This window comes from Phascolarctos cinereus, unplaced genomic scaffold (genome assembly GCF_003287225.1).
Source record: "Phascolarctos cinereus isolate Bilbo 61053 unplaced genomic scaffold, phaCin_HiC Scaffold_4;HRSCAF=312, whole genome shotgun sequence".
In the NCBI taxonomy this organism is placed as follows: Eukaryota; Metazoa; Chordata; class Mammalia; order Diprotodontia; family Phascolarctidae; genus Phascolarctos; species Phascolarctos cinereus.
In genome coordinates this window covers 196108783-196180871 of record NW_027555847.1, presented here as the reverse complement: position 1 = coordinate 196180871, position 72089 = coordinate 196108783, and the positions used below count along the sequence as shown (strand labels likewise).

The 72089-nt window shown below is 37.5% G+C and overlaps 1 long non-coding RNA gene across 1 annotated transcript; it reads right to left on the bottom strand.

Annotated features, from left to right (window-relative positions):
• Positions 1-35287: 35287 nt before the first annotated feature.
• LOC110198639 (uncharacterized) lies at positions 35288-49392 on the bottom strand. Its single transcript, XR_002321771.2, has 2 exons — positions 49148-49392; positions 35288-38457 (listed from the first exon to the last, which is right to left on the bottom strand). It is a non-coding gene; the product is annotated as an uncharacterized LOC110198639 (long non-coding RNA).
• Between the last annotated feature and the right edge of the window lie 22697 nt (positions 49393-72089).

The following is a 72089-nucleotide window of genomic DNA, read 5'->3' as shown; positions in this document are numbered from 1 at the left end:
AAGGGCTGGTACTCTATCCACTGCACCACCTAGCTGCCCCTCACTGGAGGTTTTCAAGCAAAGGCAGGATGACCATCTTCAGGCATATTATAAAATTGATTCTAATTGAGGTATGGTTGGACTAGAGAGCCTCTGAGATCCTTTCTAATTCTGAGATTCTGTTTTCCCCTGTGATCATATCCCTATTCAAGGATTCATTAGATACATTTGCATAGTGAAGGCAATCCTTATTTTACCCAAGGCAGTGCTTAACAACTTACATGTATAACATTTTGCAGTATTTTATATCCCACATTCTGTGTGACCCTGGCAAAGTGACAACTTCTCTATGTGACATTTGACATTGCCTCATCCATAAAAGGAGGACAATGAGCTTTGCATAAGGAACAGGTAAGAGGGACATTGAAATGCAACTGATGGTTCCCATTCATTATTGGCTGGTTGAATCTGCACCTTGTAAAAGATAATATCTAACATTTAAATGGTATGCCAGGCATTGTGCTAAGCACTTTACAATTATCATATCATTTGATCTTCACAACAACTCTGGGAAGTAGGTGCTATTATTGTCCCCATTTTACAGAGGACAAAACTGAGGCAAACAGAGGTGAGTTGACTTGCCTGGGTCACATGGCTAGTAAGTATCTGAGGCTATATTTGAACTCAGGTTTTCTTGATTCCAGGCCCAGCATTCTATCTACTGGGCCACCTAGCCGCCTTTCAAAATTTTTAGCGTATCATTTGGTAGCTGGGAAAAAGTACAAAGCTTTGAATCTACTCATTTGTATCTGGTAAAGGGTGAAAGGATTTGAGCAGCTTATTTGTATAGAATAAGCTTGCCAATGAACTTGCCACCAAAGCATCTGTACCTTTTCCAAACATCCTTTTCTTCATGAGCCAATGAGACTTAAACTCTGAACCTTAGAGACACAAGGTGATTATCAGGCAAATGGCCCAATGTATACTTCAAAAATGTACTACATAGTCACCATAAGTTAGGGTGAGGTCCCTGACTGAAGGGGCCCAGCCTGATTCAAGAAAGGGCTATCAAAACAAAAGACTAAGCTTAAGGTCATTAGTTTGCCTGACCTCCTGCCTAGGAGCACACCTCAGAGACAGGCCCCTGAGGGAGAACTGAAGAGACTTCTATTAGTCTTAGATTAAGTGTCCCTGCTCTTTTTTTAAAATAAGTTTGTACTGACATTTTCTGTTTCTTACATCTCCATAATTATCCCAACTATTCTTCACAAAGAGCCATCCCCACATAACAAATAGGATTTTTTAGAGAGGAAAAAATATTCAGTACTACATGCATCCTGATACACTGGAAAAGTCCAGAAATATGTATAATGTGTAACACCTATGGACCTCTCACCTCCACAAAGGGGTTATTAGGGAGTGTCTTCTCATATATCTTCATTAAAATTCACTTTGATCTTTATAACTGTGTTATATTTACTTTTTTTATTTTTTGCTGTGTAGTTGTTCCTTATATTTATATTGTTATAGTTACTGTGTATATTGTTTTTGACTGCTTACTTCACTGTGCCTCAGTTCATGTTTCCATGCTTCTCTATATTGATCACAAATATCATTTCTTACAGCACAGTAATATTCTTTTACATTCATGTACCACAATTTGCTTAATCATTCTCCAATTGATGTACATTTACTTTATTTCCAATTCTTAGCTATCACAAAAAGTGCTGACATAAATACTTTGGAATATATGGGGACTATCTTCTTATTAATGGCTTCCTTGGGGTATATAAGGCCAGTAATGGAGTCTTTAGTTCAAAGGGTATGGACAGTTTAGTCAATTTATTTTTATAATTCCAAATTACTTTCCAAAATGGCTAAACCATGTCACAGCTCCCCCAACTATGTAGGTTGGAACAGAGATAACCTTGCTCTTCCTGAGAAATCACAGCCATATCTCAGCCAAATATTGTAGCTGAGCTGGAAGCTGGAGAGAGTGGACACTACAAATGCCCACCAGCCAGGGAGCAATCTGTCCAGCATAAGTGCCATGTCCTGTAAGGAGCAAGCAAGAAGACATAATGAGAAATGGAAAGGCCTGGGAGACCTCCAACATAGAAGGTGTAAGTTACTTTGGTTATATACACTCCCTAAGTCTGCATCTCTCTATTTGTATACTTGCTGAATGAATTAACTCTTCCTGTTGATGCTATGGAGGAGATGTTTTGTATTGCCACTGTTTTTACTATGCCATTACAACAAATACCTTTGTTTTGAGCTCATTATATCTTCTAGTTGACTAGTGAAGATAAATCCATTCGTGAGGGCTCATAAACTATAGTTTTTGAAGTGCAGACTTAAACTGTACATTAAACCTGGGGAGTCATCCCCCCTGGAGGTTCCAACTGGCAAATATGAGTTCTGGGGGTGGTAGCCTTGGAGAGATCACCTATACTATCTACTCCATTGAGTTATATAGGGAAAATGTTTTATAAAACCTCAAGTGCTCAAAAAATATTTTGTCTTTTTAATTTATGTCTTAACATAGAAACAACCACACCTGCCGCCCCCCCCCCATTTATAGATAAAGAACTGAAGCAAACAAGGTTAAGTGACTTGCCCAGGATCACAGAGCTACTTAATGTCTGAAGCCAAATTTGAATTCAGGAAGATAAGTCTTCTTGACTGCAAGGCAGTGCTCTATTCATGGTACTACCTAGAATAGCCTAAGTAAATGGTATTGCTACAGTTAGAAATAATGAAATTAAGTAGTAGAAGTTTAATAAATAGGAAATATAATGAGCTCAATTTTGGATGTATCATGTTTCAGGTGTAGATGAGGATATCTGAATAAATAGTTGGAGACTGGGGAGAGGATGAAAGAGGAAGGTGGATTTTCATGGACCATGACTGGAATGATGAAGGTGAAAGAAATTTAGCAGCATACAAGTAGCTGACTAAATTCAGAGGAATTCAAAATACATACTTGCCAAAACCTGAGGATTTTTCTTGGGTATAGCTTTGCGGTGTATGTCACAAACAAGTGACATAACCACAGAGATTTTGTGTCAAAAGATCTGATAACTTTGTACATTAACAGGAAATGCCACATAGACACTGCAATTCAGCAAAAGACCAACAGAGAGAAGCAGAGGGCCCACTAAGAAAGACAGAGGAATAAGAGAAGGCAAAGAAGTAGAGGTAATAGCCAAGTCTTTCGTTCCAGAAGCCTAGAATAGCACCTCACAGTTAGAGGATATCATCTAAACAGAAGATGACATGAGAAGCTTTGTTGGAAAAACAGAAGGTTGAAGAAACATAAGCAAAAAGAGGTTTTAGCCTGGGTATAGAAAAAGATCCCAGGTGAGATGTAGCCCTAAGAATCAGAGTTGCCCTGGATAAGGTGTTCCCTATGTTTATGCCTTATCTCACACTTGTTCTCTGGTCATGTGTATTCCTTACACATGTCCCCTCTACCCCCACTGAGTGTAGAAATCTGAGGAAAGAATATATCCCTGCATGTACGGAAATGGGGTTAGGGAAATATTCTTTGTCATTTATCTTGCTGTCGTATTCATTTAAATGGTTTTTTTATAACAATATCCATGGTGTTCAATCAAATATCTTTTGATTTTAGCTAATATCAACATGTAGCTCAAATAAACACTTTTTTTAACCTAATGTGAGAAGCAGCATGATATGGTGGATAAAATGCTAAGCTCCGAGTCAGACTTGGGTTTGAATCCTGGCTTATAAACTACCTGTACAGCCCTGGACAAGTCACTTAATCTCCCTCTCTCACCATTATCTCATCTAAAAAAAATCAGGGGGCTGGAATTAGTATATGAGGTCCTATCCAGCTCTCACATTGGTAATGCTAGAACCTCAATTTTTCCATCTTTGAAATAAGAGGATTGATCCAGATGCCCTCTAACATCTTTTCTAACTCTATACCTATGATCCTGTGGTCTTCTTGCTTGTTATATGAACACTATTCAGAGGGATACAGGGTCTCTGAGCTATGCTTTTGGAGAGAGGCTCACCCCAAACATAAGCCTGGGTTAGCTTTTTAGGGGAGGTCATATGCAATAGCACCCCAGGATCCATACAAAACTTGGAATTCAGAGAGTCAGGGAAATGAGGGGAGAAAGCTAGTAATCTTCAAAGGAGGCAGTGTATTACTGTTTCCTTAACTAAAAACTGGGACATGTGGCCTGACCAAAGATACTCCTTTTGGAAATCCCTATTATAGGTACATTTCTCAAAATGGAGGTTTCACTGTACATATGTGCCTCTGCAAGGGGTGCTAGGAGAATGCTAGAATGAGTGAAAGAAGTGGGAAGATATTACCCAGAACTGATTTGTCAAGTTTTAAAAATAAAAGCTGCTTTTCCAGGGTCTGGACACATGGCTAGAGTGAAGCCATCTTCAAGGAAAAACTTGCTCATTAGAACAGAATAAGTTAAAGAAATACTTGACAGATTTTATATTCATTCAGTTTCCCCTGTGTATTTGTTGGTGCTCCATAACTTAATTTAGAGATTTTCTTAAAAAATAATCTATTGTTATTAAAAAGTTGTGGTTGTATACCTGGAAGCATTTAGACTAGATGCTTTGCAGCTCTCAAATTCTATTAGTATTGCCATTTTACTCAGGTGTTCAGAACTCAGAATAAAGCTGTATAATAATTCTCTACTGCCACCTGGTGGTTAGTAGCACATATTGTAGGAGAAAACAAAAGTCAAGGGAAAACAACTTGATTTTTATTTAGACCCCAAATCAACTGGAAGTTATGCTAATAGAACTGGTGATACTATATTGTAACATCACAGAATGCTTAGCTTATAGCACTGTATGCACGATTCCCTACTATCTTCCTGACAATTGCCCTTATATTATTACCATCAGGTAGCAAAAATAATTCTTTGACCAAACTGGAACTAGAACTTAACAATCTTGTCAATGTCCTGGGACACTGAAATTTAGAGGGCCCGTGGCATAGTGGGTAGAGTACTGAACTTGGAGGCAGGAAGATCTGGGTTCAAATTCCACCTGTGATAGCTGCTAGGTGTATGACCCTAGACAAGTCAATTTCTCTAGACCACTATCTCCTCAAATGTCAAATAATTATATTCAATGACCTCTTATGTCCCACTCTGCTCCAAATCTATGATTCTATGATACTGTGAGTACTTTCAGTCCTTCAGCTGCAAAGAAACAACCTAACTTAATATCTAGTTGAAGAAAATTAGTTAGAACAGGAAATATCTAGATGGAACACTTCTTCCCTTGATGTAGTCATGCACCAGGTGAGCTCCTGCCCTGCAACAGCATCCTTTGTGATGTCCTAGTGTCACCAATGCCACCAACACCGCTCCATTCCTCAGATGATCTGAATTAAGGGTAGTTTCATGTCATTTAATTGCCTAGGCAAATTTTGTCCTACTTTCTCTAGACACAAAAATTACTAGTTATGACTTTTTACAAGTGTATCAAAACTTATTATTTCTTTCATTCAAATTAAATACCTTGGGAGTCACATAGCTAATGTTTCCATTGCTCAAAATATTTGAATATATTGAATTAGTGGCAAATTCATGTCCTTTGGCTACAGATCTGATTTTGGGGGCAAACCTGAAAGTCTTTCTGAGACAGATCATGTGAATTAGGTAAGTGATCAAACTCTATTGTCTAATTAAAAATGAAATGTTACTGTAAATTAATGGGCCTGATTTTGTCATGTGGTTTATAACTGGGTCTATAAAATCTATCAACAACATCAGAAAAAGGGTAATTTAAAAAAAGGCACTACAAGAATGATTTGAACAAGGGCAACATCTCCAGAATAAGTATATAGCCTCTGAATGTGATTACTTTGAATTAAACAATTCAACATTTATTGAGTATCTATGAGTTTCATGGTATTTGACAGACATTTGAGATAGAAAGATAAAAACAAAATAGTTCCAACTCTCAAAGAACTTACATTTTACTGAGAGATACAAAATATACCCCCCAAAAAAGACAGAAAATACTGAGGCAATCATAAATGGCTACACAGGGGAGACAATATCTAACCTAAACCTTGAAGGAAGTCAAGGGCAATAACAACTGATCATAGTACCCAGTTAGTTAGAAAAATTATCCAGAATAAGAAAGTACCAGCTGGAGTATTCTTATACACCCTCCCCCAGAAAGCTCCAAAGAATGTTTTATAATTGCTCTCCATAATGCCACCCTTGAAAGTTAGAAATATATCTTTAAAATCCTTAACTTTCCTTGTGGAACCTAACAACCAAAAATTTGTATCTACTCTCCATCATTATGTTTCTATTGTGTTGTGGGAAAAACAGAATTGATTCTTCATCTAACCATAATTTATTTGTGAATTATATTCAATATTGCTTTGTAATTACAACCTGTTATGTGATTCATATGCATAGCATGCTTCACTATTCAATAAATTATTTCCATTTCAACATTCTGCATTTACATTTCACCTTGATATATGTGTGTGTTTGTGTGTGTGTTCCATGTTATATATGTATTGTAATCACATAACCTATTAAAAGTATTGTTGAAAATCTTACATTGCTTTTTTTCTGTCTGTTTATTATGATTTCATTGATAATTTTATATTATGGATATTAATGTACTATTGTGATATATACATCTATTACGCCATGTTGTTGTTGTTGTTTGCCCTTTATTTTCCAAGATGGCCAATGATATCATAGGATGATGTCTTGACTTGAGCATGAATTGGATTTAAGTGAGGCAGAGTTGCACAGTCATCAGCCTCACTCTGTCTTTCAGAGTCATTGAAGTCCAGTGTCAAGACAAAGGTCAAGATGACTGCCAATGTCCCAGGATGCAGTGAATAGTCTTGGAGACTTCAATGTCCAACCAAGTTCTAAATACTCCACAGCAGCTGCTTTGGCTCCCTTCGTATCCACTGCAACAAATTGTTCTCATGCCCCATCCTGCTGGATGAAGTCTCCATATGCTTGTTGCTTAACTTCAACCTGGTTTGGACTGTCTGCCAAGACTAGTGTGAGGTGTATTTGTATTACACCTTGTATATTATGTGCATATTTAATGACTGGAAGTAGCCTGTGAAGTGGTGCTTTGCATTATATCTTTTTAGGTACAATATTAATGTGAATTTGATGTACTTCAAATGATTTTTCAGGAACTGAAAAATGTTGGCCACAGAGAGAAATGTTACCACAGATTAAATAGTTCCTTTTGCCAAGATGTGGTTATTGTTACTATACCATTAAGGGAATGGAAAAAAATCTTGGGGAGAGGCAGTTTAATTGTCATTCTTTGAGGCATCTTGTGAGAAACTAAAACTGAGACATATAACTATCATTTTGTGAGAGACCATGAGTGAAGAGTTGACTTAACCAAAAGAGCCTAGATAAAGTATCCCATGGTGAAAACATGCTATGGAGAAGATGTCCTAAGGAGAATTCTTGAGAGACTCTGGCTTTCATCCTTCTTTCTGTTGATTATCTCCAACTTAACCTGTCTATATCTTATTTATAAATGGCTGTTTTCATGTTGTCTCCCATTAGACTGTGAGCTGTCTGAGAGCAAAGACTATCTTTTGCCTTTCTTTATATTCCCAGTTCCTAGTACACTGCCTGCTACATAGAAGAAACCTAATAAGTGCTTGTTGATTTGACTTGACTTGAGAAAGCTGAATGGGGAGATTGTGGTTCTGCTCTCTGTGAGTCAGTGGTTGCAATTAATAGATACAGGTAATTCTAGATGTAATCTTGCTTAGAGCTGATTAATAGCTGAAATATTTAAATGTGCTTTTGTACCATTTTTATACTGTTAACAAATTAAATAGTAACATTTATGACCAAGGTCAAATACTGAAAGCAGAGATTAAATTAATGTTGTTTTTATTTTTAATAAACCAGAGTGGACATTTAAAGTTAATTGATATAGTTTCTGTATTCATAGTAATTTATGAGATAATATCAAAACATACTGATTTTCTTTGAAATGATATAAGGAAACTAATTAGATAATGAATCAAGTAGCAGGATGAAGGATAGAGGTATACTTGTCCTCAAGAATACCCAAAGTATATTATTCTCATCTTACATCATCAAAATACCTCCACACATCCTCAGATTGCTACATGTGAGTTATCAAAAGCCCATTACATGTAAGACCTACTTCAAAGTCCTACTGCATGACCAGTGTTATATAAGTTATTCAGGATCTAGTATGACTTGAACTAGATAGTCATTGAAGTCCTTTCTAACTCTGAAATTCTATGCTTCTTGCCAAAGTCACAGTGGAAACATAAGCACCCTCTGTTATTATCTGCAAGTAGGTCTCCGGCAGAAATTTAATTTCCATCCACTTTACTTCTCTTCTTTTTTCTTTCTTCCTACCTCTTCTTTCTTCTTCCCACTGATCAGGTTTCAGATGACTCATTTTGTTTTGTTGCTCCTCTGTTGAAGTGACCCATATTCTTGTGGATTTATAACCAAGCTTTTCTAAACCCTCCCAGAAGAGCCAATGTAAAAATGGATCACAAAGACTTTAGAGCAAGCAAGGGATGGTATGCACACATACATTTCCCTTTGCCCTTAGAGAAACTTCCATGGAGATGTTTTTACGGGTTGTGAAATGGAGGAAGAAGAAGTTGCTGTCAGCTACTAAAAATTCTTTATCATGCAGCAGGGAGTGGATGATGGGCACTCTGCCCTTCTGACCCTCAACAAGGGAAAGCAAAGTATAAACTGATATCCCTTTGTGAAGCTATTTATGGAAGCAGGGCACATGTTGAGTAGGTACATTATGTGTACAATACAGAAGAGGACCAGCAACACCCAGAGGAAGCAGCCCAGAAAAGCAGTCCAGATCAGATCAAGAAAAAATTAACATCTGCTATGAGTGAAATTAAGTGAAATTCCAGTTTGCATTTTCTTTTGATGCTTACTTCCTCACTGAGCAAGCTCTGCTTTTAAATCTGCTCATCCTTTTTCATTTCCCTCAGACCACTTGAGAGGAGGAGGAATGGAAGAAAAAAGGAAAATCAACTCAAGCTGCAAAAATGTTTGCTGCCTGATATTCAAACATTGTTTTATTGTTTGGTTGTGTTTTCTTATGATATGGTTGTGTTATCAAATCACATGGTCATTAACAGTGAATTGTCAAATTCCATGGTAAGAAGCTAAATTATAGAAAATAAGAGTCAGCTAGTTGTAAAGAGAGAGATTTTACATTTTGGATAAGTTTTATTATTCCAGACTACGCTTTTTAAAATCCATTAAACCTGAGGTAAAGGGAGGGTTTAGCCAGGTCACAAACTAACCAAAAGAGCCAGAACTATGAGGAGTTGAGGGGTGTAGGTAGGCTACTCAAAAGTATCCAGAGAGCCTTCTTATAGCCAAATAATGTACTACCACCCTTCCACTAGAATTGAAAAACATAACAGCAGAGAGCAAGGGAAGGAGCCAGGGTGGTTGTGGTTGTTACTGAGAGCAATTTTAGCATTGAACATCATATATGAATTATCTTAATATTTATTTTTAATTAGGCTTCCTTATCTAATATCTTTTAATAAGACTTCCTTATGATGAACCATGGTTAGCAAGCTTGTAAGCTGGGGAGGTAATACCAGCCTAATGGTTGACTTATGAGTCAGAGATATTTTCTCAGATTTCTGGGTAATCATTTGCCTCTTAAGTAACCTAAACCCTTCATGCCACGAACATTTGACACTAAAGTTATATGATAAACTGTCTATAAGAGTAAGCAAAATTGAAGAATGTAACTGTGTTCAAATATATAATAAAAAGATATATATAGAGACACACATATACATACATATATATGTATATATACATGCACATATAAACATGTGTTCCTTTAAGGTTCATCTTCTTATTTTATCCACAAGCCTGAGATTGTTATCCTAGATACTTCATTTTCCAGACAAGAAAACTGAAGACTCAGAGAAATTAAATGATTTGCCCATGGTCACACAGCTAGTGCCAGAGACAGGATTTGAACCCAGTTTTTCCTGACCCTAAGTCCATCAATTTATCCTTTATACCATGCTGCCTCTTAAATATTGAGTGGGTAGATGACATTTCCTCAGAACATACACTTTTATTATAGTTTATTTTATTTATTTATTTTAACCAAGTAAGAAGCAAATGTTTTGTTCACAAATATGACATTTTACAAGCTATTGTAGTTCTCTGGGAAACAGTTTCCTTATGGATAAAATAAAAGGTTGGCCTCAATGACCCTGAAGATCCCTTACATCTTGGAAAGTGTTGAGTGGAGTGCTGACTCAGGCTGGTACACTGTCAATTCAAGTTTGATGTTGGATCAAAATATGGATCATTCACCATTTAATAAAGAGACTTTTACTTAGCCAAAGCATTAAAAAGATATTTAACAAGGATACTCCAGCACTTAGCTTGGATAGACAGAGCCCCTTTACCATGAAAACATGTCTCATCATCAGGAGAAGATGTGGTAATTTATAAGGTCTTAGGCATCCACCAATTCTGAAGGGTGAGATTTTCATTTGGGTGAGATTCTTTATGCCCTTACGTGACCAAGAAGACATATAAACATGGCCAGAGGCAAGGGAGAAGTAACTTAAGCCTTAGTCTCCCAGACCAATCAAGTCTACAGTTTAGCTTTGATTCCTTTCAGTGAAAAAAAAAAGTTTAAAAAAACCACCAACCCTAGCCTAACTGGTGTAGGGGAAGGCATTAGGATACTGCTCCCAATACAGAAAGTCTATGTTCCAAAAACATATGTTTTTTGTTTTCATTTTTGTAAAAGAAGAAGTTAATAAGGCTTGTTGTTCTCATTCTGACACCTTCAAATCAATGTCTCAGTATTTCATGAATATTTATATTGCCAGTGGCTGTACTCTCGTTTGGGTTCTTATACATCTTTATCTGCACTGCCATTTCAGAATACTAAAGGCTCGACTGTGACTATGAAGTTACTTGCTCAAGGGCTGAGCAGAGGATTATATTTATTTTCCCTGTGTGGGGTGGCTAAATTTGGACCAAATCCTCATGTTAGCAAGGCCAAACATGTTCTGACAATTACTTGTACAAATTCATTTTTCTTCAAAGGCTCTCTACCTCTACACACCACATTGCCTCGCAGCTTCAAAACCTTCTAGAATCATTGTTCAACGTGTGCAGCCATTGTAATCCTCATTCTTTACAACAGATTTTACAAAGCACTCAACAAATAGATTGCAGATATTCATTTGACCAGTCATAGAAAGAGAACTAGTATCCTTGAAGATTCAGCTTGACTTTACATAGTCACACACAAAAATTGCTCCTTAAAAATAGAAAGGGAAAGAAGGAGGGAGAGGCGGAGGGAGGGAGGAAGCAAAAGAAAGAAGGAAAGAAGGAAGGAGGAAAAGAGGATTTATTAAATACCTATTCCGAACTGAGCACTGTACGAAGCACTGGGGAAAACAAATATAAGCAAAAAGAAAGACAGTCCCTTCCCTCAAGAAGCTTACATTTTAATGAGACGAGGCAACACATAAAGGGTAGCTTTAAAAGGAAGGAGAGAGACCTTCACAGAATGGAGGCTCCAAGAGGGGCTCACCTATGGGAGAAGGGGGACTGGCCTTGAGTGGTATTTATATTAAGAGCAGGGGTAATAGGATGTTCCAAAGAAAGGAGTCCTTGGTTGCAATGGGAAATTCCAGTGATGTCCATCAGGGATATCACTTTGAAATTCAGAAGGTCCTGGGGCAGCTAGGTGGCACAGTGGATAGAGTGCCAGCCCTGAAGTCAGAAGGACCTGGGTTCAAATCTGGTGTCAAACCAAACACTTGACACTTAATAGCTGTGTGACCCTGGGCAAGTCACTTAACTCCAATTACCTAAAACCAAAAAACAAACAAACAAAAAGAAATTCAGAAGGTCCTGAACAAAGCTGGGAAGAGAATCAATATACAGGTGACCCAGAAAGTCTTAGTGCAATTTAAATTATATGTACATATGTGCATATATGTACAGTACATATTCATACATACAGATATGTGTATTTATATGTGTTGGGGAGGGAGAAAGACAGAGTATGCTTCTCACTCCCCAAGCAAGTTTTCTTTCTTCCCTGAAGTTAAAGTATTTTTCAAAAGCTGCTGTTAACTCTCAGTGTTCTATAGTGTATGATGATGAAAAGCCTATTGCCAAAATTACAATAACCACACTATAAATAATTATACTTATAATTATAATTATAATTATAATTTATTGCATGTTACCTTTTACCCTGTGCTGCTGTTTAGCATACTGTTGGCTCTTGGGCATTCATGGTGCTTATTTCTCTCTAGAGTATCTACCTCCTCCTGGTCTGCCGCATTGCACCCCTGGGAAACTTCCACCTTGGGGACCTCTACTTATTGGTAACTCTCTTCCTGGGACCACCATTTTAGGAAGTACCTCAGCCATATTTCATTTCATTGTCACCTCCACTCTCTCTGTCATCTTTTCCTGACTTCCCTCTGCCTACCCTTCTAGCTCCCTTTTATGCATGTTCTTACTCCATTAACATGTAAACTCTTTAAGGATAAGGACCATCTTACTTGCTTTATTTGTATTCCCAATGATTAGCAAACAGTAAACACTTAATAACTGCTTTATCTAGGGAAAGGAAGAGAAGGGAATACGCATTTATATCATTCCTACTATATGCCAAACACTGTGCTAAGCTATTTTTACAAATATTATCTCATCTGATCCTCAGATCAACCTATTATTATTATCCCTATTGTACAGTTGAGGAAACTGGGGCAAACTAAGGTTAAATAATTTGCCCAGGATCACACAGCTGTTGTCTGAGGCACATTCAAACTCAGGTCTTCCTGATTCCAGGCACAGCAATCTGTCTACTGTACAGCTGCCTCTAATCAATATATTTCATCAACCTCATCAGTTGTTTTCACCACTCTTCCAAAATGCAAAACAACTGCCTGCATGTGGGTTATTTTGCAGTGATCCACAATATTTACTGGATGCCTATAGGACACTTAAAAAAGAGTATACACGTGGTAGGTACAGTCATAATGAATGAATATCAGCAATATTTCTGTGAGTAGAAGCACCTCTTCCTAGGATCAGTTTGCACTTTAAAGGTTACAGCATATTACAAAATCTCATTCGAACCTTACCAGAAGCTTAAGGATCATAATGTTATCCCACATCACCCCACCCCCATTTTACAGATAAAGAAACTGAGGTTCAAAGAAATGTTAAAGTTGATTATCAGAAATAAAAAAGGAAATTGAGGGCAAAGTTACTGAGCCATCTATGACTTAATTTATAAAGCTAGCATTTGCATATAAAATCAGGTTACCTGACTCCTCAGAGATAAGAGACAAGGAATGGTTTACAGAGACGGTTTTTATAACAAAAAAAGAGGAATTGGGAAAATGACAGAAATTTGTTTTGAAAATAATTCAACTGAACGAGGCAGGTCACCTGACTAGTCAGCTTCTCCCAGACTTTCTTAATCCTATGCCAGAAGTCCTTTTCTCCAGGTGGTACCTTTTGTAACTGGACTTGTGGTCAGTGGTTAGCAGTCACCCCACCCACCCAATATCTTCCTTAGAAGAGTCCATTGCTCAACTTAGACTCTAGCTCAAGAAAAAAAGGGGGAGAGGGGGATAGTGGGCCTTATTTGCTAAGACTGGAAAAAATAACTTAACCTCTGGCTCACCTTTCTCTAGCTGCCAGAGAAGGAGTTTAGCCTCTGGTCACCTCCACTTTCTGCTAGAAGGGGCAGTTAGCCTTTGGTCACTCCCCCTTTTCTGCTAGAAAAAGAAATTTAACTTTTTGAAAAGCCTTATAATCTTATGATTATTTTATTCTTCTAAATGATCTGCTACTAAATGATGAAGTCTTCTTAGTCTATCTATTCACCAAATCTTTCGGTAGCCTACATTTAAGAGACTATCTATGTCAGTCTGGCTTAGCTGCTAAGGCTAGCTTTTCCTAAAGAAGGGAATTTAATCCTATAATCAAACTAAACACAAATTAATCAATAATAGCTGATTTTCTTTGTCAGAACTTAAACCTATATGAAGAGGATAATATGGCTAGTAAGTGTAAGAGGGAAGATTTTAAATCAAGTTTTCCCTTTTCCAAGGCCAACACTCTATTTACCATCCCCTGCTCTATCAATCTATACTCTCCTATTAAGGGCCATCAGTGAAATCCACTGATTAGTTGCCTAGCCTATGCTACGTGTTTGTGCTTCAGTGAACCAAAGAAAGTATAAAATATAGCCCCTGCCTTTAAGGAGCCTGTTATTTGTTCAAGCAGAATGAATACACTAATTAAATGTACATGCTTTAGTGGATCCTCCAAAAAATGTAAGATATGACCTTTCTTTTAAGGAACATACTGTTTGGACTGACTGAATAAAAAATAAGAAATAGATACAACTTGATATGTACTCAACAAAAAAGAAATATGATAAAAATGGTGCTTGAGAAAGTATACTACAAACTATATGGAGTAGCTTTAAATAAAAAGCTACTGGAGATGAAAAGTCATCTAGGAAACTGTTGGAGCAATTTGAGTATGAGACAAATACTTGGACCAAAGTCATGGCCAAAAGGGTGGAAAGGAAGACCCAGTTTCAGTGACATGAAAAGAAAAATATTCCTCAGATTTAGGCCATAAACCAACAGTAACTGTCAGACCAAATCCAACTTCTTCATCCCCAACTAGAATGGTATATTCAGCCTTGTATTCCTCTGGTGATGGAGAGCTCACTCATAAGGAAACCCATTCTATTTTTTAACAGTTCCTGTTATAAGAAGTTCTTCTTGCTTTACCAAAATCTACCCTTTTAAAACATTTGCCCATGTATTCTGACTCCTCTCTTTGGAATGACACAAAATAAATCGAATCTGTCTTCTCTGTGACAGCCTTTCAAAAATATTTGAAGACAATAACCACATTCTTCCCTAGAATTATTTTCTTCAAGCTAAAACATTACTAGTTCATTCAAACATCTTTTTTCATATGGCATGATAATGTTTCCATGCTGTATCATTTTATTGCCTACTTCTTTTTTTACTTTTTTTTTTATTTTTAGGTGATTGGGGGAAAGTGACTTGCCCAGGGTCACACAGCTAGTAAGTGTCCAGTGTTTGGTCTGAGGTCACATTTGAACTCAGGTCCTCCTGACTTCAGGGCTGGTGCTCTATCCGCTGCGCCACCTAGCCCTTATTGCCTACTTCTGAATGTCTATCAGTGTCCTTTATGTGGATTGAATTCGGTTCTAAGGACCACAGTTTTAGTCTGAGCAGTACAGAGTACAGTGAGACTAACCCCTCCCTAATTCTGGACTCTGTGCTTCTATTAACACAAAAAGTGACCCACAGGAGAAGGAAACAGCAAACCACTCCAGTATCTTTGCCAAGAAAACTCCATGGACAGAATGGATGACAGAAGGGCCTGACGTACTATGTTCCATAGGGTCACGAAGAATTGGACACAGCTGAACAACTGAACAACAACAGAGATTGCATTGGCTATTCTGGCAACCAAATCATATGATTGTCTCTTTAAGCTTTATGACCAGAGGATTTGGAGGCAGAGGTGATTTAGAGACTAAGTCCATCCCATTATGTCAGAGGAAACTGAGGCCCAAAGAAGTTAAATAAAGTCTACAAAGTCACACAGTGATAAGTAGCAAAGCTGGGATTTGAATTTTGGTCCCCTATACTCCAAATGCAGTGTTCTCACATTTAAAATCAATTATAACCCTGGATCTCTCTTGAAAAGAATTGCTGCTATATCAAGTAACCTCTTTCCTGGTATATGTAGACTTGAGATTTTTTTAATTCTAGTGTGGGACATATAATTATTTGTCTCACTCTTTTTTAAATTTTGGTTTATTTAGTTTTGGCTTGATGTTCTAACTTCTCAAAGTCTTTTGAATCCTGATTCTAGCATACAAGGTATTAGCTATATATTTCTACTTTGAGAAGCATTAATCTGGTAATTATACCTTCTATGCATTTTTCTAGATTCTTGATTGAAAATGTTGAACAATTCAGAGCTGAATACAGATCCCCATGGTTCCATTAATCAGTACTCTAGAAATGGTTGTTCAATCTACTACAAATCCACCTAAGCCTACATGTCTCTATTTTGTCTACAAGCATATTACAAGAGATTTTTCCCAAGTATATTGCTTAAAAATGTAGATAAATGTGAAAATATGTACCATGACTCTGACATTTACCTAATTTAGTAAGTAACCTTGTCTATAAAAAGAAAGTTGGTTACTCTAGAATGACATTCTTAGTAAACCTGTTTATCTATAGCTATTCTATTTTATTTTTTAAAGTATTTTCTTTTAATAATACTTTCTATATTTTGCAAGGGAATTCATGTTAATATTCATTAAACCATAGTTTCTAGAATTCATATTTCCCCCTTTGAACAATTAATACAAAATTTGCTTAATGTTCTAGTCTTCTGACATTTCTCAGTCTCCATGATTAGTAGGATCACAGATTTAGAGTTAGAAGGGACCTCAGAGGCCATCTAATCCAACCCCCTAATTTTATAGATGAGGAAAATGAAACCCAAGAAGACTAGATGATTTAAATGCCCATGGTCACACCTGGAATAAACAGCAAATATGTGATCTGAACCCATAACCTCTGACTGCTGAGCCACTGATCTTTCTGCTATTCATATTGCCTGGTTGCTCAAATTGTACTGATAGTGGTTTCTTTTATCCTTCCAGGAGGATCCATTTACTCTGTTCTACAAATGCTTTCTAAAATATAACCTCATTTCACCCCCTTCCTTTAAAATTCTACATAATTATTAGTATTTGTCATGCTACTGTTCTGGCATTTGATAGACTTTGAAATATGGGGGCCTAATAATTATCATTTAATAATATTATACTTGTAGCACCTCTTCAATAAATAATGAGTTTGTACCAAACCCAACTTTTACTCCTATTATTGCCTTACACAGAATAGTGGTTATAGAGCACATTATGAATTAATGCAATTTGCAAGTGGGATATAGGAAATAGGTATTCCATACCCACACTTCATTTAATGCAATGTAATCAGTACAATATGTTGACATTTTGAATGTGCAAACAAATGTTCCCCTCTGTTTTTTCTTTATGGAATGTGCACTTCTTTGATTGTGTCAGGAAGAGAATAGCCACTTGGCTTACCAAATTACCATGCCACTGCTGGCTTTAAATAACTGAAAGAATTTCAACATAAGAGAGGTCAATAGTGATAGGGTCAGGCTAAATCTCATGAGAACTTTAAGGAGGTAGACCCTTTCACCTTTAGTAGAGGGCAACAAGAAGAGTGAATGCAAAAGGAGTGTTATACTCTCCTTCCCCAAAAATGACCATATTGTTGGAGAAAATAGACCTGTAGCAGATGTCAAAACCAGGGAGAATCAGCAAAAGATATACAAAACAGACACGGACACAAACAGCTATAGAAAGATAACCACCTGAGGGAGTAAGCTACTTCAGGAAGCATCACACACACACACACACACACACACACACACACACACACCCCATGGTTGAAGGAATGCCAGCTAGGCATTCTAGAAAGACTTCAACTTCTGGCACCTAACAGAGAGCTACACCTAAGGAGAACTTAATGAAGAGTCTACAAAGGAGGAAAAGACAGTAAGCAGGACTTACAACATGCCTTTTCTCCACATGTGTTGCTCACTACATTTTAGTTGAGATTCAAGTGCCACAGACCTCATTTACTCTTGGGACTCTCCTAAGGACTCTTATTCCCGAGGGTTAGATTCTGGATTGACCTGGTGGAGAGCATATAAGGAGATGAGGCTAGGACAGAAGCCTGCCTATAATAGAAGCTGCCCCAGAACTATGAGATAAAGCTTATTTTCCCCAGCATGATGGAGAGGTCTCCGTGTTGTATAACACAACAAAGTAGTGTTAATTAGGTACTACTATGCTAAGTCATCTTGTCTTTAAGGAAATTGTTATTTTGAAATGCTCATATATGTTAAGCCATCCACTTCCAATCCTTAACAGCATGCAAAAACACAGTTTAGGAGTCAGGCAGTCTGGATTACCCATTCTGTTTTGCCAATAACTTGACTTGATACCCTTGGCTTAGTCACTCAACCTTTATTGGTCTCAACTCCCTCATCTGTAAAATTAAGGAACTGAAATAGATAAAGAACTAGATAGGGAGAGCATTTATTAAGCACTTATGTATCAGGAACTTTGCTAAATGCATAGGATATAAATAAAGGCAAGCTGGGCTGGGGATACAAATACAAGTGGCTCTTCCCTCAAGAGCTTTTCTTCTAATGAGAGAACAGTTGTTAATAGAAAATAAGAGTAACTTTATCTCTCCCTCTGTCCCTCCTTCCCTTTCACTATTATTGACCATTAAGATTTATATAAGAATTTTAGATAACACAAACAATGAAAGGGTAGAAGGGCCTTAGGGTCTCCTGCACTCTCTTGTAGTTCACCTTTCAGCCTCCTACTCAGTTCCTTCCCATATTTAATCTATTTTATCAATCCAAACTCTAGAGTAATCCAGGGATACATCTGGACATGTTCTCATTTAATAAAATTGTAACCTCTTTGGTTAAGTCAGGCCTGCACAACCATAGCCAGCAGGCCACTTGCAGCACGCCAAAGGATTTCCAGTGGTTTCAAGCAGTTCCTCTACCTTTTTTGCTAGCTGCTAGAACTCCTTTGGCTGGCTGCAGGTGGTGCAGGCCTGGGTTAAGTAACCAATTTATTTCTCTACCTTAGTTCACTAAATATTATTTATTTAAGCACCGGCCCTGAAGTCAGAAGGACCAGAGTTCAAATCCGACCTCAGACCAAACACTTGAAGCTTACTAGCTGTGTGACCCTGGGCAAGGCACTTAACCCCAATTGCCTAAAAAAATTATTTATTTAATAAACTTAAGAAAACTGCATTCCCAGTGGTAGCTACTGATAGCTCTCTATATCTCAATAACTGCTCCACAGCACCTGCTTCATCTGCCTTTGTGGCCGTTGGCACAAATTGTTCTTGTCCACTGGGGGAACTCTTCACATGTGTTGGTAGACATCCCCCTACCTCACTGATGGTTTTGAGGCCTGTTGGTTACCCTCAACCTAGTTTAGTCCATTAGCTGAGACAGTTTACCAGGTTGTGGCCAGGAGACACCAAAGCCCCTGAAAAGGGTTTGGCAAGCCCTCACATCAGAGGTATTAGATCTTTTTGAACTAAGTAAGCTCCCATGAACTAAAATGCTTGAGGGTAAGTCAGGCTAGGAGGCCAGGAGAAGATGCCAAGGTCATCCACTACATCCTGGGCTATTGCTAGTCATCTCGCCACATCTTCTGTCCTGCTACTGAATTTTGATGACTCTGGAAGAGAGTGTGAAGTTGACAGCTCTGCCTGACTTGAATCCAATTCATATGCAAGTCAAGACATCACCTTTTGATGTCATTGGTCCTCTTTGAAAATGAAGGTTGAACAACAACAACTTTAAGTTTGAGACTCTTTCTAAGGACCTTGTACGCGTAGGGGAAGGAGATGCACTTGGTCTGGGGATAATATTTTATACTAACCTTTCTCACTATTCCATTTTATTAAATTACTTCTGCTAAAAACTAATTGAGGCCACTGGCTAATGATCAATGGGAAGTACAACATGAATGGGGTTCATTAACGTGATATTAGAAACCCAGTTCTTTAGGGTTACCTCTAGAACCTCAAGAATAATAAATAGTAGTTTCCCTGGAGAAGGGCCTCTGAGGAGACATTAAAGTTTTTACTCTATATTCACTAACTATTCTATCAGTCTTTGAGCTAATCTGGTATGATTTTGTGATGAGGATGGCAACAAACATTTATCAAGCACTTATTTTGCGCAAGATTCTATCATCCCCTGCCCTCAAGAAGCTTACAGTCTACTGGGAGATAAAACATGTAGACTAGTTGCTAAATGAGTCTCCACAGTCCCCACCACAGTACTATGAAAATAAGAATAAAATAAAATAAGATCAATTGGGTCCTCTCCCTACCCTTCCTCCCAAACATCATAATAACAATGGCAATACAACTATCTAAACCTAAAAGAAGCCTTCCTTTTGCTCATGTGACTATCCTTTATGTTCTTCCCAAACTGAGATATCATCTGTGGGTTTGGCTAGAGTTAGGTATGCTACTAAAATAATAACAAAATCTGTCAGAAAACCTGATACTTCTCAAAACACCACAAGTGTGCTCTGTGCCTCAGCTATATCTGAAATAGTGTGACAACCTGAAATAATATGCTGTATTGGGATTTTAAGTTTCCCTAATGTCCACTGGGAGAACTCCCAAACAGTGAGCCATGTGTTTAAACTATGAGAACAGATCTTTGGTACCATCTTTCCTTCCGTCCCCAGTGTTCTGAAAGATAAGGTACCAGAATCACTGAAAGATGTCCATCCCTTCCTTATTTAGGAGCAAACAAAGACATATGCTTGGACATAGAAGCAAAGCCTACCAGTATTAAAAAAAAAACCCCTTCATTTCAGTAGAGATCTTCCAGAAACAGAGTAGGATCAGCTGCAGTTTGAAAAGCCTCCCACCCACCCCACCACTCTCAAGTATTTTTAATTTCTCCTAATCCTTTCTAAGGGCAATAAAGATTAATTCCCATGACAAAAAATAATGAAAATGAGGTAGGTAAATTGTAGACTTAGATGATGTTAAAGATAAGCATTCATTAGGAAATCGTTAGCTATCTCATTTCTTTTTTAACCAAGTAAATCCTACTCTGAGAGATTATGACCCAGAGTAAACTGATCTTTAAAGAAATCCATGTCTGTAATATTTTTTTAATCACCATAGCTTAGCTCTGTGGTGAAGATAGGAAGTAATAGACTTAAGTAATAGACTTAACAGAGATCAGAAACATATTACTGAAATTGAATAATTATAAAATAATGCCTAGCTAATTTGACTTTTTTTTCAGAGAACTACTTGCTAAAGCAAAAACAACAAAAAAGTAAATAAAATATGTTGAAATATAGTCTCTCTTCAAAGTCTTACCTTGGGGGCCAACTCCTCCATGAAGGTCTTCCTAATCCCAGTAACTAAATGTGATCCCTCCCAAGGTTAAAGTGTCAGTCTTGTTCCAATATTTGTCCGAGGCAGGATTTGAACATGAGTCATTCTAATTCAGGGTCCAGACTTTTATTCATTATGCCACACTGCATCTCATTACAACAGTGCTTACCACATGAAATAAAAATGTCTGATTCTAGCATTGGAGTCCCTCCACAATTTGGCTCCATTTCCAGCCTCATCACCCACTACTACATTCGTGTCCTGAACATTCAAACCCCAAAAGATCTAATCTGTTCACCCCTGTTTTTGTCTTGCCCTTTTGCCTCTGTTGTGTCCTATCTCACCTCCTTCCTTTATATCTTAAGTGCATTCCCCCACTTTTAGTTCTGGGTAGCTTTCCTTGATACCTACAAAGGAAAGTGATCTCTCCCCTACTTAAGTTTCCTCTTGTCCCACCTCACATATTCCTCTGCATTCATCACAGAATTCCTTATTTCACTATTGTTTGTGCAAGTCATCTTCCACTATTTTACTGCAAATTCCATGATTTTACTCTAAAACAAGGATCTGTCTTTATGATCTTTTGCCTACCCAATAATTTGCTCATAGAAGGAACTTAATAAAAAAAATAAAATAAAATAAAAGAGCCTGGCTCACCTTAATTCCTCTCATGCTTTCTTGATTATCAGTCTCACATTTAAATGCAGCCTGCAACTTTACTACAGTAGTATTAGATACCTAGTGCTTAGTGGCTTAGTGAACAAACAGAGCCCTGGAACTGAAATCGGAAAGATCTGGGCCTAAATCCTGCCTTGGATCTTACCAGCTATTTGACCCTGGGCAAGCAACTTAACCTCTCTGATGCCCAGTCTCTTCATCCAATAAAATGTAGATAATAGCACCTATATCATAGTGTTGTTATGAGGATCAAATGAGAATATATATAAAGCTTTTATGATTATTACCCAAATAACACCATAAAATATAATGTATTTTGGCTAAAGAACAAGTAATGACATTTTAAGATCAGATGATTAATGACCATGGTGTGGGTTAGTATCATTTTTCAAAAACCTTTACTTGTAGAGACATTATCCAGTTCTATATTACTGCTTTAATATTATATTATTAAATATGATATACACATATATATGCCACTAGAGTTATTTGTTGGCATTCTCCTAAAAGAACAATAATAACATACTAAAGAATTTACATAGCAAAACAATTACCAAGCATGCATTAACTGAAGCAGTTTGAGTGATATCAACTGGAGAATCACCTGTTGTGGAGGAAAACACAGGGTTCATAGCCACTTGAAGTATTTTAATACATTTAATTAGAACCAGTGCTAGAGAAACTGATTACAAATGCAGAGAGTGTTGAAACATTTGTGAGATAAGAGTGTTGCTGCCTGCAGGCACTGTCTGTGAAGAAAAGCCCATAGCAGATAAAAGCACCAGGGAACCAGCTTGGAAAGAAATGTGTCAAGGTGACAGGGCCTATATCAGGCATTGTGAACTCCTGCAGAGAGACAAGAATTCAAAAATAATCATCCCAGTCTATGTTTCACATTAAGAGGTTCCCTCATCTTTTGAAAAGATGAGACTGGCTTATCCATAGGACTAAAGGGAACCTTGGAGATATTTAGGTCAGCCCTCTCATTTTTATAGATGGAGGAAACGAGGCCAAGCCTGGTATAGCAAGTTGCTCAGTCACATAGCTACTGAGTGTCAGTACTGAGACTAGAATCTGATGTCCAGATTCTTAGTCTAGTCCTTCTTCCATCAGACCACATTACTGCCAGGAGTTTTGTGAGGCTCAAATGAGATAACGACTGTAAAGCACTTTAAAACTTCTAAGTACTATGTAAATGCCATTTATTGTTATTGTTACTGTTATTATTAGCCTACAGTCACCAGTCTGGTGAGGTAACTTCACTTTCTGAGCCTCCTACTGCACTCCTGATGAGTTCAAGCAATGTTTATAGAGCAAAACAGGGGTTTGCTGGTAAATGTTTAACAAGCAAGCATTGGGGGGGGGCAGGGTGAAGCCTAGAGGGGAGTGTACACATACACACTTTTAAATATGATCTTCACTATTAACACTTTAAGTCTAGACAATTAACAAAATAATAAATCTATCACCAATTCGTAGTAATTACCAATTTCTGAGGTGTAAATGCTCACAATGAAAATTTAACAATGAGGTTTCCTCAGAACTAGCTCTAGCACACCTCTGACTACCACTTTTTCCAAATGTAAAATGAAATCTTCATCTGTGACATATTTATCATATCACAGTTTACCTATGGAAAGGATAACCTAACATCTTTTCCTGCTCAATGGATCTCATGGACTGGTGTAGTGAAAGGAATACTAAGTCAGTGATCAGAAGACCTGAACTCTAGGCCCTGCTTAGGCACTAAGTAGCTATGTACCTTCACAGTCTCAGTATAGGGGGTGAGGTTAAGGCAGGAAGCCCAAAATGCTTGAGCCAGGAAGCCTCAATAGGCCCAGAAATCTACACTGTAATCACTGTGACTGTGGATACAGAACTGAGAGTCATCAGCACTTTGAATGGGATGTCTCACAGGGGTGGAAAGTCCACAGCACTCTAACTTGAGATTCTCCAAAAGGTCCTAAAGATTCAAGGGTTACTAGCCCAAATGATCCACCAGCATATTGAAACTTGCCAACAGTCTGTACGCCCAGTTCACTAGGTGAAGTAAAAATCATATGCAAGAACCTAGCATATTGAGATCAGGACAAAACAAGGCCTGCCCATTCCATCCAAAAGTACAGGAGTCTCTCTGGGAGCCAAGATGGTGGAGTAAGCACTAAATCGCCATAACTCTTCCATATTCACCTCCAAACAAACATAAAATAGTGCCCCAAAACAAATCTGGGAACAGCAGAACAGGAGAAAAAGGCAAAAAAAGAGAATCCATTGGTCACCTCTTGAATGAAATACCAAATTGAAAATTACCAGGAATATTGTAGCTAAAATCCAGAGCTTCTGGGAAAAGAAAAAAATATATAGTGAACAATCATAAAGAAAGTGTTCATTGACCAATGAGTCCTATCAAGATCACATAAAATTTGGCAGGTATCATACAAAAGAGAAAATTTGGGAATATAACATTCTAAAAGGCACAAAAGGGGGGGAGGGGCTTACAAAAAAGAATGACATCCTACAAGACTGACTAAAATCCTACAGGAAAGAAAATGGATCTGTTATGGAATAGAGGATATTCAAGCATTCTTGATGAAAATAAGAAGTCTGAGTAGATAATTTGAAATGAAAACACAGGAATCCAGAAAACATAGAAAGACAAATTTAAACAACTGTTTAAAGTGATAAGTGCTTATGTTCTAAGAGGGGGGAAAGAAGTGTTCTTTCATAACTTTCATCCTAAGCACATTAAAGTAGTTAAATAAGACAGAGGGCTTGGGGTGGTGTTTTGATATTTCTAAGAGAAAATAGGAAATGAACTATATTAGATGAGAAGACAAAAGTATTTAGTGTTTCTCAAAATCATGTTATGCCAGAACACTAAATAAACATAGGGGGGAAGAGTTGGAATTAATGGGAATAACTTCAATTCATTCTTATCTAAATTGGACAGAAACAGAGTTGAACAACATAGATACAAAGGAATCAGGAAGAGGGAATTTAAAGAGATAGGGTAAAGATGGAGAGGAAATAGTTTCTAGAAAAGCAAATTTCAGTTTCCATGGGCGGATTGAAAAAGAGGAATTACAAGCAAAGGAAGAAAGGGTAAAAACCAACAACAGAAATCGGAGTCAGTAACAGTGAAGGGAGGCAAGCCAATGGTTTCAATTAAAGATTTCTGGTACTGACTACATTCCCTATCTTTTACAACCTTTGTATAGAGAAGAGGGGGGAAAGAGAGGGAAAAGCATAAAAGGATATAGTGGAGAGAAATATGCAATTACTAATAATAACCATGAACTTAAATGTAATGAACTCATTCATATGGTGGCAGAATATAGCAGAATGGATTAGATAGCAAAATCCAAAGATATATTATGTATAAGAAACATACTTGAAACATAAATATTCACACAGAGATAAAAGAAAGGGCTGAAACAGAATTTATCATGGTTTGGGCAAACAAAAATCAGGGCTAGCAATCATGATCTCTAACAAGGCAAGAGTAAAAACATATGCTTTTTAAAAAAGGATAAACAGGAAAACTATATTATGCTGAAAGGTACCACAGATAATTAACACCAATATCTAACATATATTCACTGAATAGTTGAGAGCTTCAACATAATCCTTTCAGACCTAAACAAATCTAACCAAAAAAGATAAACAGGAAAGAAGTTCCAAACTTCAGCAGAATTATAAAAAAGTGAGATAGGATAGATCTAATCATAATTGGCTGGTAATAAAAAGGGGTGTGTGTATGTGTGTGTGTGTGTGTATGTGTGTGTGTGTGTGTGTGTGTACAGCAGGACACAGACCCTTCACAAAAATTTACCATGTGCTATGACATAAAAGCTTCACAAACAAATGTAGAAAAACAGAAATATTAAATGCTTGGTTTACTGGACACAGTGGAATTAAAAACTATGAACAATAAAAGACCTTTAAAGAAAGGATTAAAATTTTAATATAGTCCAAATAATGAAATCCTAAAGAATTGGTAAGAAATCAGGGATGCAGCCAAAGCAATTCTTAGGAGAAATTTTCTATTTCTTTCATCAACAAAAAAGTGAAAGAACAGATAATAATTTGGAATCCTATAAAAAAAAAGCAACAAATTTTAAAAAACTTAAGGCCAAAATAGAAATTCTAAAAAATCAAAGGGATTAATAAATCTGGAAACAAAATCATTGAATTAATAAATAAAATTAAGAGACATTATTTTAAACCTATTAAATATATAAAACTGTAGGTCTTTGGTCACTGAGAGATGCCACTGACCCAATTTATTGGTTATTGCTAGCCTAACTAATAAACTGATCATGCTCCTGGCCTTTTGGCTGAAATGGCCAGCATGACCCATTTTATTTAAACCTTACATGTCACTGTTAATGCTGTCTGGCCTGGGGACAGAGAGAGGATATATATATATATATATATATACATATATATATATATATATATATATATATATATATATATATACATATATATATATATATATACATATATATATATATATACATATATATATATATATATATATGTGTGTGTATGTATGTATGTATGTGTGTGTGTTTGTGTGTGTGTTTGTGTGTATGTGTGTGTGTGAGAGAGAGAGAGAGATACACATTCATTTGCATTCATATACGTAACTACAATCTTTTTTTTAAAGAGAGGAATACTTAGTTGCCAATCAGAAAAAAAAATACAGAAAATCCACAACAAATGAAGAAATAAAAGAAATTATTAGAAACAGTTTTGCATGATTATATGCCAACAAAACAGAAAAATGCAATGTATGGATATTTACAGAACTATAAAATACTCAGATTAACAAAATAAGAAATAGAACATTTAAATAATCAAATCTAAGAAAAAGAAATTGAGCAAGCAACAAAGAACTACCAAACTGGAAAAAAAAAAGAAAAAACCTAGAATCTGATAAATTTATAAGTGAAATTTATCAACTATTCAAAGAGCCCTTAATCCCAATATTACAGAAACAGTTTGCAAAAATAAGAAAAAAAGGATTATTTCAAGTTCTATGAGACAAATATAATATTGATACTAAGAATGAGACAAAGCAGTGAAATCAAAGTGTAGACTGATATCTCCAATGAATATCAATGCAAAAATATTAAATAAAATATTAGATGGGGCCACAGCAACAAATTTAAAGAAGTTTGCATTTTCAGCAGGTTAGATTTATACCCCAAATGCATGATTGTTGAAGATTAGGAAAATTATAGGTAAAATAGAACACATTAACAACAAATGCAATAAAAAATGTATTATTTCATCAATAGATGCAGAAAAAGCTTCTAATAGAAGAGAATATCCATTTTTTTAAAGCTAAAAAACAGGAATTAATCAACTGTTCCTAATATGGTCCAGTACCTATCTAAAAATTGAGTAGAAACTAATTTTAGATAGATATCATACCATATTCCCCCTCAAAAAACAAAACTCCAAATGGATATAAGACTGAGATATAAAAATTCACTTCATGAAAAAATCAGACAAGCAGGGAAAAAGATATTTCTGGCAACTAGAGATAAGTTCTTTACAAAACAAGGGATAGAGAGGATCATTAAGAGATAAAATGGGGGTTGCATTTTTTTTTGTTTTGGTTACATACATTAAAAAAGTTTTGCACAAGCCATCAATGCAATTAAAATAGGAAGGGAAGCATTTAAATTGGAAAAATCATTGCAGCAAACTTCACCGATAAAGGTCTGATATCCAAAATATACAGGGAACTCATTCAAATAAATAAAAAAATCCTAATAGATAAATGATAAGATGACCTAAAAAGACAGTTTACTAGAAAAGGAGTTCAAGATGCTAACAATTATATAAAAGAGGGTCAAAATCACTAATATTAAGAGAAATACAAATGTCTACTACTCATCAATGAGATCAGAAAAAATGACAACAGGGAAAAATACTATTATTGCAGGAGACTGGGAGAACTTGCATATTAACAAACTGTTGATGGAGCTATGAATTGGTCCAGTTATTCTGAATAATAATTTATTGCTATACCCAAAAAGTTACTAAATTTTGAATACTCTCTAAACCAGTGACTAAAGTGTACTCTCTCTCTATAGAGATAGATACAGATGTAGATATAGATACACACACACACACACACATAAACATGTATTGCAAAAAGATCAAAGAAAAAGAACTCACACACAGAAAATATTTATAGTAGTATTCTTTGTTGTAGAAAAGAACTAGAAACTAAAGATTGCCCATCAATTAAGAAATGGCTGGATAGCATCATGTTTTTGTTTTATAAGGAATTGTTTAAAACAAAAGATGGGTTAAGAACCAATGCGCTGGGGAGTGAGCAGAATTAAGGGGGAAAAAATCAAACAATAACTACAACATGGTCAGGGTAAACGACTTTGAAAGACTTAAGAACTATGATAATGCAATGACCAGCCACAACTTCAGGGGGTTGATTATGAGCCACGAGAGAGAGGTGTTAGACTAGAGGTAAAGAATGAGAAATACTTTTTTTGATATCATCAATGTATAGATTTATTTTGCTTAACTATTCTTATTTTGCAACAAGGGAAGATCAGTTTGTTTGTTTTTAATTTTGGTCCAGAACCGAGGGTAGAAGTGGTGGAGAGAGACACAGTATGATTGAGGCATTTTCTCTTAAATACACAGAAGAGAACAGAAGAAAGCCCAGAGAGAAGCAGACAAACAGAACAGCTTTGAAATTAATATATAATTTGTTATATACTTTAAATATCTATAAGCTGTCAGATATATGAAAGATTCTGTTTCATATATCTGTATATATATACCCCACACACATGTAATATAGCTATATATCTAGACAGTTCTATTTTGTTTTGTCTATATAGATAGATGTAGATGATACAGATGTAGAGAGGAAGACATAGACACAGACATCATAGCCATATTCTTCTGTCTCAGGGTCCTAGGATTATCCTGAGGGGTTTGTGGTGTTTCTTCTCTACTTCCTGTCAATTCAAGATACAACCAGTTATGTTTCTTTCCCCTCTCCACTAAGGATTAGCACCTAATTTAATTTAACCAAATCAGCATTAATCAACTTTTAAAAGCAGATATTTACTTCAAAGTTTTGATAATAACAAAAATATAAACATTTCCTCCAACACTTTGGAGGCATACTCTCCCCTAGACTACTTCAGACTTAGCTCAGTTCCTACATAGTAACAGTCCCATCAAATTCATGTCCAAATGTAGCATTACTGTTACGTAAGTCCTAGTCTCAGATCCTGCTGAATTTGGTCCAAAGATTTATTCTTTGCTCCTTGAAGCATCAGTGTGGAGCTCTCTGCAAAACCCGGCATGGACTCAAACTTCCAGAATACTAGACTTCTGATAGCCCTTGGAATTCCAGGGGCTCTTTCTCCTGATCTTTCAAAACTCAAGAGCAGAGTCTCACAATCATCTTCACTCGAAACAAAAGGAAAAATGGAGAGGTACAGGATCATTTTCATGGGGCCATATATTATATTTGGGGAAAGGGCACAAGGCCTTACTACCCTTCGAGTTCTCTCTTGCTAGATACCATGAGCAAAAAAGTCAAAACAAGAGCAGAGGTCCACTGATACCTCCCCTTCTAGTTTTACAAATGAAGCCAATAAAAGAAGTTGCTATTCACCACGTGGTGAAGAGATCTAAACCAGGTATAGAATGTCGATGTATGCACCACAGTCTCTGCAAGGTAGTTCCATTACATGTCATCCCTCCCTTCTGGAAGCAGGTCTCCAGCCTCTTCCATGTGGGGAGATTTATATCTGCATAGAACACTGCTATACTCTAAATACGATAGCTATAGATATAGATATGAAAGGTACCTGCCATCAGTCATTTTCTTCTCTTCTGTCCATAGATCATGTTAGGACTTTCCCAGTCTCTCCTGAGATGGGAGAGGAGCAGTAGTACCCTTTTCTTCCCATCCCCTTAGCACAGGGGCTGCCAGCTTTGTGGCAGCTAGAACTGGGGCTCAGTTAAGTGATCTTGAGCTTGCACTTCTGACAACCCCTTCTACTTTGTTCCTTGCCTGATGGAACAGTGATCCCGATGTTAGAGTTAGAAGGGCTTAAGTTTCCACAGGTAGAATAATGCAGAGATTTAAAGAACAACAGCTCCAGGAAGTAGTACACTGTAGGTGGGCTCGGGCTTAGCCAATAAAAAGTAAGTTGATGGTTCCATAAAGACCCCAAAATCAAGATAAGGGTCAAGCCAGCTCAGACCAGTTAGGGTCAACCTGAGGACACCTGAAAAATGTTAGTGCGCCTGCTTAATGAGCTTCATTACTATTATCTGACACACCCTGCCTAAAATTAGAGCCTCATTAACAAGTCATGGGATGTATGACCAATGGAGGGGGAACATACTTGAGCATATCAAGGGGAAACATGTAAGGAAAGGTGTAACCTGGGAAAGGATGGACCAATCCCAGCCTGGGAGGTTTCGCGCCGAATTCAACTGCATAAAAGCATACTTGCCCTTGCACTCAGGGTCTACCCCTCCTGAAGAGGGGTGGAGCCCACTTCTGGCCAGAAATGTCTAAATCCTCTGGACTTTTTTTATAATAAATTTTCTTGATACTAAATTTTTGGTGTCAAGCCTATTTCTAACAGCAAGATGGACATGTCCAATCTTGGAGACTGCTTTGTGAATCAAAAGGTCAAAAGGCTCCTGGGTCCCTTAATTAACTAGAAGCAGAAAAAAAAATTCTGCATCGGAGAAGATGACCACTGACAAGAAGAGGCACCTAAACCCTAGCCTGACTTTCTAGAACACACCTACTTTGAGAGAGTACAGAACAAGGTAAAGCATAAAATGACTATTCAGCAGGACCACAAACTGCTTCATGTTCTGCTGTTTCAATATCAATCATCCCAGAGAGTATAACAGTAGTTATAAATTAAGTCTTCCTGTAAATGCATACGTATGAGTCTTTTGTGTGTTAAGTATTTCATTTGTGTAGAAGAAATAATTAACTTTATCATACCTTATTTACATTGTACATTGAGTACCTTTCTACCCCCCTCATTGGGAAGTTCTTAGAAATTCCCCAAAACCAAACTTTGAGAAAATTATTTCCCCCATGGCACCAGGGTGAGTATTTAATGAGCAAGAGAGTGAGAAAAGAAGCCTACTCCTTCTTGTAAGAGGTCAGGCTCCTTCATAATTGAAACTGGCTGGGCAGCTAGGTGGCACAGTGGATAGAGCACCAGCCTTAGGAGTTAGGAGGAACTGAGTTCAAATCCAACCTTAGACACTTAACACTTAACAAGCCTGTGACCCTGGAGAAGTCACTTAATCCCATTGCCTAGACAAGCAAAACAAAAAAAAAAACGTAATTGAACCTGGTTTTACAATAGGTATGACTCCAAAGAAAATGGACTGTTTCCTGGAAAGGAAAAGAGTCAGTGTCCCAGTTCCTCTAGGCCTAGCAGCATGTATTAATTGTTATATTCGCTTTAGAGTTCACAAAGCATTTGCCTCACAACAACCCTCGAGGTAGGTAGTGAGAATATTATATACATTTTACATATAAGGAAACTGAGTCTCAGAAAAGCTAAATAACTTAGCCAAGGTAACCCAACTAGTGTTTCAGAAGAATTCAGGATTCAAACCCAAGCCCCCTCAGTCCAAGTTCCCTGCTCTTTCCATAGTACTATACTGCTTTATCATCAGTAAGGGTGTTTAATAGAAGATAATGATGATGATGATGATATCTCAAAATATCTATAGTGCTTTACAGCTTGTAAAGTACATCTCTGGTGAGCAGAATTTTATTTGCCTCCATTTCACAAATGAGCAAACAGGTTTGTTGAAGTTCAATGATTTGCGATCAGTTTCAGGGTATAGTGGGAGCTTGGGCTGGCTCCTAGGGCTATCACAGCTGTTGTGGCCACAGCTTGTCCTTGGAACCACCCTTTGGCTCAGCCCCTTCTGGCACTTTGTACGTCTGGTAGTTTGAATTATAAAAGGATTGGCCTCAAGGGTCAGAAATGCTTTATAGTGTTTGAATTGCCTTTTGGGTACTTCCTTTAGCTCCAGCCCATGAAGAGTTGTGATTCACGTCTTTTTAAATTCTTGTATTATGTTTTTAAACTTTAATTATTAAAATAGTTTTAATTGGATTTTCATGGTTCACAAAAATGCCTATTGTATTTTAAGAACATACTTACAACACCAAACCTGTTGGACTATGCCAAATTTAGATTTATCCTGAAACTGACAGAGCTGAACCCATAGCTTCTATCACTAAATCCAACACCATGGACTTCCATATTAAACATAAACTTAGGAAATGCCTTGTGGTGATAGTTTCTCAGTAAGTGATAGTTTCTCACTTAAGGAGCCTTTAAGAAGTTAACAAACTCAGATTCTCAACGCAGGTGACAATCATACCCTTCTAATTATATGTATGTGACTCCTGCTATGAAAAGAAAAAAAAACTTCCAAAATGGTTAAAGCTGATCCTAATCGCTCCTAACCAGAATCTTTGCCTTCCTTTAAGGTTCAAGTCAGCTGGTACCTTCTACAAGCAGCCCTTTCTTAGTACCTCGGTTGGCAATAATGTTGTCTTCCCTCTCAAAGTATCTTGTATTTGTAAGTCTCCAGTTGTAGCCCTGAGTAGAATGTAAACTCCTTGAGAGCAGAACTGTTTTTAATTTTTTTTTCTTTGTATCTCAACACCCAGCACATTATCTTAAACATAGTAGCAACTTAATGTTTGTTGAATAAGGTAGAGGGAAGAGAAATTAAAGTCTTTTGCCCATACAAAGACAACATATGGCTTCTTAAATCATGTTCTCTAAAGTTGTTATGCTAAGCCAAATTAAGCCTGTTCATCATTTCCATCATGAATAGAATATGAAAAAAATGGGTTCATACCATGAAATTTACCCAAGAGAAAGCATTATTAAAATACTAGAATATATTCCAAGAGAGATTTTTTTAATTTCCTTCTTCTACAGTTTTTTTTCTCCCAAACAGGAGTTTCTTCAGTGTGGGTTGATTTAAATGTAATTTGGCCCAGAAATAAGGAGGCAGATATGGTTTCTTAAAATCCCTCCAGACCCCACGGTTCCATCATCGGAAATCAGAAGCAAAACAGGAATGAAGTGCCCTGAACCAAAGTACTGTGCTGTTCGGGAGCAGGTAAGGCTCTAGTTCTAAGCACAAGGCACACTGAAATCAGTTAAATTAAATTAAATAAAGTCAATTAAAAACATGTGAAACAACAAGATGTGGAAGTATCACTACCAGAAGATGAAGAATAATACCAGCATTGAAAGTAGAGGTAGACCATGGTGGAGAGCCAAAGTGAGGGACAGATTAAATGGCCCTTCCAAATTATTCTATCTCTAGCTATTCACCTCTAGTATCCCCCTTTCTCCCCTCCCCACTTAAGATACTTAATTCCTGAAACAGAAGCAGTGGCCTTAAAGGACTTGTAACTGGGATACTAAATGGACATGATTTTTTTTTTGTCTATGTGGACCCTGGATTTCAATTGTATAGGGAATTACGGTGAGGAAAATCCATAACTATCAAATAAGATAAATGACTAGCTAGATAAATGATTAGTTATTGACTAATAGAGATAACTCTCAGGAGAATGCTTAGTGGAGTGCCTGGCACATTTGTCATTGTTGCTGTTCAGTCATGTCTGACTTTCCATGACCCCATTCGGGTTTCTCTAAGTAGAGATACTGGAGTGGTTTTTGCATTTCCTTCTCCATCTCATTTTACCGATGAGGAAACTGAGGCAAACAGGATTAAGTGACTTGCCCAGGGTCACACAGCTAGTAAGTTTCTGAACCTGAATTCATGAAGATGAGTGCTCCTGACTCCAGGCCCTGCACTCTACCCACTGTGCCACCTAGCAGGCCTCTAATAAATGCTCATTTCCTTTCAATTCCCTAACCTTAACCAACATAGATAGGTACTTTCCTTGCTTTAACTAATTCAGATAGGTTGGCCCTTGTTGTGCAATTTACATCTGCCTGGGGCAATGGGATGTTAGATGGCTTGTCAAGGATCTGACAGCTAGTTATGGGTCCAAAGCAGGACTTGAAATTTAGGTCTTTCTGATTCAGAAGCCAGTTATTTAATCACTGCATCACTGACTCAGGAAGGTGTAAAACTTGCTAACATTAAGACAATGACACAATGAATTATAGACAGGTTTTTTGGCAGAGCCTTCTGGAGCCTCTCAGCATCTCTCGCTTTTCTCATGAATTTGGCCTAGCTCAATATTTTTAAAAAGAGGCCATGTAGCATAGTACAAGGACTGTTGAATCTGGAGTTCATGTAAATATGTGACAGTGAGCAAGATTCAATCTCTTTGACCACAGGTACTTCTCTCACTTGGGCAGCTAGGCTGCAGTAGACAGAGCTCTGAACCTTGGAGTTAGGAAGACCTGAGTTCAAATCCAGATTCAGACACTTACTAGCTGTGTGATCCTGGGCCTAAGTCACTTATCCTCTGTTTGCCTAAGTTTCTTCATCTGTAAAATGGGGATAACAATAGCACCTACATCCCAGGGTTGTTATCAGGATTAAATGAAATAATGTTTGTGCCTGGTACATAGTAAATGCTATGTAAATATTATAATTTTATATATTATAATATATATAATTATAATATTATAATTATTAAACTATAAGTTATACTTAACAGGGTTAGAAAGTAAAAAAAAAACAATGAGGTTACTGTCAGGGGCCATGTAAACTTCAGATTCTTACCTCAGAGAGGGAAATAAAGTACTGAACTGAACAGTACCCTCCTTTACCAAGAGGGCAATCAGCTACTGGTATTCTTTTTTGTGGATAAAAGTTAAATCTCTTTTCCTCTCACTATGAATTTCCAGAATTAACCCTCTGTTTGGTCAGTGTCCTTGGAACCTCATCTCATCTTATTTGTTAAATTTGTGCATGTATCTGTGTGTGTTTGTGTGTATGTGTGTGTTATATGAATGTGTTATAAGGTAGCCAGACTGAAAAAAATGTCATCTCTCATGGTCCTTTAGCTCAGATACTACTACAGATAAACCAAAATTATTATTACAATGCAACAAAATTGGCATCATACCAGTTTCTAATGGTAATTTTATCATAAATATTTAAAATCCTTTAGAACAGTTTTTATTCTTAGATATGTTGATTGCAATGATAAAGTAATTTAGTATAGAAAGCCAAGGATTTTTTCTGCATAACTACAATGATAAAACTTTTGATTCCAGATATTTATAGGTAGTATATTTTTTAACTTGCCAGTGTAATATGTCTTCCAATAACCAGAAAATAAATGAAAAGAAGAGAAATTTCTCACACATTGCAGCTATAGTGAGGTATGAAACAATCATAGTCAACTATTGACTAACAGAGAGAACTCAGGAGAAAATAGTAGATCAGTGACTGAAATATTAAACTCTGTCAGAAGAAACTTGTGAGTATTTTTGTACAACAATTTTATAACAAAATGTCAGATATAAACAGAAAAATAGCAAAGTTATTTATTTTTTTTCCATACTTCTGCCTCTCTGCTTTCAATTTAATTCAACGATCATTTGTTTAGGGCCTAAAGGTATGATGTGTTTTGCTAGGTGCTGCAGATACAAAGATAAAAATGAAAAGCAACCCCTTCCCTCAAGAATCTTACATTCCCCAAGGGGTTTACATGTAGAGATAAGTAAACACAATATTTTTTCAGGAGGGGAAAAGGCACTAATAACTAGGGTGCAGGGGAGGCATTAGTCGCCTTCAGCTTCCTTACTTCGTTTTCCCCTATGCATTTTTCTTTTTATATTGCTTCAGTGTAATTCCATTCTTCAGGTTCTGTTTTCTCTGCTTCTTATTATTTCATCAAGTTCTACCTAGTTCTTTCTATTTCTCATAGTTATCAATCTTAATTTCATTGTTGTCTCAACACATTAATATATAAAAGGTAAATCAATCATTTCCCAGTTTGGAGACATTTAGAAATTACATTTTAAGGAGGAAACCCAGGTCAATCATTTCTTCATTCCTCTCCAGGCTGTACCCCTCACTCTCTGCAGGATTTTGTCTACCATGTCATAGAAACCTTTTCATCCTAGAAGCTCACTCCTTCCCTGGACTACTTTTCACATTGGGAGTATCCTCTGCCTCTCTCTTTGATTAGCTTGCTTCTCTGAGACCCTCCATTTTAAGGAGGAGGCCCAGGCCAACAGTGCCTTCATTCCTCTCCGTGCTGCACTCCTCACTCTCCACAGGACTTTGTCTACTATGCCCCAGTGCTGAGTACCTTCATTCTGATCCTCCCCCTACTCTTGTTTTCCCCAGTTAGAATGTAAGTACCTTGAGAGCTGGGATTGTCTTTCTTTCAGCTGACCTAAAGCAAACACATGTGTTCCCAAAAAGCATTTCTGCATGCAAAATCATGTAATTAAAAAACACACGAGTTATGGGGAAAATGAGGTTGGGACATAATACTCAAAATTTTCACCAGTGATGTTGAGGGGCAAGGGCATGGGTCACAGAGTCATCTAGAAAGAATTCAAGCTCAGGCTATCTCCAAATCAAGTAAAGGTGTTTCTTTGGAGTAACACACCCAGTGGGCTTTTCTCCTTAAGGGAGACAGCTGCCCAGTCAGGAGAAACTAAAGATTTTTATTGAGGAAACCTGCCAAGTGGGCAGGGAGATGAGGTAATCAGGCATATGCAGTAAAGGGGCTGTACTTGCCAGCCCATTTGCCCAGGGCAGAGGGGCCCCTGTTAATCTCATCATCTCCAGAAAGGCTTCAGCTAATCTCATCATCTCCCTCCTCAAGAAGTAGGTACCCAAATTCATTTGGGGAAAAGGGGATGAAGGTCTCTTCTGCCACTGTTTCAGGCTGACAAGGGTGGTAGAGATGTCCCTGCTTAAATGGGTTTCTCCCTTGAAGGGAAAGATGAATTAAACTGAGCATATGTGTAATCCGGGGGATGTTGGGATGTCTCTATGGAAGTGTAGCCGTCCTGGGCTATCATCTGTAGTTTAATAGACTACAGCCTAGAGGATACAAACCTAGTGAGGAGATTCAGGATGCATGGGCCAAGTATCAGGAATAAAAGGATAATAAGAAAGGGGGGTTAGCAAGGGTGAGAGAAGGGTCAGAACCAGGAACTTGCTCTGGAATCCCCTCAAAGAAGTTGCTGGCCGAGGTCTTTTATCCATCTGGCTTCCTTGAGGATGCATTCAGTCCTTAGTTCAACCTGGCAGGAATTATTAGTGTAGATGCAACAGGAGGTGTTGGCCAAGGCACAGACACTCCCTGCTGAGACTAGGAGGTAATCCAAAGTAATGTGATTGTCTAGTAGGGGTGGGGAAACCACATGTGGCTTGTCCTCAACTGAGGCCCTTTGACCAGAATCCAAATCCCCATTTGTTCTGTGAAGTTTGGATTGGTCAAAGGGCCTCATTTGAAGACCTAGAGGGCCACATGTGGCCTTGAGGCCAAAGGTTCCCCACCCCTGGAGGACCACATTGGCCAAGGAATCAAGGAACTTTTTGAAGAGATTGGGAGGGGTCCTGGGCGAGGTCTTCAATGGCTAAAGTAAGATTAACAAGGACTTAATTAAGTTCTAAATAGCCTAAGTACAGGACCAAGAAGGTCCCCACTCTTCCCAAAATCTGTCAAAGAAACTGTGCTTTCTATGGTGGGGAGTACTAGTGGTAGATGCCTTATTGATAGAAATGGTGGGATATAAGCAGCCCAGGGTACTAGTCTATACTGCTTATATGGGGTGAGGCACTGGGCGGTGAAAACACCTGAGGGGTATCACTGTTGGAGGTGTTTTAAACTCACAGAAGATACACCCCCAGGGTCCACAGATGATATTGGTGCCTCCAGGCATCCTGGCCACAAGACTCCAAAGGTGAGTCTGGTTGTGGGATGGCAGCACGGTGTTGAGGTTCTGGAGCAGTTGGCTAGGACTTTTTAGGGGGTCCTGGCTGAAACGCACCAGTAAAAAAGTAGAGAAGTATGCAATTAATGGCCTTTGCGCCATTGCAAAGTGGGTAGGTGAATCTGACACTTTCACATGGGCCACTCACAACTTGATACATGTATTGTGTCGAACACTGGAAGTCATTGCCAGCCATAAAACAGGGAATCAAAGGAGTGGTATTAAAGAAGTTCCACAAAGGTGTGGCCAGGACAAAAGAAGAAGCCTTAGCAGGCCCATGCTCAGTTACTGCAGGGAAAGGTGGCCTGGTGGGCTGTGCAGCAGACCTCCTATAAGAAAGTGCTTGGGGGTGGTGGAGGCAGACCTAAGAGTTTGTAATCCTGCCTCATCCTACCACCTCACCTCTCCAGAAGAGACAGATTTCCCCCCAGGGCTTTTGCTTGATGCCTCCAACATAAAGCAAAAATGTAAGTAGAAGTAGAAGAGTAAGCATTCTCTAGGGCAAAGGAAATGATTAACTTGTCTGGGAAATAGGTAATTGGTCTGAGCACAGATAAAAATTATCAAAAGTGAAACAAGGAAAAGCTAGAGTATCACCCAAAAGAGGTCACCCTTGTCCATTCACAGTTCCCCCAGATTTCTTCTGGAACAGCAGTCGCAGGTACTCAATAGGCTCACAGGTGTATTTCAGGGTACCTGGGGAGGAAACAGGGAAGGGAGCAGATTTAATTCAGGGATACATAAGTCCAACTGGGTAAGCCTGAGTAAACTTGACCACAATGGGAGTGGTAAGCAAAACTCAATATGGTCCTGTCCAAGTGTTCACTCCCCTGGGCCTTCTAGGACATCAGTTACACCATGTCACTTGGGTTCACAGAGCCTTGTTGCAGCAATCATTTGGTTTTGGGAGATGTTCATTAGCATACTTGGTCAGAGCATTCCAGACTGTACCCAGCTGCATTGCAAACTGGGTAATTAGGAGTTGCTCTAGATCCACAAGTATGTCAGAGGTTAGAAAGGGTCACCCATGAAGGAACTTGAAGGAACTAAGCTTAATGTTATTCCTGGGGATGATGAGGACCCGCAACAATGCTATTAGGAGAATTTTTATCCAGTCCTTATGCATCTCCTGAAACAACCTGGTCAGGACCAACTTGAGAGTGTGTTCAAATTGTTATCACATACATCAGTCAGTCATACTGGAACAAATTTTTGTTTTCACAAGTGTTACAGCAGAACTGACAGCATTTGTGTTACCAGCATTTAGCAGGGTCTGGTACATAGTAAGTGCTTAATAAATACCTGTTGTTTTTCTTATTATTTAGGTTATCTCCAGGTCTGTGGTATTGGGAGACAGGGAGGCAGTACAATCACAACTGTATCTATAAATATCTTTGAACAGATGGCTTTTTTTTTCACATGATGCCCTCAAAACATGTTTCCAGTATTGGGATTAATGGGTCAATGAATTGGATCACTTTTGCAGTTTTCGCAATTTTCTGTCACATTACTTTCCAAAGTGATTCCATCAATATGTAATTCTAAATTTAAGATCCTAATTTCTGTCATATTTGCAGTAAACATTTTCCCTAATGTATTTTATCTTGATTATATTTTATTGTAAATAATTTAATTATTATTTAACCAAGTACATCTCCTTCATCTCCAATAATGTTTCTTTTTATTTAATAAATACAGATTTATCTATCCTCCAAAAGGTAGTATCATACATTGGAAAAGAATACTGAATTTAGAATCAGAGGACCTGGTTTCAAATACTACCTGCCACCTTATGTAATCTTAGGTGATTTAACCACTCTGAGCCTCAGTTTCTCATCTATAAAATGAAAGAATTGGACTAGATGACATCTAAGGTTCCTTATATCTCTGAATCTATAAGCTCTGGAAAATGAGATAAATATATTTTTTCTTTAAGCTTTTATGATTTGTTTTTTATTGCTTGTCATAGGATCTAGGTAGAATTTTTTATAGTACATACTATGAGATGTGGATGTATATTTACTTTTTGCCATATTGGTAACTCGTATTACCAACTACATTTGTATTACAACTACATAATACCAACTGCAACAGTGAATACTTTCCCTAATTTTTAATTTTCCATAGGTTTCCCAAATACTAAACATCTGTACATAGTTGGATTAGTGTAGAATAGTGATTATGTTTTATTGGTCTATTTTGGTATGTTTTGCCCAATACCAAGTAATTTTGTTAACTACTTTATTATATTTATTGATGTATTTGTATATTAATATATTTATTATATTTATTTTGAAGTCTTGAAGTACATATCCACCTTCATCAGCTTTGTTGTTTTTGTTTTGTTTTCAACATGGTTCTTGGTAATATTGTTTTTTAATACAAATTTCATTGTGATTAGCATTGACTTCAAACTGGGTAATCTGTGTAACCTCCTCCAATTCTTATTATATTTGGAACAACAGGCAAGTCATTTGGCCTAAGTCTCAGTTTTCCCTTCTGTACAATGGGAATCATACTTGTATTACCTGCTTCATGGGTTTGCTGCAGGGAAAATGATTTCTAAAACTTAAAGCACTTTATAAATTGTTTTTATTTTATTCAAGTCTACTCTGACCTTTGACTGTACCCTGTTTTTTCATGCCTCAGTATCTATGCACATACTGTTGTCCCCTATAAACCCCACCACCACTTCCTCTGTTTGCCTGTTCAATTCCTACCTATTCCTTAAGATCCTTCTCAAGTGTTACATCCCCCTTTGAGACCTCCTTTGATCTCCCTAGTCAGTATCCTCTCCCCTCAAGCCTCCTGTACTTCTTTGTTCTGCGATACTGTAATACACTTGTATGATATTGTATACTATAGCTATCTGGATTTTTGTCAGAGATCTGTGTTTCATCTAGACTTTGTAACTCCCTCAGTGCCTAATGGTGTTCTGCCCATGATAAGTGTTTAATGGCTGTTGAATTCAATTTACTGGATGATACAGTCAGCAATTTCTGTGTCTAAACTTTGATCTCTCCCAAGTCATTGACCCTGACAACATCGATGTCTGTGTAGCATTCCATAATGACTATACATGTAATACATTTCATCACTGTTGGTCAGATATTTTTACACCCAATTCTAAGGGATGGTCTTCACTTTTAATTTACCAGGAGATTGTTGCAGTAGGATATGACTCAAAATGTATGGATTATCAAGTAGAGTCTGGCAATCCATTTGTGAACTCAAAAACCATCATCTACATAGGATCACAGATTTAGAGCCAGAAGGAACCTTAGAAGTCAAACCACCTCATTGTACAGGTGAGGAAACTGAATCCCAGAGAAGTTAAATGGCTTACCCTGGGTCACACAGCTAGTAAGTATCTGAGGTAGAATTTAATGATTTCCTTTTTTGATCCCTCAGTCAGAAATGACCATTCTTTCCTGTGATTCCCCCATAGCCCTGTGTAGAGCTCACCTAACAGTCTACCTTTGTATTATATCCTGTTTTCTTTATTAGATTATAAACTCCTAGAAGACTGAGGCTGTCTTATTCATCTTTGTTAGCTTCCTGTTAAAAAATGCAGAGAATTATCCTTTTCAGCAATAACATGAGTAGCTAGCCCAGACTGGAAGAGGGCTCCTAAGGCCTCCTGTGGTTAGATGGAAAAGAAAGCGGATGAATCAGTAGAGTTTCAGTTTCTAATATCCTACAGAGGGGAAAAAATGCTGTTGGCTAGTGAAAGATGAGCAAAGAACAAGCATATAGCTGAGAATATCTGCTCTTATTTCAGAGGAAGGATAATATCAATAATTATGCTAACAAAAAACAATTTATTGCCTTACCTCCTGGGTTGTGTCATGAACGTGACATGTCTGTTTACTTGAATATCATTTTCTGTTCCCTGCTACGTGGCTTAGGGGTAGGGTGCTGGAACTAGAGTCTGGGAGACCTGGGTTCAAATCCTACATCAGATACTTACTAGCTGTGTAACCCTAGACAAATCATTTAACCTCTCTGTACTTCAGTTTCCTCATATATAAAGTGAGGGCAGCAGGCTTGATGAGCTTTCAGTTGGGCCTTTGGGCTCTAAATTTATGATCTTTTGACATCTCTACTGATTTAATGATGTAGAAAGGACAACAGACTAAAAAGGCAGAGCACTGGGTTTGGAGTCAGAAGACTCAGGTTCATAGCCTGCTTCTGTCACGAACTATATGGCCCTGGACAAGTCATTTAACCTTTTAGCTCTTCACTTTCTTAATCTGTAAAATTAAGCAATTGTATTAGATGATCCCTAAGGTCCATTTTAGCTCTGAATCTTTAGTCCCGTGGTATTTTGATTGATATTGCATTAAATCTTGATATAAAATTTTGATTTGTATTGCAGCGAATTAATTTGGGAAGTATAGTTACTTCTACTTAAAAAAACTTTTACATTGAAATTCTGGTCTAATATAGATGTTATATAATATATTTATAATCTAATATAGAAAAATATAGTCTAATAATATATAGAAATTATATGCTAATAGTCTTAAGCTACTCCCTGAGCAAATATATTCTTCTGATGATGTTACATCATTATAGATCACGGAACTCTGGTATCCAAAGAATTAAAACTGAGGAACATCCAAAGGGTAATAGAGAATAGCATGGTGAGTGTGAGCAGGTTATGGGTTAGAAACATTAGAAATAAGAAGTATGAAAGATAAGTACTATAAAACATGACATCAAAGAAATGTATGAATGAAAGAGAATGAAAAGGAGGGTTAATCCCTTGACAGATGACAGATGGGCAGTCTGCATGCTCCATTAGTATCCTTGCACTATTAAGAGAAAATATTGAGAAAAAGGCCCATAACATGTCAGGTTACTACCCTAAATTAAACTTATGAGGAAACATGGACAAGAATTGCACAAGATATACAGGCATTGATTGATTCATCCCTGTTATGGCCAAGATCACAGATCCATTTGAGTATGCATTTATTCTTACTATATTGATCTGATCCATCCAAGAACAGTAACTGTCTTTCTAATTATGTAGATATTTCTTTATTTTTCTAATTCTAGTTTTTCAGTTATTTTATATAAAAATCATATGTACGTGATCCTGAGGACCTACAGAAAATCATTGACTAGTGTTATGGAAATAGTGGAGCAAACCTATATATAAAATAACTTTGTGTGAACTTCAGTTCTATCTTTAGTAATGCACAGACTCCTTATTTTAATAAGTAACTCATCTCAGGGAAAGACAGGAGTGCCAATAGATGAAAAGAAGGATGAGAGAACACAGATGAGTTCATTACACACCAAAGAGGGGAGTGATAGCCAGCAGAGATCATATCAATATAGCCAAGAGAAGAGTCACCACCAAAATGCAAGACTTCCAGAGTCCATATCCTGGGGGAAATTTAAACTCTAGATCTCCTGCCTCGGAATGTGGCCACCATCCTGACTGTGTGTCATGTAGCCCATTATATCAACTGTACCCAGACAAACTTTACAATCTGCTCTGGCTATCTTCTTGCCATTCTCCCTGCCTGCCACTATACCTTTTGGACTAATGGAGCTCCAGAGTCTATAAACTGAGGGACTTAACCCTCTCAGTGCTAGAACTCCTACCCTATGGCTCACATGGTCTGATGGGTAAGTGTGTTATATGGTCCACTGTGCATAATGGATGGCAGTCATATTTCACATTCTAGCCCAATCATCCTCTCACTATCTACCTTCCCAGTATGCATTTACTCTTTCCCCTTCTCCAGTTCCAGAACTGTAATCAAACTAATATTGCCATTACTACTGGAAGGGATATATTGACCAATTTAGCTGGCTCTATCATCCCTCTGACTTCCCAAAACATACCACCCCTCTCAGGCCACCATTCCTCCTTGTTTTCTTTTATTAGAATGTATTGGGGCAGCTAGATGTTGCAGTGGATACATCACTGGCCCTGAAGTCAGGAGTACCTGAGCTCAAGTCTGGCCTCAGACCAAATACTTGACACTTACTAGCTGTGTGACCCTGGGCAAGTCACTTAACTCCAATTGCCTGGGGAGGGGGGAAAGAATGTATGCAGGAACTTTCTCATTTTTTGTCAATCATTCAATCAATAATCCAAAAAAAAATGGAGGGGTTTGTCTTGGCAAGAAGTAGGGGCACCTTTTCATGCTAAGTGGGTGAAGGAACAGATAGAGGCAGAAGAGATGAGGAAGAGGAGGGAAAAGTGAACTCACCATGACATGGTCTCAATTTTTTTTCTTTAAAATGAAAGAAGATTTTCCACTGAGAAGGAGGAAGGGGAGAATAAAAAGTTTGAGGATGGAAGAAAGAGTTTAGAAGAGCCTCTGTGGAAAACAAAATAGTGGATTAACAAAGGAAGTATAGAAAGATTGTCTAGTATCAGTTTGCATTTATATCCTTAATGCTTAGCACATAATAAGAGCTTAAGAAATGCTTGTTCATTCATTACAGGTAAAGAAACTCTAGCTCTGAGAGCTGTGCAGAGTCACAGTTAGCAAGCTTCACACAGAGGATTCAAACCCTAGTCACCCTTTGTCCAGATCCAGTACTAGATCTTCTATTTCATGCTAATTCATTTAAATACTTCTGGAAAATTCAAATTCCAGCCACTTACATGATGCCCTTAGTAGGAAGACTAGATAAGCTATATACACAAATATGGGAAAGATCTGGTTTTCTTCAATTTGAGAAACTCCAAATGTTACAAGTCCTTCTACCAATCATCTGTGGCTAAGTAGATAAATCCCCAAGCAGATATCTGAGGCACACAGAGGTTAAGTGACTTGTCTGAGTCGAATAGCTAATAAATCTCAAGGGCAGGATTTGAACAGAGGTCTTCATGGCTCCAAAGATAGCTTTTTATCCATCACCTCCATGCTACATCTACTGATAAGCTCCATATATCTTCATAGACATACACACAACTTAAGAAGGGAACATTAGCTTTTGTGCTGCTTCTTACTCGTTTCACCTGCCTGATGGTCTTAAGTCCTACCTTAGTTTCAGTTAAGGCTACTTGCCTTTAAAGAAAATCCATTTTGCTTAGCAAGTCTCCTCCCTCATTTATTACTACTTGCTTGAAGAAGACTGAGCCATTCACCTGCAAGGATGTGATAATCCCAAAGGTTCCATTCGAAATGTAGTTTTCTATTTCCAAGTAATACATCAAGCAAATCATTTCAACCTGTGAGTTATCCTCATTAGGGATAGATAACAAGTAATTTATTCAGGCATACCTTAAAGAAGAGCCAAAAAGGTTTAGTAAATGGGGAAAATGTTCTTCAATATAAACATTTGGGACTTGGTGACTAATCCAGTTGCTTGCTGAATACTTCTCATGTAAATTCATTCTATGCATCTGCCTCCTCTTCCTCCTGGGAAGTAACATAGGCCTCTGAGGCACTTGACAATCATTTCAATTAGCTAATAATCCAATTTGAACATAATCAAAGTATTATAGGCAAATTTAGGAAGTATAAAGATTCACCTGTAGCGTAATAGCTGGTTATCAAAGATATTAGCATTTTGTCCTTTTCAGAATGAAATTATAAGATTTGCCCTAAGGAACTCAGGAAATAGTGCCAATATGCTGCATCTATACCTTATTTTTTTTTTAGGGTACAAGGTAATTTATAGGCCTGAATGAATCCTGTCAGCAAACCAAGGAGCTGAGACTACTGCTGCTCGTCCCACTCGCCTTCTCAGGGCTTCTCACAGGTAACATTTGATAACCTGCCTCTGCCATTTCTGCACAGGATGGGCTCATACCTATAATGCTCACCCCCCCATTTGCCTGGTTTTCTTTCCCTAACCCTAAATGCGCTCTACACAAGGCCTTTCCTGATGCCCTCAGCTGCTAGTCCTTGTCCACCATTTACTGTTACCTTGAAATCATCACTATTGTCATTATTAGACTGGATCTTCCTATCTTGCCAAGATTGGAAGTACAAGGGTGAGTAACAAGGGTTACTCACAGGCCTACTTTGATCAGCACAGGAGCTTTGACTGATTTTACTTTCCAATCTGGACCAATTTGCCCTCCCTTAGGCAATCTGTTGCCCTCCTTCTCCCGGCCCCCTGCTAAGGGTTCATCATATTGATTCTGAACTTAGTGTACACATCATACTGGCTTTGCCCATTATAGCTTATAATTCCAAAGCTTTTGTTTATTTGTTTAGACCAGATAAATATTTATTTCTTAATATTTCTGGAGAAAGAGAAAAAGAGGGTTTTTAAAATGCTTCCCCAGGGCTAGGGATCTTCATGTAGCGCTCTTCTCTCTCTCTCTCTGTCTCTCTCTCTCTCTGTCTCTCTCTCTCTGTCTCTCTCTCTCTGTCTCTCTCTCTCTCTCTCTCTCTCTCTCTCTCTCTCTCTCTCTCTCTCTCTGTCTGTCTCTTTCTCTCTTTAAAATTTTTATTTCCAGGCTGTTTGGTTGAGGAAATATTCTGTAATATCTGCCTGGCAGTTTTAACCAGCAGCAGTTCAAGAAAAATAAACAAAAATATATTGCCAAAAAAACAAACAAACAAACAAACAAACAAATAAATAAATAAAATGCTTCCCCAATTCCTTCCCATAGCTTCATATCAAATTGTTGTGCACAGTGCAACTGGATTATTGTAAAAGTCAGAAAATCCACTAATTCTCTATTCCCTACCAAATATCTGGCATTATTACAAGAGTAATTGCTGTGGATTGTCTAGGCTTTCCTGGGGGGTTTGAGCTCCCACATATTAGCCTTCTCAGTTCCACATGTATGCTTTCCAGTATTGCTGAGTTGGGGGCCAGATTCCCTTCATAGTGCCATAGGTTTGGTACATTGTGAGTAGCTTTACTTCTAACCTGCATTAAAAGGGTGTTCTGGAGCTTGGAGATAGTTCGTACTGACTTACAGCAGCCAATTGTTAAATTGTTTTTAGTGTGAGCATTTACACCTCAGTATTGGCAAATGCTACAAATCAGGGCTTGATTTATTGTTTTATTGATTGCCTGGACTTAATAAAGTAATGTAGAAAATGCTAATAATGATAGATTAAACTTCAAAGTGTGTTGTGTGTACATTCCCTACCCCTTCTCCAATAGAGCCAGTTGTTAAACATTGACCAGGATGCCACTGCTGGAGACCATGCAGGAATAACTCCACAGCCATAAGTCTGAAGAGAATTCTTGATTCCTTGAACTATTTGCACAATTTAACAAGTGCAGTCATTAGCTATATCCCACAACTGGTCATTCATGAAATTCTGGACCTCAGAACCTGCTTTCTCTCATTAGAATACCTCACCCTCCTAGGCAATTCATTCATTAACAAAGAGAGTTCCCCCATGGTTGCCTAATGCAGATATGGTATAGAACTCCCCCAATCCCACCTGAGTTGATTCAATAGGCTCCTGTCGTAAGGAGAGTAGCTTTTCTAATTATGCCAGCTAGTGGTCTCTTTAGTCCTTCATATACAGTCCAGAGTAAAACTGCCATTTGGGATTTATCATAAAAGTTATATCTCTCCTAGACAGGAGGACATGGACGTGCTTGTCAAGTCTCTAAGTTATGTCAGATAGCTGTGGTTCTAGATTGATGATGATGATGATAATGATATTGGGAAACAACTTATCAAAGAAAGGGTCATTTTAAAAATCCTCAGTATAGTGTTTCCAAACATCTACCTTGTTCCCCAGTTTTAGGCTCCATGAAGAAATAGTAATTTGGTCACATTCTTAGGTCAAGTATCAAAAATTATGGCTATATTACCTAACAAAATGTAGTGAGTGATATCACTGTAGAGGAGAGTAATTGTATGGCAGTAATAGTAACCATCTGTACATCAATCATTACAGATAGGTTGCATACCAATATGCATTTTTACCAAATATCTTCTTTAAAAAGGAGGGGCCCACACTGTCCACTAAGTAGGAGACTTCAGGTAAAGATACATAATAGTTAAGTGCATCTAGCTCTTCTACACAGAATGTCTCACATTCCCAGGTAAACCTTTCACAGTTCCTTCCAGAAAGGCATTCATCAAGAATTACTGTACAATCTTTTATCTTGGAGCTGGTAGACACAGAACCACAAGGTAGTCTTTTTGTTCTGGGGTGCCACACTCTTTTCTTTAGACAAGGTACAGACAAGGTATAGTGCAATCACTATACCCTTTTGCCTCCATCAAAGCAAAAGTTCATCTATGGTGGAATACATGAACTCAGTATTGAAGAGCCTAGCCTTCAGCAGTCATTTGGTGGTCAATAGTAATCTGGTTACAAAAATCTTTCAGCAGTTTCTCTTAGCTTGGAATTTAGCAGTAGGAAGCTTTTCCCAACACCTCTTAATTCCAGTGCCTTTCCTCTGTGAATTATTTCCTATCTATCATGTATATAGCCTGCTTTGGATATATTTGTTTGCATGTTGTCTCCTCCATTATCTTGCAAGCTCCTTGAGGGCAGGGACTGTATTTTGCCTCTCTTTGTATCCTCAGAACTTAGTACAGTTCCTGGCACATAGTAGGTACCCAATAAATGTTTATTGGTTGATTAGATAAACTTCAATTTATCCTAAAAATGCATACATTATAATAAGAACATATTCTATCATTTACTCATTTGAACAAAATCTACTAATATGATAAAAGAAAAAGACATCATATTTGCTGTTCTTTGTATCTTAAAGGTTAGCATTTGTATAGCTATTAAGTTTTGCATATACACACAGATGTATATATACACACATATGCATTATCTGTGACAGGATTTTATTTTATTTTTATTTTATTTTATTTTTTTTGGCTGGGCAATGGGGTTAAGTGACTTGCCCAGGTCACACAGCTAGTAAGTGTTATGTGTCTGAGGCCGGATTTGAACTCAGCTCCTCCTGAATCCAGGGCCAGTGCTCTATCCACTGCGCCACCTAGCCACCCCTTGTGACAGGATTTTAACTCAGGTCTTCCTGACCCATTGTTGCAACCTAGCTGGATCCTTAGTCTATTTTTCCAACATAATGTCCCTGGCGCATTAGATAGGCACAATAATATTGTTGGGCTTTTGGAGAAAAATTTTCAGCCAAAATTTTGTACTTCAGCAACACCAATAGCAATCCTGCCACATATAATTATTAGCTGTATGATCCTAGTCAAGTAAATAACTTTAATTTCTTATCCTTAGTTTCTTTATCTTTAAAATGTGGGTAATAATAATAATAATAACAATAATATTCCATAGGGTTGTTGTAAGGATGAGTAAGGCTTTATATACAAATATGGACATATTCATACATATATCTATGTAAGCATTCGTAGGTATATGTTTATATTCATATATATCTATGTAAATATACTTAGGTATATATATATACTCATATATGTGTATATACAAACCTTGTTCTTGTTCATCCTTTGTTTTTGAAGAGGACCATTTATACCATGGGGGGAGAGCTTGACTTGAGCATGAATTGAATTTAAGTGAAGCAGAGTTGCACAAAGTTGTCAGCCTCACGCTGTATTCCAGAGTCATCAAAGTCCAGTGTCAAGACAAAAGGCAATGTCCACGGATGCTGTAGATGACCTAGATGTCTTTGATGTCTGATCCTAAGCTCTCCACAGCAGCTTCTTCAGCCACCTTGAAGCTGTTGGAACAAATTGTTCTCATTAGCCCATTCCACCAGAGGAAGTCTTCACATGCTTGAGGTAGCCAACCCCCCTAACTCACCCGATGGGTTTGAGGCCTGTTGTTGGTTAGCCTCAAATTGTTTAGCCTGTCTGCCAAGATGGTTTTACTAAGGTATGGCCACTGCACATGCTACATCCTCTTGGAGCCACAGGTAAGAGTTGGGTAAGGTGGGGCTGCTCATGCAGACTTTAATAGCTATACAAATGCTAACCACAAATAACATTATGCCAAACCCTGGAGCAAGGTAAGAATCACTTCTAGAATAGCTAATAAAAGCTGAAAAGGAGTTAAGATTAAGTCACAATTGTTCTACCTGAGGGGTAAAAAGGACATCAGATATTAACTATGGAGTGAACCTCAGCCTAGACCTTATTCTAAATTGTCTGGTCATTCCCAGGATGGCCTTGGACTGTACTTCTGAAAAATCCCTCTGCACAGGCTTCATGCAATCTATATAAAAACAAAGATGCCAAAGTTTGTTTATAGCCTGAATATTCCATTTAACTTTACTTTCCTGAACCAGTTGCCTGCTGTAAACATGTTTTACATTCACTCACTGAGGGACCTTCATAATATTTCACATGTTGCAATGTCTTATTTTGCAGAAAAGGGGCCTGCAGGCAATTGCCTAAGGTTCTAAATTACCAGACTTATATCAACCAACATCTCTTGATACAAGCACAATCCAAAAAATAAGATACAGATCAGCTGAATAGGCTACAGTGGTATGGTTTAGATTTCTAAGGAACAATTAAAAAAAAACATTTATCATTTAAGTACATTATAGATAGTCTACTTAATATTTTGATTACATTCCAAATATTCCTAGTAGTTGAGAACTTCACTGTTTCCAAAATGTGCTCTCAAACAGAATTTCTACCTTTGCTGTACTATTTACCAAACCCAAATTATTTCTTGGACAAACTCTGAATGCTTGAGACTATCATTAAGCAGAGGAAGAGTACTGTCTTTCAGATAAAAGTCTGTACTAGGTAGCCCTCATCAAAAGTCAGTCACAGCATTCAGATTAATGAGGATCTAACCTCCTAATGTGACATGCATCACATTAGGTACTATTGCAAAAAAAAAACAACAACAACATTTACATACAATTTCCAAATTTACAATATGAGAAAATTATAAACATGTCATTAACATAAAAGAATCTCATGGACCTGATGAGAATGGGATCTGGACCCCAAAAAGGAAAAACACTGGCCAAATCTCTGGCATTGACCTGAGGCTATAATCCTATCAACTGTCCTTTCATTATTGCCTATGCCCAATCTACCTCCTGATAGCCACAGCCACTTCCCATCCTTGATCCTATCTAGACTCCATTCTCCCTTGGCCACTGGTCTAGGTCTCAGGTGTTCTGTTTACCCCAGCTTACTGTTTACCCCACAATCCAGATCTTCCTTAGACCCTCTTCCAGTTGATGAGGTATAGATTCTTGGGGTGCTGGGACCCCAAAATCACCACATGGCGGATCCTGCCCGAATGAATTCGACTCAAATCTTCTTTCAGCCAGAGATAAAGTTTTATTAGATATGGGCCATACAGGTCAGACTCTTAAGGAATCTGAATATTAGTGATGCCTGTAAGGGTCGGGGGGAAGGGGCATGAGGAAATCTCAGCGTTTAAATGGGGGCCAGGGTGGTTCTTATATACACTCAAGTAATTTTGGGCAACTAGAGGAGGGGCTGAGAAGAGGAGTTTAGGGAGAATGGGGGTCATTCGGGAATAGACAATGAAGGGCTAGGCTTTTATTAGGGTAACAAAGAACTAGAAGGAAGAGGTTGATAAGATCAAAGGTAGTATCAAAGACTATGCTTCTTCATTAGAATTTCTAAGGGAGATAGACAGAGTTGGAATAAGAGATAAGGAAAGGCCAGTTGAGTGGAGTATAGCCTCAGACCACCATTCGAGACCAGAGTGAGGTCAAAGAAAGTTTAAGGTTTTTCTTGGGCCCGTAGACAAATGAGACCCAAATTCTTTTTGGGGATAAAAGCAAAGGTCTTATTTGGGTACATACCCCATCACAGTCACCCCAAACTACTTGGCCACTGCTAGATCTCTCCCACAGTCTTTCTGTATATAAGGGTCATTTTGTCTCCATTAAGGTGCTCAGATTCCTAAAATCTAGCCAAAGGCCCAGATTCTTATAATCTAGCCAATAGCTCAATAATGTTCAGACAAACTCCTTAAGGATCTGGCCAATATGACTGATATTCTAATAAATCTTGTCTTTACCTGAAAGAAGGCTTGGGTTAAATTCATTCAGGCAGGACCCATGTCTCTTGCTTTTGATATTTTGAGGTCCCAGCACCCCTGAACCCCTAAACCTCAACAGACCTAGAACATAAAACAAAATATATTGTCAGTCTAATCACTCAGTCAACTAGCACTTATTAAGCATCTATTACGTGCCAGGTGCTGTGCTAAGTACTAGGGATACAGTGAAAGGCAAAAAAAAGTCTTTGCTCTCAAAGAGTTCACAGTCTAACATTAACTCAAATGGATATATGTATAGACCATCTACAGAAAAAACATTCCATTTATCTATAGATTTTGTCATTCTGTACCAGTTGCTGTCAGAAACCAGTACAGAATAATTATCACTGTTGTTCTCAGACCTACAAAAGTATGGTACCAACAATTACTATCCAGAGGACAGATTACTATATTATGAATAATTGTCTCCAATTAGTTTATCTGACCTGATATAAATCTAAATTTTAAATTAATTATTTAAGGTTGCTCCATGATTTCAGCTACATTTCTAACTTCACAAGAATAGCAATGTCTGTGAAATCGTGCTTAGAAATCATTAGAAATCTGAAAACTAACTCCCACTCCCTGGAGAGGAAATGAGCGTTATCACACATGTAGTTCACAGCTCTATAGGTAATCTCTGATCTCAGAGAAGTCTAAAACTTCCTTAAAGTTGCATAGCTACTTTCTATAATACTGGGCTTTTTTTCCCTACTGGTAGGGAATCCAAAATTTAAGTCACTTCTAAACTTTAAATAAGTTCCTCTTGTATAAAGAGTTGCATTTAAATTTTTTTTTTCTGGGAAATAATGTGGTTCCTAGAGTTAGTTTGGGGCGGCATTATGGAAAGCCTTAGATCTCAAAAAGAGATGTAATATTTGGTCCTGGAGGCAAAAGGGAGTCACTGGAGTTTTCTGAGTAGTTGAGTGACTTGTACTTTAGGAAAATCATTTTGACCGGTATGAGAAAAATGTATGGATTTGAGAAGAGACTTGAAGAAGGAAAACCAATTAGGAAGCTTCAGTGATACTTCAGGTGAGAGTAATGATCTAAACTAGGATGGTGGTTGTTGGAAAGGAAAAACAAGGATAGAATGAATAAATGAAGCATTTGTTAAGAGTTTACTAAGTGCCAGTGCTAGAGATACAAATACAAAAAGCAAACACAGTACCTGCCCTCAAGGAGTTTGTATTCTAATGGGAAAGATGATACACAGACTTCCGCTTCTGGGAGCCAAGATGGCAGAGTGAAAAGGTAGTCACTCTCACCCTCCCCTATCAACCTCTGAAAACCCAGAAAATATCACCCCAGAAAAAAAAAACCTAGAACAGCTGAACTAGAAGAAAGAAGTGCAGCAACCCAGCAAACGGGTCTCCCAGTGCCTCAGCAAAAATAAGGGAAGCAGCACTACAAAGGGCCCCAGGCAGATGAGCACCCTACAGCATTCATTTGAAAGGAGCTGAAGAAAACAACCTAGAGTCTTCCTAAAGTCCCAGCCTTGCTGATTCCAACTCAACACCTCCAACTGTCAATGAGGAGGAGATCCTGAAGCCCAGGTGGTACAGCAGGCAAACACCAACACCTGGACCTCCAAATACCTCACTGAGGACATGGGAACAGGTGGAAACCAGCTCAAAAACACCAGGTGCATCGCCACTCTACCACAAAGGAATCTCCCAGTGCATTAGCAGAAACAAGGGAGGCAGCATTGCAAGAGGCCCGAGGCAGATAAACACCCTGCAGCATCCATCTAAAAGGAGCTGAAGAAAGCTGAAGGAAAGGAAAAGTAGGCAACCTAGAATTGCCTGAAAGTTCCAGCCTTGCTGATTCTAGCCCAACACTAAGTAAGCTGCTGGAACCCTACAGCCTCCAATTGCCAACGTAAGAGGCCCCAGCACACAAAGCCAGCGACCAAGACCTAGGCTCCCAGCACAAGAAACTTGGGTCAGTGCCCTCTGTTCCTCAGCAGGAGAGCTCACTCTCTTTAAAGGCCAGGAAATAAAGAAACCATGCATAAAAAGAAACGTACCATAGATTCATATTATAAGAAGAGTGGAGATCAAGACAGAAATTCTGAAGAGGACGACATTGTCAACAAACCCACATCTGCAACCACAAAAGGGAATATATGAACTGATCTGAAGCCCAAAAAGCCTTCTTAGAAGAGCTCAAGAAGGATTCTAAAAGTCTAATGAGAGAGGTAGAAGAATCCTTAAAAAATACAATTGGACAATTGGAAAAAAAAGTACACTGAAGAAAACAAGTCCCTAAAAAACACAATTGGCAAACTGGAAAAAAAGTACACTGAAGAAAACAAATCCCTCAAAAATACAACTGCCAATTGAAGAAGGAAGTACAAAAGCTAACAGAAGAAAACAATCTGTTAAAAACTAGAATTGGACAAATGGAAACCAATGACTCTATGAGAGAGCAAGAATCAGTCAAACAGCAATTAGAAAATGAAAAAAAGGATGAAAACATGAAATACCTCATCGGTAAAACAACTGACCTGGAAAATTGATCCAGGAGAGACAATTTAAAAACTATTGGACTACCTGAAAATCATGATGAAAAAAAGAGCCTGGATAGTATCTTTCAGGAAATCATAAAGGAAAACTGCCCTGAAGTCCTAGAATCAGAAAGTAAAATAACCATAGAAAGAATACACCGCTCACCACCTCAAAGAGATCCCAAGTTGACAATGCCAAGGAATATAATAACAAAATTCCAAAATTACCAGATGAAAGAGAAGGTGCTGCAAGCAGCCAGAAGGAAACAATTTAAATATCATGGAACCACAGTCAGGATTACACAGGACCTTGCAGCTTCTACATTAAAAGACCGCAGGCCAGATTTGAACTCCAGTACTACTGACTCCAGGACGAGCATAGAACACGATATTCTGTAAGGCAAAGGACCTTGGATTGCAGCCAAGGATCAACTACCCTGCAAAAATGAGCATGATTTTTTAAGGGAGAAGATGGATATTCAATGAAATAGGGGACTTCTAAACCTTCCTCATAAAAAGACCAGAGCTCAACAGAAAATTTGATCTTCAAGTACAAGATTCAAGAAAGACATAAAAAGGTAAATGGGACAGAAAGATACAAAATGTTGTTAATAAGGGCGAACTGTTTACATCCCTACAAGGGAAGATGACACTTGCAACTCTTGAGAACTGTATTGTTATTCCACCATGTTAAACGAGTATACACAAAGGGGGTGGATATTAGTTGACTTTGATGTAATGATAAAAAAAATCTAATCAAGTGGGTCAAATGGATCCAAATAAGTGGATTAGTCTGATCTTAGAAAATGTAATGAGAAAGGAGGAGGCAGACAAGGGTAAATTACGTTACAGGAAAAGACATAAAATCCTATTACAGCAGAGGGAAAGGGGGGGGTGAGCATTGTTTGAACCTTGGTCTCATCAGATTTGGCTCAAGAAGGGAATAACATAATCAGTTAGGTATGGAAATCTAACTTGCCCTATGGGCAGTAGGAGGGAAAAGGGGAAAGAAAAGGGAGGGGCAATAGAAAGGAGGGAAGAAGCAGTGGGGGCGAAGGGGAAGAGGGGGGAGGGGGAAAATAGAAGGGAGGAAAGACTAAAGGAGGCGGTGGTCAAAAGCAAAGTACTGGTGAGGGGCAGAAGGAAGAGAGGAGAAAGAAAAGGGTAAACAGGGTGAAAAAAGAATGGAGAAAAAGACAAAGTAATCATAAGAAAGAAAGAAAGAAAGAAAGAAAGAAGAAAGAAAGAAAGAAAGAGAGAGAGAGAGAGAGAGAGAGAGAGAGGGAGGGAGGGAGGGAGGGAGGGAGGGAGGAAGGAAGGAAGGAAGGAAGGAAGGAAGGAAGGAAGGAAGGAAGGAAGGAAGGAAGGAAGGAAGAAAGGAAGAAAGAAAGAAAGAAAGAAAGAAAGAAAGAAAGAAAGAAAGAAAGAAAGAGAAAGAAAGATGATACACAAAGGGGAGTCATGATGGCCTGGGAGAGACACTGGCATAGAAAGTTAAAGGAATGATGAGTGGGGCTTTTGGGGAGTAGATTGACCCACAACTTTGAGGCAGCATTGATTTGATCATAGTATGGTTCCAGGAAAAGACGAGGTGAAGGAAATGGCCCTTGTACAGGCAAAGTGACTGGTAAAGCTATGGGAAAGATTACCAGAGAGTCTGTAGGGAAATGAAGCATCAATGGAGCTTTTCCTGAAATAGTGGTGGAAGAAAGGCCAGTCCTCTCTTGATTCCATAGTCAGCTCTTTTCTCCGCCACCAGAGATCACTCTCCTTAAATCTCTTCCCTTTTGACAACTCTATTTCTGCCTCTCTCTGCTCCCCAGTGGTCTCCTATTACTTACTGGGCAAATAGTTCTGTTAAGTGAGACCTACCTCAATTCTGGACTATCTTCAATCCATGCCACCTCCACCCTGACTTCATCCCCATATCCTCCTGGTTCAGAGTATGGATCTGGGAGTCATCTGCAGAGAGACAAACCTGGAATCCAAACTGGAAGCACCACAGTATGAAAGATTTTCTCTGATTGAATTAGAAGGCCATGAAAGATGTCATAGCCAATATGGAAGGAGAAAGAAGAAGCAAAATTCTCCTTTTCCTTCTTTTCTCCCCTCAAATCCCCATTCCATCTGGTGGAGGCATAGGGATCCCCTTCCACAAAGCTGTTCCTTACCTTTAATGCTTCTCAGGCTGTCAGGCCTAGCTTTTTAAAGGCCACCAGGGGTTTATCCAATCTTTAACCTGCCAATTTCCTATTCCAACTCAGTCGGAGAAGTGTTTTCATGCCAGAGTGGTCTCAGGTATAGGTCTTAGGATGAAGTGGGAATAAGGGCCAAAGTGGAAGTAGCATGGCTTGGAAATTACCTGGAAGTAAAACAGAGATCACCTATCAGAGCCCAGGGTGATTGCTGGGGCAGAATCTAAGTTTTTGGTGGGGAAGAGGTAGGAATGATTGCCAGTGTGGAGGCAGTATACTTTAGAGATGTCTGGGAAGTGAGAGAAATAGGGAAATTCAGAAAAGGAGTGGATTTGGTGAGGGGAAAAATGTGTGGAGGTTTTCTGAATGTGTTGAGTTTAGGATGTCTCTAAGACATCCAGTTTGACATGTCTAGTAGGTATTTGGTAATGCAAGACTAATGCTTAGGACAGAAACTTGAAGGAGCCCAGGAGAAGGCTCAGAAAATAGATCTGGGAGTCATCTGCATAGAGACAATAACTTAAACCCATTTTAAACTAACATCACCAAGAGAATGCAAAGAGAGAAGATATCTTAGAGACTTGAGGCAAAAACCCATAGTTAAGGTGTAGGCTATAGATGATAATCCAGCAAATGAGACACAATAGGGGCAGTCAAAAAGATAAGAAGACCAGGAGAGAATAAAATCATGTCATTTCAGAGAGGACAGTCCATCCAGATGGAGAGGGTGGTCAGTAGTATCATATGAAACAAACAGATCAGAAAGTATGAAGACTAGGGAAAAATTAAAAGATTTGGCCATGAAGAGATCATTGGTATCTTCGGAGAGAGCAGTTTCAGTTGAGTCAGGCAACTTTACAATACTACAAGTTGCAGAGAAATGGCCATTAGGAATTGGTACAGTAAGTGCCTCAATAGGAGGGATTCTACATTACTGAAAACACAGGTCCAGCCAAAACAAACAAAACAAAAATCTAAGACCTAATCCAATATCTGATTCTTAAAATTTATTAGAACATACGAACAAAAGTGAAAATATGGCCTGTCCCAAAGTCTTAAAGTAGTTTAAAGCTATTAAAGCTTCTAAACTAGGAAGGAAATGAACTAAATGGTTTCAAGCTTCACCTAGAAACCCATATTCATAATTAGTCCATAAACTAGATACAAAGGAGGGGGTTAGAATTTGCACTGTTATCACAGTTGTTGATGGAGATGACTCCAATCTGCTTACGTGGTCTTCCTGAGCTGTTCCCTACCAAGGTTATGACTCCAGTCCAACAATAACTTCTTTAGTGCTACCTAGTTTACCTCTGATGAAGCCCAAGCAAAGAGACTGTTGTTCATTCTAAAGCAGTATCACCTTAGTTCTAAAGTCTTGGTGCCATTTTAGACTCTTGAACCTTAAAGAGCCTAAAATGGCACTAAGACTTTTTGGACACCCTATGTACAAAGTTAAATAGAATCAAAGAGAACTGCACCATTGTATGGTTTATCTTATACCTCCACTTGATGTGAAAGATAATATAAATTGTACTTAATGAGGCAGCTAGATGACCCAGTGGATAGAGAGGCAGGAAGACCTGAATTCAAACCTGGCATCTGACACTTATTATCTCCGTGATCCTGCAAGTCACTTAACCTCTGTTTGCCTTAATTCACTGGAGAAGGAAATGGTAAACCACTCCAGCAGAAAACTCTATGGACAGTATGTATGGTCCATGCAATCACAAAGAGTCAGATACAACTAAACAATGACAAAATTTTGCTCATGATTAGTAGTTATTAAAGTTTGTTATTCTTTCTGAATACTCATTTAAAAGGAATAAAGGAAGTCCCATTCTCCTTCCAACTCATTTGTTATGTGAAATAGTTTACAATCTCCACTCTTCACCCTGTCTTATTTTACATCGTTGGATTTGTGATGACTCAAGAAAGACATCATTATTTTTTAAAATTCAGAACACTCATAAAGCACTACATCTTTACTGTACTTTTGGAATCTGAGGGGTCTGGTCAAATTGGACCGTTTCTCATCTCTGTCATGTTGCAGCCTCTACCCATCTCCATTCTGAGTCAAAAATGACAAGCACAGTAATTACTAGGAACTGTGAAATTGATCCTTGGAGAAGTAGTATCTTGAGAGACACAAAATGAGAGGGCACAGAGAACATGAAACCTGTGCCTCTGAGTCAATGTATTAGCAAATCTCTGACCAACAAGAGATCATCCTCAGCCAAGTTTGAGAGAGGAAGGGGAGGGAACTGAAGCCCAGTTACTAATAAAAGCTTTGTAGTGCAGACTGCAGAATTATTTCAAGGCTCCTTGAGGGGCATCTGATTGCAAATCCACATGAAGTAGCAGTAGGAATGATTCACATTTCCTGGTAACCAAAGAGGTCATAGCTTGACCAGTAAAGTAAGTAACCTGTTATCTAAGAGCCTTTAAAATCTCAGAATTCAAGTCAACAAAGCTTTCTAAGCTATATAGTTATTCTAATCTGAGGAATGAATATAATTAAAGATGCATAGTGACTTTGGTGGCCTTTAAAAGACTGCTACAATCTAATATATAATTTATTTTTTCATATAAGATGACAATCCTAATAATATGGGCAACATGTTTACGCTATACCACTGTTTTTACCCATTTTGTGAATGTGTCTTTAATTTCTACTTGTTGAAAGCCCAGTAGAGATTTAGAGCCATTCAGCTTTCAGCTAATCAAAATTATTTGAACAGCTATAGTAATTCCTTAATAATACTACCCAATTTGTGTCAAGAATGCAACCCTGTCTTCAAATGAACAACAGTCTCTTTGTGTAGTTTCATTAGAGATGAACTGGCTAGTACTGTAAGGAGATGCCTTGGGAGTGGAGTCCTAATTTTGGTAGGTGATGCTGAATGCTCTTTCCTACTTCAGTCACCAGGACAGCAACATACTCTTCCCTCCTTCAAGGAAGGATGGCAGCCCTATTGCTCTATGTCAACAATCTAATCCCACTGATGTCATGAGAAATGCAACAGCCCAGAAGAGTCATCTCCATCACCAAATGCCATAACAATGCAAACACTAACCCTTTCCTTTGCATCCACTTTATGGGCTAATTATAAACATGGGATTCTAGTGTGAAATTTAAAATCATTCACTTCATTCCCTTGCCAGTTCAGAATGGCTCTTGTCATTCCTCCTAGTATTTTGTGCTAGTCTTTTGTTTTTAATGAAATAATTCTTAACAAGCCAATTCTACTCTTCACTTATATCTGTTTTTAAGGTTACAGTTGAGTCTTTACACAGAAATCCTCCAAATTTCACTACATTTTCCTACCCTTGTGGTACAGTGGAAATATTACTGACCCTAGAGTCAGAGGATGTGGTCAAAACTGGTTTTGGTTGATAATGGTAATACATGGAAAGTCTTCCATGACCTATCTGCTCTTTTATTCCCTTGCTGCCTTCTGCCCATTACTTCTAGAAATACATTGCAGGGCACTAGAAACCTAAACTGGAGGAAATCCCAAGATGATACAGTAGTAAGAATAACTTAGGGGCAACTCTATCCTCCCCTCAACCACAAATAAACAATTAAAAGATCCTAATATACAGGAAACAGCAAGAATATCAGACAGTGAAAGCTGAAAGAACATACCACAAAGAAATTCTTGCAGAAAATAACATCTAAGAACTAATGACTCACCATACTATTTTTCCCTAGCACTCCTACCCTTTCTGGCCTTTTTCCCCCAACCCTTTTAGGCACCTATAGTTTGAAGTCTTTTGGTATCCCTGTGTCTTCCCATCCCTAGATTGGGCAAAGATATTCCCACTACTTTTGTCCTCTACCCCCAGCCCCCCACTGCCTGAGTGCTGCTCTGGATTTGCTCCCACATTCTTAGGGCTGCTGTAATTTGGAAATCTAGTTTTGGAAACTAATCATTTTACAAGGTCCCAAGGGGAGCCCTACTACTAGGTGAATTGAGACCTGTGAATCAGGCCAGTTTCATATCCCAAGAGAAAAAAAGAGAGTGGTTATAAAAGAATGTGAAGCCTAGGGAGCAAGAAAGTGAAAGGAGGAGAGCACAAATGCACAGTTAATAAAATATAATTAATGTAGCATAGGAAGAAATAGGCAGCCAGTAAAAGGAGAAGCAGAAGGGTAAAGGAAAGGCCCACGTGCAAAGCCTTTTCAGATCAGCCCCTCTCAGCAGTATCCTGGGGCACCCTGCCCCAACACATTCATGACCGTCTTTCAGTGGCCAGTCTAGGATATGAAAAACAAGGTGATTGCAGAAAAGACGGTGGCATACGGAAGAATGGAATGGGCAAAACTAGAGAATAGGTGCTATGACAGTGATGACACAGTCTCCCTGTAGCAATGTCTCAATTGGCCATGCTCACACTCTAAAGGATACAAGTAATAAGAGTAATCTAAGGGTTTCTGCAACAATACAAATAGACAACAAGTCATGTGGGAGGGGAATAATAGCATTGGATCTTTGGAAGGGAAGAGATTGTTGGTAAACTCAGTATTATCAAGGACACCATGGAAAATCAGAACAATGATTGATTGAGGTGGTCAAAAACTGAATAAGGTAGAGAAATAAGCAAGCATTTAAAGAAAAGATCCATATCAGTGGGCAGGTTCTTCACACAAAAAGAGTCAAAAATCCCAGAAAGAAGAAAAGAAAGTGTATCAATTGATTTTTTTTTTTAGTGCCAGAAGAGAATAAAGGAAGCTCAGGGGGAGACACATAAACAGGACAGCTTTGGAATTAACAAGTTGACTTTCTTACATAAAAAAAAAATAAGTTGTATGTAAATAGTTTCACAATTTCATATCCAATTATCTTATTCTGAACTTTTTTCTTATTAGGGAAATTTTGTATTGCTTATTCCTCTTTCCCTCCCTTTCTTGATTCTCTTTTTTCAAAAACACAAATTGAGGGACAGTGAGAATGCAAAGTAAGAATCAATGGGCTAAGGCTTCCCTTCAAATTAGTCTATTTGTGCTCCTTTAGATGATATTACTGGACAACTGGGTGATTCAATGGATAGAGTACTGGCTGTGGAGTTAGGAAGACTCATCTTCCTGAGTTCAAATCTGTCTTCAGACACTTACTTGCTGGGTGACCCTGGGTAAGTCATTTAACCCTGTTTGCCTCAGTTCCTCATGTGTAAAATGAACTGGAGAAGGAAATGGCAAACCACTCCATTATCTTTGCCAAGAAAACCCCAAAAGGGGTCACAAAGAGTCAGACACTATTGAAAAACTACTGAACAACATTCTCTATTTGCTTTCTTCCTGATGTTTTCTATTGTACCTTTTATTTTATCGATATTTTAACCGTTTTGGATAGAATACAGTGCATGAAGGGAAGTAATGTGAAATAAATCTGTGGAGATAGGTTGGAACCAGATTGTGAAAGGTTTTATATGCCAAATAGATGAGTTTGCATTGGCCATAGGGAGCCATGGAAACTTTTTTGTGAGCAGAGGAGTGACATGGTCAGGTCTGTGCTTTACCAATATCAATTTTGTAGTAATGCAAAGGGCAGGTTGGAAATGAAAGAGACTGGATAAAATAAAACCAATTAAGGGATTATTCTTATCATCCAAGGAAGAGATGATGAGGGTCTGAAAAGAATGGTGGCCATTGGAACAGAGAGACAGAGGGACAGATGAAAGAAGTATAAAGATAAAATGGAATACTTGGCAACTCATTTGGCTATACACTGACCAATTCTCAGAGAACAGAAACAAATGAAATGTCTCTTCGCTTCACTATTCCTGAAACATTCTGTAATTCATGCCCCCTTCTTCCTTAACAATTAAGACTAAGAGATTTCAAGGTTTTCAGCTTGCAATTTGCAAAAATACTAAGTTGGCAACTTTTCCCCCAGCTCCTCCTAAAAACTAGAAGTAATAATATGAAACAATCATAAGTTGCATTTTTTCAAAAAATGTTGGGGGTGGCAGCATAACTGTTTTAAGCTCCATAAAATTGGTCCTCTAAAATTATACTTTCCCTGCTGATTTCAATTTCACCTGAAAGGGAAATCTAAGAATATATGGTTTCCAATTCTTTGTCCAATCAGCAAGGTGGTACTATTGCTGAACCAAGAAATGAGTGATTGTATGAATAGTGCAAACATCACCAGGTCAAGGTTGATAAAATGAGATGCGAGAGGAGGAAAGAAGAGATGCTTCTCTTCTTCTAATCTGCTGTATAATTTCTAGTTGGTGGATAAAAAAAAAATAATTCCTTACAAGGTCAGTTCTTACTTTAAAAAAAATTTTGGCAGTAAAGACACAGAAAATATTCACAGAGGGTTTTTTTAACTCCTTCATAAGTGTCACATTCCGGGCATAACAACTTTGAATTTATTTTGAAATAGCATTTATTACTGTATTTGGCTCCATTTTTAGATATGTTTTATTTATAAAGCCTCTTTCTTTTAAAAAAAGTCAAATTGATTCTACTTCATAATTGATTTCATTCTGTATTACCACTGACATTTTTGTAACTGCCTAAGTCACATTTTATTATTGCTGAGCTAAGTTTAGAAGTTCAGCTTCCCTGTCAATTACTCATTATCTCTAAATTAAGTTTAGAAGTTCAGCTTTTCTGTGAAATCAATGGTCTATTCTTAATGTCAAGGAAATTTGTTATCTCTATCTCATTAGTTGTCCTTCAAGGTCTGTGTTCTCTGTCCTTCAGGGAAGTATGGTTTGCTATCCTTGTACCACTAACTAACCTTGCAGGTATACATAATCAATTAGCAACAAGACGGAAGGTTGGCTTCTAGCCCTGCATACCTCATCTCCAGCCAATCATATTGTTTTTCCCATCTATGATGCTACAGGTCTTATAACCTCTCATATTGTTTTCCTCATCTGTGATGCTACCTTTTACTGTGGATGCTCCTCCTTTTATCTATAAAAATGACCTGTAAGCCCTACCTTGGGGTCTTAGCTATTAAGAGGCTGAGACCCTATTTATTGGTGAATTCAAGCTTTGTTAATAAATTGTGCTCAGAATTTTGTGCCTTAATTTACTTTAATTTCAATTGTGACACATCCCAGAACTCTTCAAGCCATATTTCTTTTATCTTGACCGTAATCCTATCCTTAACAAATTTCTCCGTTGGAAGAGTAAGAGCATTCCATGGGTTCTCAACAAATTCTTGATTGGCTTGATGATTGTGGAACTGTGCTAAATACTTTTCTTCACAATACTCCAGTGGTATTATCTGTAAAATTGTCCAGGTCTAATGCATCAAGGCTTTCATATGCCATTAGAGAATAAAAGGAGATCCAACATTTCAATCTCTGTATCCTATTGGACTCAAGGCTCTGTCATAACCTGATCTGAACTTCCTTTCTAGGATACTAGAAATAACAGGAAGAATTAAGGAGTATTTTCTAAGTATAAATCTGTAGTTCATTTCATTTTTGTAACCCTGATTATAATTAAGTTCCTATCTCAAGCTGATTTTTAAAATGGCCCAGGCCCATAGTAATTCTGGATATGGTAATGAAGTCATGAAATGGCCTATTATTATGCCCACCTTGGAAAGTGCTAGGATGGCTGAGAGCCCTACCCTGACCTCAGAAAAGTAATTATCTTGGGTGTGGCTCCCATACTTGATTCTCCCCAACATGCCATGAACAAAGGGACATGAGGGGCAGGACAAGGTCAACCATAAGAATTTATGAGGAATAAGATTAAATTTGCCAAATGTGTTCTTTATCAGAATTTAAAAATATAACTAAGCAGAAGGCAGAGGCCGGATAAAGACCATTGTTCCTCCTGTCTATTTTTCCTCTCACTACTTCATCTGGATGCCCAAAATAATCATACACCTCTCTAGCACTCCTGTTAAGCTTTCAAAAGTAAAATATCAGCTCCACAACTTTCAGTATAAGACAACAAATATTTATTAAGCACCTACTTAATAAATAGGTCAGGCACTATGCTAAGCTCAGTACATGATTAATAATAATAAAAAAAAATTCAGTCCTTGCCCTCAAAGAGTTTACAGTCTAATGGGGGACACAACACACAAAATAATATAAAAGGCGTGTGTGTGTGTGTGTGTGTGTGTGTGTGTGTGTACACAGAGGTGTCTGTATCTTTCAATAGTCTTCCATCTTCACAAAGAATGAAAGGAAATACAGTTTCTCCCATCTTCTTTAGGGTCAAGCTTAGTTATTGTAACTAAATAGTATTCATTTTCTTGTTTTTATTGTTGTTATTTTCATTTAGATTGTTCTAATTATTGTCTAAATTGTTCTCCTGATTCTATTAATTTCTCTCTGTATCAATCCATATAAGTCTTCTCCTGCTTCTTCTTCATATCTATTATTTCTTATAGGATAGTAGTATCCCATTATAGTCATGAGTCTCAATTTATTTAGGCATCCCCTAATCAATTTAAATCTACTTTATTTCTAGTTCTTTGCTACTGCAAAAAAAAATGTACTGTTGTAAATATTGAAGTCTGTAGGTAACTTTTTATTCTGTCTTTAACCACCTTGGCATATATCTAGCAGTGGGATTGCTGGGTAAAATGTTTTAGAGATTTCAGTCATTATTTTTGAATAATTTCTAACTGTTTTCCAAAATAGTTGGGCCAGTTCACAGTTGTCCCAATAGTGCATTAGCAGGGATAGTACCTCAGACGAACAAAAAGCAAAAAAATAGATGTAATTAAAAGAGATAAGAAAGGAAATTGCTCCTTGCTAAAAGGTGCCATAAACAATAAAGTAATATCAAGTAATTCAAAATTTAACCCTCAAGTTTACTAGCTGTGTGACCTTGGGCAAATCACTTAATCTCTCTGAGCCTCGAGGGGTTTACTCATTCATAAGTAGGGCATAATCACATCTGCCATTCTAACTTCAGAAGGTTGAGAGTAGCAAATGAGATGCTATATGTCAAGTACTTTCTACAACTTAAAATGCTATGCTAGTATCATCTTTTATTAACTGAGCTGGATGTCACAGAATCTCAGTCAGAATGTACCTCAGAAGTCACCTAGTCCAAGAGTACCTGAACAGAAAATCTACAAAAACTCTGACAAGCAGACATCCAGCCCCCTGTGATTACTCTCTCATCTTATGTTAGAAACTTTGAGCTAGGAAGGATCTCAGAAATTTTAATACAACTCATTTTTAAAAAGAAGAAACAGAAGTCCAGAATGGTTAATTAACTTGTCAAATGTCACACCGAAAGTGATCAGCAGAGTTTATATCCTATGATACTGGTCTCTTGATTCCAAGTTGAGTACTTTAATGATTATTCTGCAGCAAATATTTTCCATACCACTAATTTGGTACTTCTCATATATTACTCTGCATTGTTAATTATAGCCCCAATAAGACTAAAGGTAGGGAATTTGTTTTATAGCTGTTTTTACACCATTCCCTCAACTCTTAGTGTCTAGAGAAGTGAACCATTTTCTCTAGCACCAATACTATGACAACAATAAAGTCATCACAGTATTGGTCATAAGAGGAACTGTGGCAGTGGTCAGGCAAGAATATCCTATGTAGACTTTCTCTAGGAATCATGACAATGAAGATGTCATAGAGGGCCTCAGTAGTTACTCTAGGAATTCCCCCAGCAGAGGTTGGCTCCGTGTGGAATTTCTCTGAGCAATAACTCAAGAAGAGTTGTTTCCAAGTAATCCTACTCTTAGTGGCCTACTGGGGTCCATGGGAACAAGTCTGAGACCACAATAATTTCCAGTCTACTCTAACCCAGAGCCATTCAGGCAGCATTGATGGGGTGCCTAAGCAACAGAAGGAGAAGAGTCAAACTGTTTTATGTCTAAAGATCTGTTTCTGGGTGGATTTGGTCTATCTTTGTATTTTACCCTTACTATAAAATGAGATTTGTTTTTATTTAAATGTGCTTCTTTTGATTATAGATGCATTTTCATAACTAAAGACTAAAACTAAAAGTAGGGAGTTTGTCTTATAGTTGTTTTTGAACCATCCCCTCGACTCTCAATCTCTAGCAGAGGGAACCATTTTCTATAGTGAACCCAGGAAGTCATCTTACTATTCATCTTAAAACAGACCCTGGCAATGGTCAAGCAAAAGTATCCTACATGGACTTTCTCTAGGAATTGTCACAATGAGATTGTTATGAAATGTCTCAGTAGGTCATTCTAGAAATTTCCTAATTAGGAACCATCTTCAGTTGGCTTCAGTGTAATCACTGTATTGATATAAAAATGTACAAATGACCTCGAATTACCCAATCTTAACAATAATTTTAAGATTTACATAACAATAATTTACTAAACAACTCTGTGAGAAATCATAAATATTAAGCCAGTTTTACAAGCAAGGAAAGAGATACTCAGACACTTGAAATGATTTGCCCAAAATCATATGTGTTTCCTCTTAATTACATTTAAAATTTGCTTCCCACAAGCCTCAAGAACTCTATTCTTTATTTATTTTTTTCAACATTTACTTTTATAAGATATTGAGTCCCAAATTTTTTTTCCCCTGCTCTCCCCCTGACCCAAGACAGCAAGTAATCTGATATAGGCTACACATGTACAACAACATTAAATATATTTCCACATTAGTCATGTTCAAGAATGAGAACAAAAAGAAAAAACCACAAGAAATAAAAGAGAGAGAGAGAGAGAGAATAGTATGCTTCGATCTACATTCAGACTCCATAATTCTTTCTCTGGATGTGGATAATATTTTCTATAATGAGTCCTTTGGAATAGTCTTAGATCATCATATTGCTGAAAAGAGCTAAGTCTATCAAAGTTGGTCACCACACAATGTTGCTGTTACTGTGTACAATATTCTCCTGGTTCTGCTTACTTCACTCAGTATCAGTTAGTTCATGTAAGTCTTTCCAACTTTTTCTGAAATCTGCCTGCTCATCATTTTTATAGCACAGTAGTATTCCATTATATTCATATACCACAACTTGTTCAGCCATTCCCCAAATGATGGGTATCCCCTCAATTTCCAATTCTTGGCCACCATAAAAAGAGCTGCTATAAATATTTCTGCATGTATACATCCCTTTCCCTTTTTCATGATCTGTGTGGGATACAGACCTAGTAGTAGTATTGCTGGATCAAAAGGTGTGCAACTTTATAGCCCTTTGTGCATAGTTCCAAATTGCTCGCCAGAAAGGTGGGATCAGTTCACAAATCCACCAACAATGCATTAGTGTTCCAATTTCCCCACATCCTCTCCAACATTTATCATTTTCCTTTTGTATCACATTAGCCAATCTGATAGATGTGAGGTGGTACCTCAGAGTTGTTTTAATGTGCATTTCTCTAATCAATAGTGATTTAGAGTATTTTTCATGTGATTATAGATAGCTTAAATTTCTTCATCTGAAAACTGCCTATTCATACCCTTTGGCCATTTATCAATTGGGGGATGACTTGTATTCTTATAAATTTGACTCAGTTCTCTCTACATTTTAGAAATGAGGCCTTTATCAGAGACACTTGCTGTAAAGATTGTTTCCCAGCTTTCTGATTTCCTTCTAATCTTGTTTGCACTGGTTTGTATTTACAAAAGCCCTTTAGTTTAACACAATCAAAATTATCTATTTTACATCTCATAATGCTCTCTACCCCTTGTTTGGTCATAATTTGTCCCTTCTCTGTAAATCTGACAGGTAAACTCTTTCTTGCTTTCCTAATTTGCTTATGGTATCACTCTTAATTGCCAAAATCATGTACACATTTTGACCTTATCTTGGTATACAGTGTAAGATGTTCTATGCCTAGTTTCTGCCATATTATTTTCCAGTTTTCCCAGCAGTTTTTGTCAGATAGTGAGTTATTATTCCTGAAATTGGAGTTTTGGGATTTATCAAAGAGTAGGTTACTATATTAATTGACTACTGTCTCTTGTGTACCTAACCTATTCCACTGATGTACCACTCTATTTCTTAGCCAGTACCAAGTAATTTTGATTATTACTCTTTATAATAGAGTTTTATATCTAGTATGGTTAGGCAACCTTCCCTTGCATTTCTTTTCATTAATCCCCTTGATATTCTGGACCTTTTGTTCCTCCAGATGAATTTTTAATTATTTTTTTCTAGGCCTATAAAATAATTTTTGGTAGTTTGATTGGTATGGCACTGAATAAGTAAATTAATTTAGGTAGAACTGTCATTTTTATTATATTAGCTCTGCCTATCCATGAGTAACTGATTTTTTCCAATTATCTAGAGCTGACTTTATTTATGTGAAAAGTGTTCTGTAATTGTGTTCATATAGTTCCTAGGCTTGTCTTGGCAAGTAGACTCCCGAATATTTTATAATGTCTGCAGTAACTTTAAATGGAATTTCTCTATCTCTCGTTGTTGGGCTTTTTTAGTAATATATATAGAAATGCTGATGATTTATGTGGATTTATTTTATATTCTACAACTTTGCTAAAGTTATTAATTATTTCAAGTAGTTTTTCACTTGAATCTCTAGGATGCTCTAAGTATACAATCATATCATCTGCAAAGAGTTATAGCTTTGTTTCCTCATTGCCTATCCTAATTCCTCCAATTTCTTTTTCTTCTCTTATTGATAAAGGTAATATTTCTAGTACAATATTGAACAACAGTGATGATAATGGATATCCTTGTTTCATCTCTGATCTTATTGGGAATGCTTCTAGCTTTTCCCCATTATATATAATGCTTGCTAATGGTTTTAGATAGATGCTACTTATTGTTTTAAAGAAAACTCCATTTATTCCTATGCTCTCTAGGGCTTTTAAAAGAAGCAGCACTGTATTTTGTCAAAAGCTTTTTCTGCATCTATTGAGATAATCATATGATTTGTTAATTTTGTTATTGATATGGTCAATTATGATTATAGTTTTCCTAATATTGAACCAGCCCTGCGTTCCTGGTATAAATTACACTTGGTCATAGTGTATTATCCTCATGATAAGTTGCTGTAATCTCTTTACTAATATTTTATGAAAATTTTTTACATCAATATTCATTAGGGAAATTAGACTATAATTTTTTCTCTGTTTTGGCTCTTCCCGATTTAGGTATCAGAACCGTATTTGTATCATAAAAGAATTTGATAGGACTCCTTCTTTGCCTATTTTTCCAAATAGTTTATATAGTATTGACATTCAATGTTTTTTGAATGTTTGGTAGAATTCACCTGTAAATCCATTTGACCCTGGAGATTTTTTCTTAGGGAGTTCATTGATGCTTATTCAATTTCTTTTTCCGAGATGGGGTTATTTAAGTATTTTATTTTCTCTTCTGTTAATCTGGGCAATTTATATTTTCAGAAAGTATTCATCGTTTCACTAAAATTGTCAAATTTATTGGCATACAGTTGGGCAAAATGGCTCCTAATGACTGTATTATTGTTCCCTCTTCATTAGTGGTGAATTTACCTTTTTCATTTTTGATACTGGTAATTTGGTTTTCTTTCTTTTTCTTTAAATCAAATTAACCAAAGGTTTATCTATTTTATTGGGTTTTTTCCCCATAAAACCAGCTCTTAGTTTTATTTATTAGTTTAATAGTTTTCTTAATTTCAATTTTATTCATCTCTCCTTTGATTTTCAGAATTTCTAATCTGGTATTTAATTGTTTAATTTGTTCCTTTTCTAGCTTTTTAAATTGCATGCCCAATTCATTGATCTCCTCTTTTTCTATTTTATTCAAATAAGCATTGAGAGATATAAAATTTCTCCTATGAACTGCTTTGGTTGCATCCCATAAGTTTTGTTATGATGACTCATTATTGTCATTCTCTTGGATAAAGTTATTGATTGTTTCTGTGATTTGTTGTTTGACCCACTCATTCTTTAGGATTAGATCTTTTCAATTTCCAGTAAGTTTTTAGTCTATCTTTCCATGGTCCTTTGTTACATATAATTTTTATTGCATCATGATATGAAAAGGATGCATTTAATATTTTTGCCTTTCTGCATTGGATTGTGAGGTTTTATAATGCATGGTCAATTTTTGTGTAGGTGTCATGTACCACTGAGAAAAATGTATATTCCTTTCTATCCTCATTCAGTTTTCTCCAGAGGTCTACCATACCTAACTTTTCTAAAATTCTATTCATCTCCTTAACTTATTTCTTGTTTACCTTGTGGTTAGATTTATCTAGTTTTGAAAGGGAAAGTATAATTTTGTTGTCTATTTCTTCCCGCAACTCATTTAACTTCTTTAAGAATTTAGATGCTATACCACTTGGTGCATATATGTTTAATATTGATATTACTTTATTGTCTGCGGTACCTTTTAGCAAGATGCAATTTTCTTTCTTTTCTCTTTTAATTACATCTATTTTTTGCTTTTTGTTTGTCTGAGATACTACCCCTGCTTTTTTTACTTCAGCTAAAGTATAATATATTCTACCCTCTTACTTTTACTCTGTGTGCATCTCTCTGCTTCAAATATGTTTCTTGTAAACAATATATTGTAGGATTTTTTATTGTAATTATAGGATTGTAGGTTTTTAATCCATTCTACTATCTGCTTGTGTTTTATGGGAGTTCATCCCATTCACATTCACAGTTATAATTACTGTGTCCTTCTCTCCATCCTATTCCCTCCTCCACCCCGTTTATACTTTTTTCTCTGTTTTCACTCTTTCCCTCCTCATCATTGTTTTGCTTTTGGTCACCGCCTCCCTCAATCTGCCCTCCTTTCTATCAGCCCTCCTCCCTTTTCTTTCTCCTTTCTCCTCTTACTTCCCTATAAAGTGAGATAGATTTCTATACCCAATTGAATGTATGTCATTCCCTCTTTGAGCTAAATCCGATGAAAGTAAGGTTCAAATAATAAGGTTCAAACACTACCTTTCTTATTTTGCCCCCTTCCCTTCTCTCCCTCCACTGTAATAGGTCTTTGCACTTCTTCATGTGATGTAATTTACCTAATTCTGCCTCCCCCTTTCTTTTTTTTCCTAGTACAATCTTTTTTTTCACCTCTAAATTATTTTTTATCATTACATCAAAGTCCACTAATACCCATACCATCTAACTGACCTAATAAAGATACAATTCTCAAGAGTTACAAGTATCATCTTCCCATGTAGGGATGTAAACAGTTTAGCCTTATTGAATAACATTTTTTTCTTTCTTGTTAACCTATTTATGCTTCTCTTGAGTCTTGTATTTGAAGATCAATTTTTTTGTTCAGCTCTGCTTTTTCATCAAGAATGATTGAAAGTGGGGCAGCTAGGTGTACATTTACTAGTTGTGTGACCCTGGGCAAGTCATTTAACCCCATTGCCTAGCCAGAAAAAAAAAATGATTGAAAGTCCCCTATTTCATTGAAAATCCATCTCTTCCCCTGAAAGATTATGTTCAGTTTTGCTGGGTTGTTGATTCTTGGTTGTAATCCAAGCTTCTTGCCTTCTGGAATTTCATATTCCTAGTTCTCCAATCCTTTAATGGAGAAGCTTCCAAGTCATATGTGGAACAACATATGACTGTTGTTCCACAATAAATTTTTTTCTTTCTGGCTGCTTGCAGTATTTTCTCCTCGACCTAATAATTCTGGAATTTGGCTACAATACTCCTTGGCATTTTCATTTTGGGATCTCTTTCAGGAGGTAATTGGTGGATTCTTTCAATGACTAATTTACCCTCTTATTCTAGAACCTCAGGGCAGTTTTCTTTGATGAT